Source organism: Azolla caroliniana, unplaced genomic scaffold (genome assembly GCF_043228905.1).
Source record: "Azolla caroliniana isolate FFs.n. ecotype wild unplaced genomic scaffold, voAzoCaro1.0.p SCAF_20, whole genome shotgun sequence".
Taxonomy (NCBI): Eukaryota; Viridiplantae; Streptophyta; class Polypodiopsida; order Salviniales; family Salviniaceae; genus Azolla; species Azolla caroliniana.
In genome coordinates, this window is record NW_028230455.1 from 12252283 (window position 1) to 12311301 (window position 59019).

Below are 59019 nucleotides of genomic sequence, written 5' to 3' on the forward strand. Positions count from 1 at the left end.
ATGTAAAGAGTTCATCATAACTATAGCTGGTACTCAGTTTTGTTTTCACAATGCCCTCGAAATATCAATGTGATAGATATTGTATGCATAGTTTTAAGTAGACAGTTGAATGCTTCACTAACAAGGGATAATGAAGCTCAAATTTGGGTTAGTAGCTATATGTTTGTAAATGGAAACACATGCACACGCACACACACATGATTCTCTCTTGGTCTCTATCTTATATCTTAGGCACAGACTGTTTCATGATCCTTGACACATTTGAACTTGGAATAACCGTATTTGGAGTGCCGATGAAATCCCTCGGTGTCTTGCTGGCTCTGATTAGCACCAATAAAATAAGCCATAAAACATCCCTTTCATTCATATTGATCCCAGCAAACATTCCCAAATCAGAAAAAAAGGACCATCTCTTTATAAACATTTTTGTGTCTCTCATTTATGTCATAGTTTCCCTTGAATGCAATCTCTTTCTCTATCTCTCTCTCTTTTTGCTTGGTATTTTGCACTATACCATCAAAGTCATGATAAAAGCCAGAGAACTTTCACTTCAATCCTCACCATGGGCTCCACCAGTGCACTAAATTATATTAGTTCCTGATAAAACATGATGGTATATGTCATCACTATAATAGGCAAACAATACAAGCAAGATAAGACTCTTTGTGAAATTTCTATAAAAGGAAAGGGAATATGATAAGACTAATAAGAAGCATCCATGGTAAAGACAAGATGGTGGAAACTTGTAAGCAGTAGGGGTTGTGTCTGATGAAAGAAAACCCCACCATTGACACGAAAATCTATCGGCGGGGGACAAACTAGAACTCTATCCGAGCTCTAAGAATCTTCGTTGTATTCAAATGAATCCTAATGAGTACTCTTCTAGATACCAACCCCTTACCTTATGAGTCTCTAACCATAGGTGCTCCAAATAAGAGGCTCCAAGGGCCTTTCAATGGTTCATATATGTATTGAGTTGAAAGACTCCACCACAACCTTTTGACCCGTGGAATAACCCTAACAATAGCCAACGGTTCAGTTTGAACCGAACCGAAGTGTGAAACTATGGCTTAACGGTTTAAACGGTTGGAAACTGGTTTAAACAATTTTAAGCTTAATTCTCACATTTTAAGAAAAATCTTTAAATTTTGAATTTTGACCTAACTTGAAAATTAAAATCAAACCACTAAATCGTGAGTTTAATAATTTAATGGTTTAACGGTTTGGATTTTTTGTAATGGTTTCCGTTTCAACGGTTTCATGGTTCGGTTTAAGTTTCAAATTTTTGTAACTGTTCACTTTTAAACCGGTTTGGTTTTGATACTTTCAAACCAAACCGAACCATTGTCGATCAATAACCCCAACACATTCTTCCTACTCCATGGGGAATGTGCCTAATGCAATTCTTCCATACATCATATGAGGATCATTAAAAGCTAGGTTCCATATGTGAAGAGTATAATATTTCTTTACTTGCCCCTTGCTTTAGGCTTCATGACTATATCAACCTTGATTTTGAGTGGATGCTTCTAGTGTAGATTCACACTCATTGCTCCATGTCAATGTAACATCAAGTTGTGATCACTTTCAAATTAGGCTCTTGTCCATGGTTTACACTGAACGTCCCCTCATTCCCTTCCTAAAGAGTCTTCATAGGTGGGTGTGTGGTAGGATTGCTAAATTGTCTTCCCTTGGTCAAAGCTTTTGATGGTTCTTCTTTGCGAAAAACTTGCAAGAACATGTCATCAATCAAATTCAGTTGCGATTAGATCCTATGGTCAATTGGTAGCCTCGTAATCCAATCCCCATCTTGAACCATCCTCTTTCGGTTCTCTCATTATTCCAAATTTGGACAACAGAAATGTCATGGCATCCTTATTCTTTTGCAATGGGGGATGTCATTACTTTTAAGTCGATGTTATCAAATCCCTTTCGCCATGACCTACCTTAGAAAAGGGATCTAGGGGTACCAAGGATGGATCAGTTTGGACTCATACTATATAAGAGTTATGATATTTTCTTTAAAATCAATTACAAAAAATTCCCCAACTACAGCCTCTTTCCTTTAGATTGATAATGCACTATTTTGGCATATTTGAGGTACCCAAAAGACCCAAGATCAGATTGAAATATTGTTTAATGCCCTCTAGTGCACATTATACAGTCTCTTATTCTTTAGCTTAAGCTAGGAGCTCCTTGGGAGGATACCCTCCAAACATTTAAATATGATCTCTCTCACAAATAATAGCTTTCATTAAGTAAAGATATCCCACAATGACTTAACTTACAATGGAATTTGGATCCACAGACAAGACTAACTTACAACAAAGTTTGGGTTTGTCTAGCTTACTAGTAAAAAAGAACCATCCAACTATTCAGTCCCCACCCATGACCCAAGCTTTAAGAACCCAAAACATGAAGATGGTGGCATCAAAAGCTCGCAAACTCATCAAACATAGAAGCAAACAATTGCTACCATCCAATCCATCCAAATGTTGTTCAACATAGTTGAGTAAGAAAGGAGGCCCACATCCTGGGGTTGTAATGTAAAGGAGAGTATCGTGTCAACCTAGATAAACTAGCTCATACCCCATTTTATGGGGGTGAGCAATGGTTATTTGCCACATAGAAATGTTCAAATGGATTGTGTGAGCCATTTCAGCATGGAGTGATTTACTTTATGTAACGGAAGAGCTTTTGACTGATTTTGCACAAAGAGGGACGATATGGAACCCAATAGACCAACTCTACTCTTTAGACCAAGTGGCAAAATAGACACTCTTAAGATTATATACATTGGGCCAAAATTTTCCAGCATATTTGCAAAGGAAAACATTATGAATTTGTTCATGTAATCAAAACCCCTTATAAAACTTCCTCATCTATAGCTAATACCAAACCTTCAATCATGTATGCACAATAGTTATGGGGTTTGAAGATTTGATATTGGGTTTACGTACACCCATAGAGGTGGTTACAAATCCTCGCGGACAAATTTGAATACTCCATGATGATGCACGACACTACGAAAGTAGAGAGACCCTCTAGATATGTCCTCCTTTATAGAGAGACCCATCGTACGAAACATGATTCATGAAGACATCGACATCAACATTGGCATAGGTACCGAGCTCAACAGAACATTAGAGGAAAGGGGAATAGAACAAAAACTCGCCACACAGCTCTAGGCCAAAGGACTAGCCCATTGTGAAAGAGACCAAACCTCATGGTTAAAAGTTTTATAAAAGTCAATGACATGTGTAGCTCTTCTTTCCCCACAAGTTTTTCTCTCCTCCTATAACCTAATCTTGAGCTCTCTCCTCCCCCTTCCTTTTGTATATGTGATTACGGTTTACGCACTAATTAATGTTACCTTAGCCATTCCTTTTGTATGTGTTGGGAACTCTTATATTAATTGAGACGAGGTGGGCATTAATACATAATCATGCTTGTTACTTATAAGTTATACATATGTGTGTCTACTTTTACTTCTCTTCTTAGGACTTAATTAATCATTTAATTAAGAGTTAACATGAGGAAGTTAAGATTGCGCCAACTAGAGGCTCAAGATAGATTGACAACCACTCTTGCCTAGTTAGTGACGACGAGGGTATATGGTAGTCTGAATCATTTGGTTCGCGACCTTTACGTGGAGGTAGAACTCCATTCATCAATAGACATGATCTTGATGATGTGCAATGTGCACCGTATAATATTTCTTTGTTTCCTTGGTATAATATTGCCTCCTCTTGGTATGTTTCTTTGTTATTGGACATGTATTCCAACCCAATGTGGTTACCTGGAAAAGGACACCTATTTGTACGTTGGTCATATTGTTTGACAATGACCAAGAGGAAGAAATCACATGAAGGGAGGCATGTAACCTAGGAATTACCTAATGAGTTCATTGTTTGATTAATGTTGAATAGGAATGCTTCACAACATTGATAAAGAGGAAGTGGGAACCCCATGTGCAAATTTGTGCAAATCCAAGTACGAATGCAACCTGTCCTTTGCATAAATGAGTATATCGTGTATTTGTACATAGGTGTTGGAAGCCTTTGATGACATTGTTGGTGTTTACTCCCCAACGATTATTTTTGGCATATGGTGTTGTTTGTTTAGTTATACCACGAAGCTAACAAGTTTAGAAATCCAAAAATAGATTACATCTTCATGCCACCCTTTGGCCATTGGCATTCATTTGTGAATCCTCCATGTGGCTTTAGTCCCCTCTTCTACACCTTCAGTTATGACCCTGGGTGTAGTGATTGATCCACATAGTTGTCATGGTTTGCCTTTGCGAGGTTATTTGTTTGGATGACACAGAGTAGGAAAATGGTTGTAGACAAGGTTATTTCTATATCAAGCATGTGTTGTTTTGCCTCCATCACTAGTAATTCCATGCTAAAGATCATGCAGAGCTTATTGCCGAGGATGGTTTGGCTCCTTGGCATGAAAGCACCTCTTCAATTTTGTTGTCAAGCATTTAGATTTGTTGGCAATTGTACAACACTGTAATAACTATGACTACAATTTAGAAAAGTGGTAGAGAGAAGTCCCATGTTTTAGAGCACTAACAATAAATTCACATGCAATATGAATCATTGTTAATTGTACGAGAGGTACGGGGATGGATAAGTGTGAAAAGTCTTGTTGTAAGTGTATGTGCAAGTGTGCACAAGAGTGAGTGAGTATGTTTGTTGTATGTGTATGAACACATGCAAATCTGTGTGCATGTGTGTAGATATGAAAGAGTGGGCAAGATGTGTGTGGATGGCTAAAGGGGTATGTACCCCTATGTGTCTTATGGATGTGTAACCCTGATTGTAACTATATAAGCCCATATGGGGCATAAATGAAAAACAACAAGAAGTTTTCCTCTCTAATTTCTGTTTTAATTTCTCTCTCTCTCTCTCTCCCCTAGGTCTCATTGATCATATTTGACCTCCGAGGACGATAATCTAGCTATCTCCCTTACGCTCAACCCCTTGGGAGAATGGCTCCAACCCCCACCCATCAACAATCATTTTTGGTCTTGGACGTAGACACATTTGTGTATCTCGTGCTCAATAAAGTTGAAAGTTCCAAGGGATTGAAAATTTTAGTAAAAAAATCATTTTGCATTCATCATCCCTAACCATGTTTTGTGCATGGCATGTTTTCAAGGAAAATGTAGATTATCAAACCACATTACTTTAAAATATGGTGCGATGTATTCAAGTTTTTCATTGCAAGCATATGGTATAAGTTCCACCATGTACTCCCATTCATAAATCTGTAGGAGATAAAATGAAAATGCTGGTGTAGACTCTCTATCAACTGAGAATTTTCCTACCAAGAAGAGCACTTACGAATGTAAAGATAATAGTAAAACAAAGCTCAAAAAAATGGCTCTGTATATTTTGTATTAAGAGTGTACATTGCAAAATAAAGCATTTTAAGCCTTATGTTAAGAAATGTGTCCCAGACCTTACAATACGTATACATGGCATAAAGCATTTCGATGGCGGTCTATTGCATAAAAGACGTCGCTCATCACCAGTGACAAATAAATATACAGTGAGCGGCCTCTTACCACCTAGTTCATTCTTATACTAGTTGATAGTATTCCTTTACAGTCATTCAAAGATCCTTTAATGCAGAGACCAGGTTGAAGTTCAATATACATCTCACCCCCTCCATAACAATCTTGTTTAGATCCCTTACAGCTCTAATAATCTTCACTATAACCTTTAGATCCTCCTGTCCATGAGCTCTGCCCATTATCATCTGTCTGAGCATGAGCACCATGATTACTTCTTTTCCTTCTCAAACCTTTCCAATTCATCGGGTGTTCATCAAATGAATTCTGTGAGTTGTAGTGACTAGGCATCACCACTGCTGGTGATTCTTCAGCAGTAGTAACTAGCTTCTTCGGGTTCTTCAACTTCAAAACCTGCAGCTTTTTGGTTCCCCTGAACTGCTCTACATCAGTAGAAGGTTCCTCGACTAAATCAAAGTTGTTCTGCCCTCCCATAGCTTTTCTTTTCGATACTGATTGCTCTTCAAAATTACTAGATTCATCTTCATCATATGATACACTTCCTTCCACCGGTGAACAATATTTTTCCTCTTGACACTCTTGATTAAGAACGGGTTCAGGTGATGTAAGGTATTGTGATTCTGAGTCCTTTTTCGCCCTTTTGGGGGGTAGTGCCTCATCAGCATCCTCTCCTTGAAGAGCTTTGAACCACTGTGCTTCCGTCAATGAATCAGCATACGTGATATCTTTCCTTTTGCGCTTTGTCAAGATTTCACCTGGCTCAACATCCTGTGACTGATTTTCATTCTTTGAGAAACTGAACACCCATTCAGGAACCTCATGTTCCTCCATCAGCCTCGACTTGTAACCCTCTTTCTTCCGTCTTTCCTCATCCATCTCTTCAAAGAACCGAAACTCATCCTCACCTCGGGCTGCGAGACGATTGATCTCTCTCTCACTTGGAATATCAGTACCTAAAGACTGTGCGCCCCTTCGCATAATATATTCAAGCAATTCACGCCTTTCTTGTGCTAAAATAGGAAATATGCATATCAATACATTTGAAATGAGGGTCAACTCAAAACAGGCAATCAAAACATTAAGGCAAAAAGTTGAAAATATTCAATGAGTTACCTGTGGAGGTTGTATTGAAAAGCCCTGCTTGAATTACTTTTGCATCAATCCCCATCTTTGACTTCGCACGATCGAGAATATCCTCCTCAATCGTTCCAACACATGCTAAGACAAACACGCGAACTTCTTTCTTTTGTCCTATTCTATGTGCTCTATCCTCTGCTTGCTGATCCATCTGAGGATTCCAATCACTATCAAACATAATAACAGTATCGGCTGTCTGTAAGTTCAAACCAAGCCCACCAGCACGAGTACTCAGAAGGAAAAGAAAATACGGAGAATCAGGAGCATTAAACTTCCTAAGAAGTGAGCCACGATCCTCTGTCTTTGTTGTTCCATCTAATCTTAAATATTTGAGACCCTGGAAATTCAAATATATCTCTAATATGTCCAAAACCCGTGTCATTTGGGAGAAAAGTAGCACTCTATGGCCTGTCCTCTCTAGCTTTGGTAAAAGACGATCTAATAGCTCAAACTTCCCTGAAGCCCGAAGAATCTCATCTTTCTTGTACACATTGTATCTGCCACCCTCTAAGAAAAGATAAGGATGATTGCAACATTTCCGTAGCTGCATTGCAGTGTTCTGCAGACCCTTAGATTTTCCAGCACCTGTACACAAACCAAATGTTCGCACACTTTCTAACATTGGAAAAATCATGAAGGCACAATTTACATTAATATGATATTCAAATATTTCATCTTACTGCTAAGGTCAGAATTAAAACAGACGAGATTTAAAATATGTCGGTAACAAACATACCGGAGTCGAGTCCAACACGGCCAGATTCTGTTATCTGTTGATAGTAGATACGCTGCCACGCAGACATATCACACTTCAGAATGACTTGAGCTTTGCTTGGTAAAAACTTCTCAACCTCTGCCTTCTTCCTCCTCAAAAGGAAAGGTCTTATAACCTGAAATTTATATACGCAACAAGTTTACTTAGTCCAAGAAAAATACTTCACAATTAATTAGGTCAACAAACCATAAAATGTTGCCTCAAAATATTGACATGTCTATTTACCTGATGAAGTCGACGAATGATAAGAAGTTGTTCCTCCTCTGTTAGAGACACTTCTGAAGGATCTGCAAATGGAGCATTGAACCAGTCTTCGAAGTTATCAGAAGAATTGAAAATAGCAGGCAACAGGAAGTTCAATAAAGACCAAAGCTCCTGTAAGCTATTCTGTATTGGCGTTCCTGTTAAAAGAAGCCTTCGCCGAATACGATATCTGGAAAAATAAATCCAGTATTTGTAAATTAAGATCCAAATTTACCAAGAATCCATTGAACTTGAGGTTGCCATTACCGTTTGTTTTTATTTATAACTTCCTAACTGCACAAGATTATTTATGTGTGTAAGAGTGTGTTTGATGACTGACCCTACTGAAATTTGAAAGTTCACAACGATAAGTTATAGTATATCCATACACCTGTAAACCAATTATAGGCATTTGTATAACATGCCTCACCTTGAGCCCAGTAAATCTAAACTATAGAACATGCCACAAATCAAAAACTTCATTTGCTCCAATTTACACTACATTCTTGAGGTTCAATGAACAAACTGAGATGCCTTGCATAATCACAGAATCCAGGGAAGAAAGAAATTATTCAAATTTGCAATTACTTTAAATCTGAAAGTTCGATAATCAGATCATGCATATGCTATAACAACACAAAAAAGAAGTAAAGATAGGATCATACTCGTTCACCAATGTTTGTGATAGTCTACAATCTCGATTCTTCAACCGGTGTCCCTCATCAATAATCATGTAGTGCCAATTTATTTTCTTCAAAAACGATTTGTCCCTCATAATCAAATCATAATGTGTTATTAAAACGTTGAATTTGCTCTCTCCTTTGTATACAAGCCTTATGTCCTTGCGATCCGTTCGGTTTCCATCATATAGTAGTGCCACAATGCTGAATAAAGATTCTTATGTTAGAACTCAAAGCAGGCACTTTAACTAAAAGACATGGACTACCAAGATATGTGATTGTTCCTGAATTCGCCCTATGCAGTTTGCATGTAGGTATATAGCAAGATTCATCACCTTGGAGCCCAGGTTGAAAACTCATAAGCCCAATTTGGTAGAACTGCTTTTGGTGCTACAATAAGATGAGGACCAGAAAGCCCTTTGTTTTCCATGAGATAAGCCAGTAGCGCTATGGTTTGAATGGTCTTTCCAAGTCCCATCTCATCAGCCAGAATGCCATTCAAGTTATTGTTGTAAAGAGATAACATCCATTGAAGACCTTCAAGTTGATATGGCCGCAACTCTCCACCTGTTAGCATTGTTGGTTGTTTAGTCACCTGAACCAGATGTCAACACCTCTAATTAGTTAAAACCACATGTCTTGTCTTCTCCCATAGATGATGTATTAAAAAATACCAAGGTACACCATGGTTAGTTAAACCATCTATGATTGTATGTTAAGCCAGAAAACAATTAAATTAACTTTAACTCCCAATGTTAAAAGACTGACATAATCTGCATGTATCAGAACAAAAATAAAATCTTTACAGTGAGAATCCTTCACCTTTTCCTCTATTGAGTGAACCAATAAGTTATACTGCCGCTGTCCCTGAAGAAGATCCCTCTTCTTCACAGATCCTTCTCCATCATGATCAGATAAAGATAGTGATTCATCCATGTTCTCATGGATAAGGTTTTTAGGAGAAGGCTCCTCAATTTCTTCTTCTGCACTCAGCCTTTGTCTCGGAGAAGAGACCTCAGACAAGCCTTTGCCAATTTCTTTGGATTTGTCCTTTGACTTCTCTTTCTTTACAACATCAGCCCGATCGGCATCCTTTTGCTGCTGAACCATGGCACCCAAACTTTGTAAGAGCTCATCAGTTTTCTGAAGAAGAGTTGTGAGCCTCTCATTCTTACTTTCCTCAACCATCCTCATGTAAGCCTCTTGATCATCTGCCCTCAGAGCTTGGAATCTTAATCTTTCAGCACGTGTTACACGCTGTCTTTGCTTTCCGTGCCATGCCTGCATATTGTTACAGTTTAGTTAGATTGTATAATACAAGGTTATGATAAAAAATTATGCTCTAATGAAATAATAAATACAAACCTGAACATTATCATTCCTCTGTTTTCTCTTTTTAAATACTGACTGCCCTTGCAGCTGAACCTCACGAACTAAATTGAGCAACTCATTAAAAAACTTTCTCTTTCTCATAGCAACTCTTGCCTGCTCCTCCTCCTCTACACGCCTTTGTCTCTGCAATTAGAAAATATATTATGGACCATCCAGATGACCTTTTCTTTTCTTTTCAGATAAGTGTTTTACCTCTGCTTCCCTCTTACGACGAAGTCTCTCGTCAGCTTCTCCAGGAGATAAGCCCGAGATAAATCCATCGCCATGTAAAGATCCAAAAAATGATGCTGATGTTCGAACAAGACGCATTAGACTCCAGTCAAAAATGTGTTTATCCACAGTAGAGCAAGCCTCTTGTAGGTGTTTTTCTGCCAAAATGTCAGAGCGCACCTTCTTCTGTAAAGCAGCTAGCTGTCAACAAAACAAAGTAAATAACATTTGATTCAGAAAAATTTTCCATTTACCACAGTAGTATTCAATGGTAGAAGTTGGATATGATTAGTTACTATCTAACATATGCATCTCGTGTTGCACACTTAATTTAGCAAAAAAACTTTATTAATTTCCTCTGTAAAATTAAGAAATGAATCCTCAGCAGCTTGTTTTCCACAAGCAAAGGAATTGTGGCTTGCTAATTTTGAGGTCGTATTTTGGGTTGGCCTTGAAAGATTTTGTTTATAAAATCTGCTAGCCAATAGTTGTTCTTCATATTGGTTGAATAATGTATTGCCTAGCTATTAACCTGCTGCCTTCGTTAATTAATTCTACGCGCCTAGAGCATCAAAATTATGGATCCACGTATGCCATTAAAAAATAGCCACACTTACAAAGGCCCTTTCAAACTATAACCTTTTTGAGAGCTTCTAGGACATATCTGGATCACTTGGTCAGCGTGAACTACCTTAAATCAATTCTCATAAATAATACGCTTTTCCCCCTTAAAACAGTTCATCGGAGGACTCCAAAAACCAAAAGGGTATTTCCTCCCTCTCATGTCACTCCTACTCCAAGTTCACTATTGCACACAAGTTGTATCAAAACGAAATTATTGGCCTCCAGCTACTATAACTGGTATTACAGGAAGGTTATATCTCTCGAGAAAAATCAATGCAAACAAAAGAATGTTGCTGTTGATTCAGTTCTCCAAGCACTTCAATCGTCTTGGAGAAGTTCATCATGAGAACAAGTTCAAAGCAATGCCAAACAGGAGAAACCCAATAGATAACATTGTTTGTAGATATCCCATTGCAAGAAAACTTCATTGCAGCAGTATATACAGATCCAGTTCAAATTGTTCCATGTGATCTCCACAGTACCTAGAAGCCTCTCAAATAGCTACTTTCAAAAATGACAATTTTTTTAATTTCTGTAATTAAATCCCAGAAATAAATTGACTTTATTTTTGGAGTTTATTTTTGGGTAAAAATGGCCAAAATTACAAGCGATCTAAAATCATTGTATGAGATCAGTAAATCACTGCACAAGCTTTGATTTGAGGAAGGTTAGGATGTGTGGTATTTCTCAAGGAATGTGATCATGCATTCGGAAGTCAGAAGCCAACCACTTTGATGACATTGACGGTCTAACTTGAATAAAAAAGCCATTACAACATTAAAATGTTTGTGACTGATGAAACCCTTGTGAATCTCCTCATTACACAAAAAGAGATGACAATGGCAGCCCCATCATGCCATGTGTTGATGATATGCTTATTGGTGGCAAAAAGAGAAGTACTCTTAATGCACTTAAAGACCAGCAATATCCAGCCTTTGCCATGAAAGATTTAGGCCAAGCTGAACATAGCTTGGATATGAGGACAAAGAGGAAACGGCAGCAGCAGCTGTTTTATATATACAAAGTGCTTGATAGGTTCAACATAAATAATGCAAAGACAATAAGGGTACCTTTCCAGCCACATGCTAAATTGAGAAAAAAAGACAGCCCAAAAGAAAATGCCCCGGCCAATTCTAAAAATGCTGTACCATAGGCTTCAGCTTGTGGTTCTTTGATGTGTTCCATAGTTGCTACAAACCCAGACATTCCACAAGCAATGGGAGTCAACAAGTTCGTGGCTAATCCTGGCAAGGTATATTGGAAGCCATCAAGTCAATTGTGCGATGTTTGAAAAGAAAAAGAAGTAAATGGCTATGTTATGGAAAGTGTCACCGGAATTACCAGGATTATGTAATTTTTTATATGGGAGGTAATGTTGATACACACAAATCCACTAGCTGATAAGCATTTACAGTTGCCAGTAGTGCAACTTCATGGTGTTCCACATTGCAAAAGGTGGCTGTGTTATCTATTAGTAAGGCTGAATATATTTTAGCCATTTTAAAGGTAGAGCTAATGATTAGCAGAATAATCATATCGTTAAGGAAATGACTGGATTAATTAAGTGCCTCTCAAAGGCACAATGTCGACATTGTCTTCAGCTAGTGAAAGTAACAATGTGCCTCTTAGCCCCTTAAGTGGGTGTTCATTGGGTATAAAGGCCCAAGAATTCTCCATTTGTACATTTATGAAACCCCCTTTCACACTATAGGTTTCTTGAGAGCTTTTAGAACATTTGGGTCTCTTGGCCAATGAGAACTAGTTCAAGTGCCCAAAAGTCACATTCTAATAAAAGAATATACTTTTGCCCATAAAAACAAATGATTACAAGCCTCCAAAAAGATATTGCATCTCCTCCCTCTCCTTCTGTGTTTTTCTGCACCTCAGCCATTTTCTGTCTCATTGCTCTTACTCCAAGTCCACCATTACACATAGATGGTACCGAAACAAACCTCTTGGCCTCCTTTCAAACCTTCCTCAAACGAGCTGTCTCGCTTGAGTATCACATAGATACATGTACTCAAAGTCTTGCACGCCTATAAGTCTCTAGGAATCCAGAGATGCTTGACTTTTGTAGTTTAGGTTCCAATAGATACTTATATTTGGATTTGTTGTTTTTAATAATACCCAGAAAATTAGGACTTCCGACTGTCTAAAACATCTGAAGTCTTATGTCCTCTATGATTCATACTTGAATGGACCCATGCACTGCTCTTAATATGACTTCTCATGAATACTGTTCTAAGCAGCTTATGGCTTAATCCAAGCTATTCCTCTATATAATTTATCGTATGTATTCATTGCTCAAGCCTTCTTTTCTATTTCATTTCAGAAAAGCACCGCAACCTCTTGTTTTTTGCAAGTTACAAAGCATTGTCTCGCCTCCTACCATTTTAGGCTCTAAAAACCCATGGTAGAATTGAATATCCTTGGCTACACTACAGTTGGCATGTATATGCAACCATTACTCATATGCTGCAGTAATAATCCAGATTACTATAAAGTTACTAAATATTCAAGTAGGCCTGGACAACTTGTTTTAATTATATTTTCAGTTTCGAGTACCGTTCAATATAGAAAACTAAAGTTAGTTTTTTCGACTTGTGTCTTTACCATGATCCATGTGTGATCTTTTAACTCTGAATGATAAAGGCCATGGAATTTGAACATGGAGCCACCCTGGACATAGGAGGCATGAGCTGATATGTCAACAGCCTGTTCATAAACTTGCTAAACCTCAGGTTATTGCATGTGGATGCATCTCATTATAACTGAAGTACTCGGAAAGATAATCCTATAGGGATAATATACTACCGCATTCTTCAATCCATTGTCATCGTCAGATTTCAGTAAAATATTCATCAAACTGTGTTTCCAGTTTCCAACAGATTTTAATGACTTCAGGAATGCACCAGAGCATTCCAAATAGGGAAGAACTGTTCCTTTTGTTACGAGATATAAATCGCTATTTCTATAGTAAATGTAAACAATAATGTTTCTACATCAAATCGATTATGGAAAAGTATATGATTTTCAGGCATTTTTACTTTTCCATTGCACTCGGATAAAATGACATATGATACGTTATATTTGAAGGCGTGGAGTATTACCTTAAGGCCTTGGAGCTCCAATAAACATTTCATCCGCACTTCATCCCCAAGAGATGATGGTGTTTCTAAAATGAACATTAGAAAAACTTCAGATTGAAAAAAAGATAATATGCATTTCTACAATACACGTGCCACATTCCACAAACATCAAAATACCATCCTTGTGTTTTATTTGTTGATTTACCTTCAAGATCCTGCAGTCGACTTGAGAGTTTCTTTGCCACTCTATCATTCAGCTCTTGTTTCAATAATGAGCTTGAAGAAAGCTTGGCCCGCTCATCTCTTAGAACTTCTTCAAATGTTACAGAGAGATCTGTAGTCCAGCAGGACTCGTTGATACCCTGTAAATATAGTATGTACCATGATAAGTAGATGGAGGACAATTATGGTTAACATCTCTATGAAAATGAATAGAAATGTGGTTATACCTTGTGCGGCAACACTACATTTTCGATGGGACCATCTTTGGTATGGCATTCAGGGGCATGCAAAACTGTAGCAGTGGTATCCATCAGTTGCTCATTGTCAAATGCCATTCCTAAAAACCAACAATCTAATTGTAAGATCCAGGGGGTATTTTCTTAAGCTGCAACTTTCAAGTAATCAGAATTTGATGTGTTATTTACTTAGTGTGCACAAATTCCATTATTTCTAATTTTAAGCATGACATTCAAATTTCAGAATGGTCTTCTACGAGCTGGTTTCATATAGTTTCGCTTTCTATAACTGTTTTCCAGCAATGATTTGGTTCAATAGAGAGACACAAATTTTTCACAAGATATTGTTCTCTAAGTTCCAACTTTCAAGTTTATCTTTAATCTGTACCTTTCATTCAGAAAAGAGAGGCCCTAATAATTGCAAAAACTGTTTTGAAGAGAGCAAGAAATGCAAAATCTAAAAACTTAAAGATTACCCTTCTCAGATGTTAAGTCCCCTGATAAACCTTGTGGAGATGGTAAGCTTCCTGGATGAGACACCTCAACCTGTGGCAAATTCTGTGTACAAACCAATGATAACAAAGTTTAAATGAGAAATGGACAGACAATCAAACTTAACTACACATTAACACATTGGCAAATTAAAGAATTAGTTAGCAATAATGAAAATAAGAAATAAAAGGAAGATACTCACAGGACATTTAGAACCATGAAACCTTGTAGGTAATACCCCACAATGTGGTCCAACTGCAGATTGGCTAATAATTCTATGATGTGATAATCATTGAGTAGGCACGATTATTTACAAACACAGTCTACCATGAATACTAATTTTATCGTTTTCTCATAGCCCCACAGCCAAGACAAGTATGTCAATAGATTTTGTACTTTCTTACATTTTACCTAACCTGGTTGCATGACCGGCTACATAAATTAGACCTGCATGATCTAAAGCCTATCATTCTCATGCCAAACCACTCATCTTTAAATAGGGCTATGAAGAGGCCAATACAGTCAATGCCCCAAACTGCAGGAGCACAAAAGTCTAAAAGAAAAATAAGAAGACACCCAATCATTTCTGCTTTCTTATGGAAATTTTAGCTGAATAGACTTGTATCTATTCACATCCTGATTCCCTGCTAAAGTCTGAACATACCAATATCACTGAATTCACAATTTTTCAGTGCATGATTGGAAAACCACTCATCTTAGCATGCAGTCACAACCCACAAAAGCTGCCACCCAAAAAAACTTCGGTGGATCTCAAAGGAAAGTCCCTTTGGATATCTGCAGCTTTTACATCACTAAAAACATGATCACATCACCAACTAACAAAGGTAGATTACCCATCTTACCAGAGCAATACAAATCATGGACAAAAACTGTCTAACTTTTGTTCAAAAAAAGAAGATACTCAATTTTTTGCTGTTTCTGAGGAAGAGATTCCATGCATAGATATCAATTTTCTCCACATTCCTACTAAACCTATTCCCATCACTAGCTTCACAAATATTGACTGCATGACCTGAAGTCTACTTATCGTACCATGCCATTATAATTTCAAGAACAAGACCGGCCGAATACTTTTAAGGTAAGATATTTAATACTTTTAAGTCTTCAAAGAATGTTCCCCTAGATAGATTTCAAATTCCTTTACATCCCCTGTTAGAATCTAATTTTGTCTCAAATTTTTATCTTTTAAACGAACCATGCCATTACAAAGCATGAACAAAAACCACCAAAATTCTGTGCCAAAGAAGAAGAAAGATATCGAATGTCTTTTAATTTGTGCAAGAACAAGGAAACTTTCTGAAACAGAAAGACATAAGAGAAAACAAATAGAAGAAAGATAACAAGCTTCTATCTGCTTTCTTAAATGAGAATAAATTAATCCGCAGATTAAAAAAACTGAGAAAGAACGAAAAGAAGAAATAAATCAAATGTTTTCCAAATCAAGAAGGAATATTCTGTCACCAAAAAATAAAAAAGTATACGAAGACGAAAGGAAAAAACTCACGTGAGACTGAGAGTGCGCGTGCACAGACTCGTCCAAAGGAGAAAGAAGAGCAAGAGTCGATTTCTGATCGATTTGGGAGATGGAAGAGACGGCGTCCAAGACAGAGGGAGGGAGAGGGAGGTCACGCGAGACATAGCTGAGAGCTTGCAGGAGGATCTTCACAGAGAGAGCCTGGGAAGAAGAAGAAGAAGAAGCGGAAGACGGGGAGGAAGAAGAGACAGAGACAGAGACAGAGACATTCTCGTCTACTTCTCCGTCTGCTGCTTCTACATCATCCGTTTCTGCTTCTGCTGCGTCTGGATTCTGCGCAGAGGAAGGGACGGAGAGAAGCAGGGCGGGAGCTTCGAGCTCTGTCATCGCCATCGCCATCGCCATCGCCCGTCGACTGTCGACTGTCGACCGTCGCCCGTCGCCCGTCGCCGTCTTCTTCTGAACACAGAAAAGATTTGTGGATCTATCAGAAACAGAAACAGAAAAGAGGAACAAAAAAAAAACACTCAAAAACAGAGAGAAAAACGAAGATTTACATAATTACAGGAAATGCCCCTCCCCTCTTTTGGGAGTGGGTCCCCACTTTCTCATTATTCCTATCCATACCCCTCGCTCTCTCTCTCTCTCTCTCTCTCTCTCTCTCTCTCTCTCTCTCTCATTGGTAACATTCATTGCTAAAGTTCTTGAACATCGAGAGTCACTACTCACTTTCACACGTATCACGTGAAATGTAATATTTTTTGGTCTCATAGTTCATATTTGACCTCCGAAGACGATAATATAATCTCTCTATCTATCTATCTCTCTCATATCTCTTTATTTTATTGTAATTAGCTGACCCTAGTGGTAAGTTGTTATTACACTACAAGCACTGCATCGTGGGTTCGAAACCCAATTTCCTCATATCTTTGTTTCATACTTCATACATATCTCTTAATTCACTAGCTACCACTTTGGAATGTAGGGGTTGAACCCATGACTTCTTGGTCTCCATTGGGCAACTCTCTCTCTCTCTCTCTCTCTCTCTCTCTCTCTCCTCCTCCAACAACTCTTGCCACTTTGGAATGTAGGGGTTGAACCCAATGACTTCCTCATCTCCATAGGCAACTCTCTCTCTCTCTCTCTCTCTCTCTCTCTCTCTCTCTCTCTCTCTCTTTGATATAGGAGAAAAATACAAGACAAAGAAGAGGACAAGGAGAGGTGGTGTAAAGAATCAAGAGATGGATTCTGTGCAGCGGAATAGATATGAATTGTGTGTGTGTATGAGAGAGAGAGAGAGAGAGAGAGAGAATGAGTAAGACAGAGAGAATACGCAAGGTAAAGTGTATTAACAAAGGAGAAAGACTCAACATTTTACAAGGTGGGAAGAGGGTGCTTTATCTAGTCACCCTCTCTCTTCATTAACTACAAGACTCATGGAGCATGGGGAATGTGAAAGCTCATAAGTTATGTGTCATAGAATATGATTCTATGACTCATACTAAATGCTAGAATACAAAGTGGTGACATAATGGTGACTCTTGACCGTTGGAGTGTCTATTCACTCTCAAGGTGAGTTCACACATTAGACCAAGTTGAGCTTGATTCTCAACAGGTGGCATGTTTGATTAAGACGGAAATAGAGAAATACGTGTCAATCGTAAAAAATGATGAACATATGGCTCAAAATAGAAACACCTAATGATTTGCCCACTTTTGTCGTTGGATGTTACACTTCTTAGATGTGACACGGGGCGTTAGGGCACAAGTGATGAGAGTGGCCGACTATGCACACTTTGCCCTAAACAAGTTCAAGAGTCTCAGTATCACACTTTGATACGATGCTCTACTTTTGATCATATTCGACCATGCTTTCCATATCTCTTCGATTGCGCCCAATCCTTGCACGAATTTCTCTCACAACCACGATGTGCACTCTCAATTGCAACATTCATTGGTAAAGTTGTTGAACATCGAGAGTCACTACTCTCCTTCACACGTATCACGTGAAATGTAATATTTTTGGTCTCATAGGTCATATTTGACCTCCGAAAACGATAATATAATCTCTCTATCTATCTATCTCTCTCTCATATCTCTTTATTTTATTGTAATTAGCTGACCCTAGTGGTAAGTTGTTATTACACTACAAGCACTGCATCGTGGGTTCGAAACCCAATTTCCTCATATCTCTGTTTCATACTTCATACATATCTCTTAATTCACTAGCTACCACTTTGGAATGTAGGGGTTGAACCCATGACTTCTTGGTCTCCATTGGGCAACTCTCTCTCTCTCTCTCTCTCTCTCTCTCTCTCTCCTCCTCCAACAACTCTTACCACTTTGGAATGTAGGGATTGAACCCAATGACTTCCTCATCTCCATAGGAAACTCTCTCTCTCTCTCTCTCTCTCTTTGATATAGGAGAAAAATACAAGACAAAGAAGAGGACAAGGAGGGGTGGTATGTTTAATTAAGAAGGAAATAGAGAAATAAGCGTTAATCGTAAAAAATGATGAACATAAATGCTACATATGGCTCAAAATAGAAACACCTAATGATTTGCCCACTTTTGTCGTTGGATGTTACACTTCTGAGATGTGACACGGGGCGTTGGGGCACAAGTGATGAGAGTGGCCGACTATGCACACTTTGCCCTAAACAAGTTTGAGAGTCTAAGTATCACACTTTGATACAATGCTCTACTTTTGACCATATTCAACCATGCTTTCCACATCTCTTCGATCGAGCCCAGTCCTTGCACGAATTTCTCTCACAACCACGATGTGCACTCTCGATTGCAACATTCATTGGTAAAGTTGTTGAACATCGAGAGTCACTACTCACCTTCACACATATCACGTGAAATGTAATATTTTTTGTCTCATAGGTCATATTTGACCTCTGTTGAGCAGCAAGCTCAACCAAATCCGGATCGGCTGAATAAGCCTGAGCCGAATCAGCATCAGAAGGATGAAACCGGATCAGTGAGACAGATCGGCGAGCCGGTGAGCTGGGGAGCCGGTTAGTTGGATCAAACAGTAACCAGAAGCCTAGTAGTAGCCTAGACTACAAAGTAGTTAATGTCTCATAGTTAGTGTCAGACACTCGTATGAGCATTGAAGTACACCGTACTTTTGTCAGTTCGTATGGACTTGTATAAAAGTGTTCACTGGACACATACGATGTACAGATTGAGTATTATTTTTTAATAGAGTTTCTGTGTGCTCTCTCTCTCACTCTCTGTCTCTCCCGCATACAGTGTATATCCTATGCTCTCCATTAAACCTGTGTTTCTGTGTTCTGTTTTCTATTGCTTCCGCACAACGTATTCTTTTACATGGTATCAGAGTGCGAGGGTTGAGAACCTCTGTAGCCGACATAGGTTGAAAAGAAAACCAACCAAGAAAAATAAGAAAAACAAAATGGATAGAGGCATGGCTAGCTCACTTCCTACCAAGAAGCTCGACATAAACAACTAAGCATCTTGGTCCTACAAGATGCACCAGTACCTACTCGGGCACGGTTACTGGAGCTATGTCGACGGAGCAAATGACATAACACCCGAATCGACACACAGAGATTTCCCGATGTGGGAACAGTTGGCGAGAAGAGTATTGTACTGCTTCGCGTCTTGTGTGGGTGAACAAATTCTGAGCTATATTCGAAATGTGAAAACGCCAAAGGATGCTTGGGGAAATTTGAAGAAGATTTTTGCCGCAAGCACCACAACCAAGAAGCTTCAACTCCGACAAGAGTTGAGCAACTTACGACAACACGACTTATCGGTGGCTGATTACACCTCGAAGATCAAAGAGATATGTGACTCCTTAGCCTCTATCAATGTGAACATCGAGGAAGCGAGATGGTGCAGATCTGTCTCAGGGGACTAGCGTCAAAGTTCGGAGCGTTCCGAACTGCTATGTGTACACGAGAGAATACGCCGTCATTTTTTTACTTACAATCGATGCTCCTTGTGGAGGAGAACCACGTTGGTGTGTCAACAAGTGCACCCACCGACACCCAGATGTTGTACAAGGAGGCGGATCGGCCCCGTGGGCGTGGTGGACGAGGCGGGTCGGCTCGCAATGGTAGCGGCCGGCAAGAGCAGGACCGAAGGCACAGAGAACGTGCTGACAGTAGTTCCGGACCCTCCACAAGCAGGGGGATTCAAGGCGGCGCTAGAGGCTGACACGGAATGCTGGTACTATGGTAAAAAGGGCCACAAAGAAAGCGAGTGCTGGAAAAAGCGCGCCGATTCGGACAGATCCAGATCTGGCAAGGCCGGTAGAGAGAACCGAAAAAGTCGGTAAAGGGCCAGCCTTGGTGGTGAAACACAAGGCTCACTCGATGAAGAAGACCACTTCCAAATCGGAGGAAGTGTGGTACATTGATTCCGGTGCATCGAATCACATGACGAGCCACAAAGAGTGGTTCTCCTTCTCGGAGAAACCGGAACAACCAGGGGTCGTCAAAACCAGAGACGACACTCCTCACCCAATCGTGCATGTCAGAGAAGTTCCTTTGAGCCACGTCGAACAGAGGGGGAAGCTGATGAACGTATTACACGTTCCGACCATCACGAAGAACCTGGTGTCGGTTGGACAAATAGTCGACCAGGGGATGCAGGTGCGGTTTACGCACCTCGGGTGCTTCATCGAGGAAGAGGGCTAGATTATTGCTCAAGGGTGCAGAGACGGGAGGATGTTCATCCTCGACACCAATGACGTAGGCACCCCTTTGTTCGCCAAAGGACAAAAGATTGAATCGGATATTGATCTCTGGCACAAGCGGATCAACCACGTCAATTACCGGAGGCTTCAAGACCTGGAAACGAAACAAGTTGTTTTCGGTTTGCCGAAGTTCAGTGGCCGGAAGGCCCAAATATGTGAAGCCTACCAACTCCGGAAGCAACACCGTCTTCCATTCCCCACCGAACGAAACCGGAGCCGTAACAAGCTCGACCTTATTCATTCGAATGTATGGGGACCGGCACAAAACGTTAGTCTTGGCAGGAGTCGGTATTTCGTCTCCTTCATCAACGACTACAGCCGGCATACATGGATCTACCTCATTGAGCGGAAGAGCAAAGTCTTCCAGTGTTTCCAGAACCTACAAAGCTTGGTTAAACGGGAAACGGAGAGTAAGATCAAGTGCCTACGGTCGGATGGCGGAAAAAAATATTTTTCCGGCCAATTCAACAGTTATCTGCAGCAAAAAGGAATTCGAAGAGAGTTCAGCTGTAGATACACACCGGAGCAAAACGGTGTGGCCGAAAGGAAGAACCGGTTGATTGTCAACGCGGCAAGGGTAATGCTGGAGGAGAAGAGCATGCCCCATTTCTACTAGGGGGAGGCGGTCTGGACGGCCGTCTACATCCAAAACCCGATCGGTGACAAGGTGTCCTCGCATGAGCTATATTTCGGGCGCAAGCCGAATTTGAGACACCTTCGGATATTCAGTAGCATTGCATGTGTGCATGTGCCGGATGAGAAGCGGAGGAAGTTGGATGCAAAGTCGAAGAAATGCATCCTGGTCAGTTACTCGCATGAGCAAAAGAGGTATAAATGCTATAACCCCCAGACGTAGCAGGCCCGAGTTAGCCAGGATGTTGAGTTTGATGAGACGGCATCATGGTATGTCTTACCGGCTCCAACTTCCGACCCCGACCCGATACCGGAGGATGAGGCTAGTGAGCCTAAACCGGTCCAGATGGAAGATGAAGACCTCGGCATTCTAGAAGAGAGTCCGATCTCATTTCGGTTTAGTGGACCGAATGAGCGGCTGAGTTGGGATGACCAGCTGGATGAGGAATTGACGAGTAGTGGAGACTCTGTCGTGCTCTCCCCGCGCAAAGAGAAGGGGAAGAAGAAGATGCCGGAATACGAAACCGGCAATGTTGACTCAAATCGGAGCGAATCCGACTCCGGTAAGGAAGAAGGCGAATCTTCGGGAACGAAGTCCGAACCGGCCAAGAAGGGCCTCAAATCGGGTACAACGATAGATTACGCTGATCTTCCCGCCAAAACAACCCTGTGAAGCGGTACGAGTACAATGAGTACATGGCACATCACTATGCGTACATGACCAAGGTAGCGGAAGTGCGTGAGCCGGAGAGCTACGCATACGCGGCAAAGGACGCAAATTGGTGTGCCGCTATGAAGGAAGAAATGCGGGCACTCGATGCCAACGACACATCGAACCTAGTTGACCCTCCCCGACACTGTAAAACCAATCGGATGTAAGTGGGTGTACAAGGTAAAGTACAATGTCGACAGTTCGGTTAACTGGTACAAGGCCCAGTTACTAGCGAAGGGATACGCGCAGACCCACGGAATCGACTACGACGAGACCTTCGCTCCGGTAGTGAAGATGACGACGGTTCGTGTGGTGTTGGTGGTTGTTGTGGCATGGGGGTGGCATCTTCACCAGATGGACGTGAAGAATGCATTTCTTCAAGGCGATCTTGAAGAAGAGGTCTTTATGACCCAACCCCCCAGTTTCTAGTCGGATATGAACAAGTCGACGGTATATTGGCTGAAGAAGTCACTTTATGGCCTGAAGCAAGCGCCTCGAGCTTGGAATGTGAAGATCACGCATCGGTTGCGTAAGATGGGGTTTGCGGCCTCCAAGTCCGACTCTTCGTGGTTCATCCGGCAAGGTCTGGACGGTCCAGTTTGCATCTTGTTGTATGTTGATGATCTAGTCATCACCAGACCTGGACTCGATGAAATCGGCCGAGTCAAGTCCCAGTTGTCGGATGCATTTGAAATGAAGGACCTGGGGGACCTTCACTACTTCCTTGGGATCGAGGTGATCCGAACCCCCGACGGCATATTGCTCTCACAGAGACACTATGTGTTGAATATGTTGTACAAGTTCGGCATGACAGAATGCCGACCGATCTCCACACCCCTGAACCGGAACTAGAAGCTCTGTCCCGACTCTAGACCGGCTTGCGATGAGAAACGGTTCCGACAAATCGTCAGAAGCCTGATATACTTGACGATCACTTGACCCGACCTCAGTTACCCGATCGGAGTGATCAACCAGTTCATGCAAAAGCCAACTGTCGAGCACCTTTTGTGCACGCATCGCATTTTGCGATATATGAGTGGCACAAAGGAACGGGAACTGTTATACCGGCATGGTATAACCGAAGAGCTAGTCGACTACACTGATGCCGACTGGGCCGGCGATGCATCGGATCGCCTATCCACCTCTAGCTATATGTTTTCCCTTGGTAGCGCGGCTGTTGCGTGGAGCAGCAAAAAGCTACCAACAATGGCCCTTTCGAGCATTGAGGCTGAATACCGAGGCGCTACCGTTGCCACCTGTGAAGCCATTTGGCTTCGACGATTGTTGCAAGACCTGCAGATCGAGGTGCCGACATCAATCCTGATCTACTACGACAACATAAGCAACATGCAGCTCGCCAAGAACCCTGTATTCTACGCTCGAACAAAGCACATATAAGTGCACTACCACTTCGTGCGTGAGCATGTTCATACGGATCGGCAAGTTGCCAACATCTTCACCAAACCGCTTGGATCAGACAAGTTGCAACACTTCACCGAAATGCTATGTGTTCAGCATCTCAACGTGCCACACTTGAGGGGGAGAACGGGCAAAGGCAAAGAGACTGTCGATTGCGCCGGTAAGGGAAAAACCGACAAGGGGAGAGATAAGAAGAAGAAAGGAGCTGAGTCAACAGAGGAAGTTGACACATCCAAACAAGTCGGAACAAGCAGCAACGGTGGCAGAGTCAAGAAGGACAGAGCTGCCAAGACCCGGACATGGTCCGATGTGGTGAAGGGCCTGGAACCGGAAACGAATCGGGAGTGACCGATTCGGACAAGAGCTGGAATGAATCGGAGACAATCGATTCAGTTCAACAAACGGATTCGGAAGAATCGGATCAATTCAAGGCCAAGATGATGAGAAGGCAGCGAAAGTCGATGCCAACACAAAGGAATCGGCGAATCGGCAACACAAAGATGATGAGAAGGCAGCAAAAGTTGATGCCAACACAAAGGAATCGACGAAGTCACAACAGCAAGGGAGCTAAATTGGGCATGTTGAGTAGACAAGCCGACCAAGGAGGTCGAGGTGCGCAGAATCAGAATGGTCGCGGCAAACGAAATCGGACCGGACCAGGAGCGCGATCGAGGCGGAGTGACGCCTGAAGGAGCCGGGTGGAAGGACCGGCTGCCATGGAGACTAACACTACGATCCGACCTCAAGTTGAGCTTGAGGGGGAGTGTTGAGCGACAAGCTCAACCGGATCCAGATCGGCATCCGGAAGGATGAAGCCGGATCGGTGAGATGGATCGGCAAGCCGGTGAACAATTGAGCCGGTGAGCTGGGGAGCCGGTTAGCTGGATCAAACAGTAACCGGAAGCCTAGTAGTAGCCTAGACTACTAGGTAGTTAATGTCTCATAGTTAGTGTCAGACGTTTGTATGAGCATTGAAGTACACCGTACTTCTGTCAGTCCGTACGGACTTGTATAAAAGTGTTCGTTGGACACATACGATGTACAAATTGAGTATTATTTTTTAATAGAGCTTCTGTGTGCTCTCTCTCTCACTCCCTGTCTCTCTCGCGTACTGTGTATATCCTAAGCTCTCCATTAAACCTGCGTTTCTGTGTTCTATTTTCTATTGCTTCCGCACAACGTATTCTTTTACAACCTCCGAAGACGATAATATAATCTCTCTCTCTCTCTCTCTCTCTCTCTCTCTCTCTCTCTCTCCTCCAACAACTCTTGCCATTATGGAATGTAGGGGTTGAACCCATGACGTTCAGGACTCCATTGGGCTACTCTTTATCTATCTATTTATTTCTCTCTCACTCTTAGAGAGACAATGCCACCAGGCATATACTTTCAAGAGCCACAGACTAAGGGATGGCTCTTTGACTCATCAGGGACCCCTTCCCTCATGTATGCATCAATGGTTTGGGCTCCAGGGCTACTATATTTCATGTGGACGCAATTAGAGAGACCATTCGTGACGATGTTATCGCGTCAACTCGGAAGCAAATCAATAGTACCACATGACATTATTAAAGTAGAGCTTACTTTACCCCCGATGTTAGTAGAAACGCTTTTCCAACTTGTAGTTTTTATTCATAGGATACATAACCAACCACAAGAAAGGATATCTCATCAAGCTTTTGAGGCATTCTTGATCACTTTATCAGTTCGGAGATACTAGCTCTTGGTATAGCATTAGGGTGAGTTGGCTTCTTGCAAATGGCCTAGACATTAATAACCTACCTCCCATTAGGTACAACCATGAGACTGATAACACTTTAATCTCTCATGAGGAGGGTAATAGAAATATGGCAATTTTACACTCGATATAGATGGATCAACCCACTAGAGTCACTCCCATCTAAAATGTTATACTACAAGGAACACTTCATGCACTTCTCTAAGTTAGGTTTTATTACATGACCAAAATATCTAGATACGTTCTTACCAAATGTACTAAGGGTTGCGATTGGACAACTTAGAATATCATCTCACCATCTTGAGATTGAGAATTGTCGTACTAGTGGAGTCCATAAAGAGGAAATGATATGTAGATTATGTCACATGGAGATAGAGGATGAGTATCACTTTTCATGCAAGTGTCCAACTTACGCTGAGATAAGGGCAAAATACCAAGACATACTCGGACCCTCTCCCACCCTCTCCAAACTATTAGATACTCCAGATATAAAGAAATTAGGTAGATATATCTTAGAGCTAAAACAACATAGAGAGAATAAGCTACAAAATGTTAACAATAACCTTTCTAATATTCACCAACATGTAACCATTGAAATTTTCAGGGATAGAGGGAGACAACGAATATGGACACACTTGCACCACTCGGCCTCTCTCTTGTTGAATAAAAAAACCAAAGAACAACCAAATGTCCTTGGATGTCAGGCTTCAAAGCAACTCGACGTGGTGTAGAAGCAATTCAAAAGATAAGGGAGTGTGAGTTACACCACCTAGAATGTATGGTTGCGGTACCTTTTGCATTGGGACCACACACCACACCCATGTCGAAACCCGTTGACCTCCCACTTCTTTTTGAGAGACTTGGATGGAAATGAAACTAGGCCTAGTACAATGTCATTTCCTTTGTAGAACATGTTGCACCGTAACACATTTTGTACAATACTAGAACTCTTTTAACTTAAGTTCTATTTTATTTTATTTTTATGATTGGATAAACACCCTATTTTGTTGTAAACCAATTGTCTTATGGGCCAATTTCGGCCTTAGAAGACGTTAATATATTTTTCTTTCTCCCTTCTCTCTCCTCCTCCAAGAACTCTTTCCTTGGGTTCATCATAGCATGGATTTGTGGAATGTAGGGGTTGAACCCATGACCTTGTGCCACCTATTTTCCATTGGCAACCCTCTCTCTCTCTCTCTCATTTCTCTCTCTTCCTCCAACAACTATTTCCTTGGGTTCAACATACCATGGATCTTGAGTGTACATAGAAAACCCGTCTATTATTTATGTGGACTTGGGATGGGCTGATCAGGACATCTGAATCATTGACATCACCTCCCGCTCACATTCCTTCCTCTCTGACAACTCTCTCTTCTTTGGGTCATCACGTGAGGAATTCTTCTTCCTCTTCCTTGGGTGAACCAATGAGACATCTGATCATCTACATCACAAACCACTTTCATTCCTTCCTCTTAGATAACTCTTCCTTGGGTCATCACATGAGGGATTGCACACAAAAAACAATGTTTATGCAAGTCAAGGTGAACAACGGAGCATCTGATTGTCTGTACATCATGAACAACTTTCATTGCTTTCTCTTGAACAACTCTTCCTTGGGTCATCACACGAGGGATTGCACGTAGAAATCATGTTTATGCAGATCAGGGTGAACTTATGGGGCATTTGATCATCTACATCACAAATCACTTTCACCCCTTCCTCTCAAGCAACTTTTCCTTGGGTCATCTCATGAGGGATTGCATGCAAAAAATGTGTCTATACGGATCAGAGTGAACCAATGGGGGCAACCGATCATATACATCTCATTGCTTTCATTCGTTTATCTTAGACAAATCTCACCTTGGATCACACAAAAACTATATTTATGTGAGTCATGGGTGAGTGAACATGAGGGGGTCTTTCAAACCATTCATGGCCTTTCCTCGTGAACTCTTCCTATGATAGATGAGATGGTCACACAGAGAATTGTATTTATGCGAATTGGGTGAGTGAAAGGGAAGTTTGATTATCCTTCCTAAACCCTTGCCTTTTTTGCATTGAAAACTAGCCAATGGGACAATATTTGATGCATACTTTTGCTAAGTGCTCTAGATAGACCCCTTTGATAGAGGTGTATGACATATCAAATTCATAGTAATTCCAAGTTTGCTCACACTAGTATTGATTCTACATCCCTGTTATCAACAAGGTATGCAATTGATGTAGTTTCATAATGAGCTTTGCCATGATTCATCAAACTCTCTTCTTCTTCTTTTGTAAAAAAAATACTCATGTTAAAACATCTAGATGATACAAAAAACTCTTGTTGTTTCACATGCAACAATGAGATTATTGTGGCAACATAAACCCTTTAAAGTGTAAGACTAGTTGACATAAGGTGACAATGTATTATCAAATTTGAGTACAATTCGTCCATTCAAGGTTCACATTGAATTTGACCTTCAAAAGACATTGTTTTGGGTGTGGGAACACCACATAAAACCATCATGATGGATGATACTTGCCATGCTTATCTATTGTTTCCATGGGATTTGGATATAAGTCATGTTTAATAATATATCGCATAGGGTGTAATTCAAAATTTGTATAAAATTTAAAATTCACATCAAATTGATTTAGGTACAATTCATGCATCACATTGCTAAGGTGTAATTCAAAATTCAAATAACATTAAGGATCCGTAGTACCCATACAAGTTATATCATTGCATTGGTTGAACGTGCCTCCAAAATTTATGGATATTGAAGGATACAATAACATAGTAATCATGCTCAAAGTCGAGAGATCCAAGAAGGTGTTGCAGGCGTATGTACAAGAGCAATATTAAAATTGTGTTCGAGAACTATTACTATGTTTGTGGCCCGAAGGCATTGCCCCACATGTCAACAACATGAATATGTTAGGTATCCCTTTGATGCAAAAAACCCTTGTCATCCCTACTAATGCATATGAGGATCTTATAGGAAGCTAAACCCTCACAAGTGATGTAAAACCGGGTTGCATTAAAACCAACTCTTTTGAGGACAAAAAGCCAGCATAGCTCAATCACATTCAACCTATATACTCCATGTAGATCATCAAACAAGAATCCATTTTTTATGCTCTATTTGTACTATAGACGCCAATTATGAAGGTAATCAAACATTGCCTTATATGATGGGTCACTATGGAGGGTGAAGCTCTAGCTTCATCAGTGAAAACACATTGAAATCAGAAAACAAGATCATAAATAGTTAATGAAGCCCAAAGTTGTGATACAACAAAGCATGTAGGAAATTTGTGCTTGTGCCACCTCATTGACTATACAAAATGTGTTGACGCCACATGTGACCCACACCCACCAACATTGCCCACAAAATAAATGCTTCAACAAAATGAAGGGTGAGATGATCATCATGCATCTAACCCTTTGCACCAAACATTACCCTCATGCCAATGTTTAAGGAAAATAATGTCACATTCTATGTAATAGCATGACTTTCATGTAATATCTCTACGTATGTAATAGCATTGATTCATTATGCCATTTTATGTTGAGCAACAAATGACCATGCATGAGACTTCAAATACACAAATATATCTATGATTGAATCCAATATACACACAAACTCTAAGAAGGTGAGAAACTCTCCTTCACACTGTAATCATAACTATACTCCCATCTCTAAATAACATTTCTCCCTTGCTCTCTCAAAACTAGTGAAAAACTATAATTATGATTTGAGAGAGAGAGAGAGAGAGAGAGAGATAAGGCCGTCAAACATACAAATTTAAGGTTGTTTAGGGATTCCATAAAATCATACCTTTCAGCCTTGCACTACACAATCTCATACAATGAGCAATGTTATTAATGAGATGAATTGAGACAGAAAACAGCAAAGTAGTTTTGATGTCACACTTAATATTATAAAGTAACTTTTATGTTTTTTCCCAATCAACCAACATTACATGGAAGAAAAGTTTACTTTGGCAAAAGTGCAAGTATCACTATATGTGTATATTTTATTCTATACTCAAGTTTTATGTATAAACACAATGCAGTATTCTTTACATCACTGATGTGTAATTTAAACGATCCTTTGAACCTGAACTGCCATTTAATGAATCATTACACAATAAATCAATTTCAAGTTTAACAGCTTTAAAATATATAGAAAAATATAAGTCTACAAAATTAATACGAAGACATGAGCAATAAAACTTGTGATCTGGATTTATTTAACATATTGGGAGGTGTTATAGTTTATGATGTATGAATTAATTTATATTGTACAATGACCCTATAATTCATGTAAGTAGCTTAGGTCATGTTTCAAGCTTGGCAATCCAAATGGTTAATCTGCCAAGCTAAATAAAAAACTCTTACAATTTCAATATGTATTGAAAGTGAAAATCTATCTTCTCAATTAGCAATGACATAATCTTGTGAAGTTGAACTTTCACATTTTTCATGCTCTTTTTCCTCTTGAATGCATATGATTTAGAATTTCCCATTAGGCCAATTTAATTCATTCTGTCTTGAAATGCCCATATTATACTTCATGCCTTCAAGATAGATAAAGAGTTTAACTACGGCTAAGGAATGCTAGCATTTTTATCATTAAAAGCCTCTTCAAATGGCCTCATTATACCACATGCCTTTAAAAGATAGATAATGAGATTAACTACATTTGGAGAAATGCTAGCCCTATTTTAACACTTTGACCTTGAAGACTCTATCCATGGCTTAACCACTTGGTTTAATGTTCAGCACCCAAGATATTTTTATTGCCAAGCTTATGCGAATATCATAATTCAATATATTTTAAAATGTACAAAGTACAAAGGCAAATGAATAATCTTTTATCATCTTTGCATATCTTGTATTGAACAGGTTACAAATTTGAATGTATTGGTTACAACATCAAGCTCTATGATGGCTTTCACAATGATTATTCTTCACTATGATGATTTACAAACATATTTCTTCGCACAACTCTCCACATTATGGTTGGATTAAGTTTCTAACCCCATAGTTTCACATGGTTGAATGAATTGGTTAAGATATTGTCATGCAAGCAATTTCATTCTTCTTTGGAGTTCCATGGCTTTATCTCTATTTTCTATGAAGCCAATGAAGTTTCTTCTATGGGCAACCATTGATGCCTTTATATGGGGTTAAATTTTACTCACAGTAACAAAGATCACAATTGTTTAATCTTCTTTGATTGTTGGTGGGATGGTTGTGATAAGCTCCTACCCACGGCCTTCAACAACTCATCTATTAGTATAACAGGAAAAGACACTAACAAGACCAAACACCATTCATGGAAGGTGAGTGGGACAATGCCAAATATTCTTGTGAGGAAAGGAACATAGAGTATCAAGATGTGGAGTCCAAATGATGTGGACATTGCTAGAAGAAGCCAAGGGTTGGCCCAAGGAGGCATCACAAGAAGGCTTCCATCCTCTGATAACGCATTTAAAGAGTTAAACATTTCTATCGACACAAGCACGGAGAGTGAAAGGGTCGTTGCTTTTACTTTCCCTCTCGTGAAATACTCACATGGGTTGTCACCAAAATTGAGCATTTCCGACCCTGTCATGAAAGGAGCAACCGAAAAACCCTCCCAATTGTGGCATTCACCCCACCTTGTGAGTTGAGAGAAGCTCACTAATGTATGACCGTCAGTGGAGATATCAATCCCCAAGAACGATCCATGTGTGTACCATATGACAAATATCCCTACCGTGGCCACGCCAACATATAGACCAATCACCTAAAACAAATACAAGTAAATTAAGAAAACAAGCAGAAATAATGTAAGAACACATTTTTATGTCGTTGGTCATACCAAGTATCGAAAGAAAATCCATGCATTGATTAGTGAATCGTGTTTTGTTCGAGGCGGCTTTTTCATGATGTATATGTCTGGAGGGTTAAATCCAAGTGCTGTCGCAGGTGGTCCATCAGTCACAAGGTTTACCCATAAAAGTTGGACTGGGATCAAACCTTCTGGTAAACCTAATGCAGCAGTCAAGAAAATAGATACCACTTCCCCAATGTTTGAAGATATCATATACCTATCATAAAGAGAAACTTATTAGATAGTGCATCTCTTTTCCATTCATTGACAGTCTTGGTTTCTCCATGCATCCCTTTGTAAAATAGTTTTTAAGGACAACCATTTATAACCTTTGACATAGTTGTCTTTTTGTTTGTTCATGCCATACCTAATGAATGCCTTCATGTTGCTGTAAATCGATCGACCTTCCGCGACTGCAGCAACAATGGTGCTGAAATTATCATCAGCCAAAATCATGTCTGCTGCATCTTTGGCCACCTACATGAATCAAGTACAGACATTATTAATTTGGTTAGAGGTATCATATACATATACATGTGGCTGAATTGAGGTGCTTCAAAATCAACCACATACTTCTGTTCCTGATATGCCCATAGCCACGCCAATGTCAGCAAGTTTCAAGGCAGGAGCATCATTCACCCCATCGCCAGTCATGGCAACTACTTCACCAGCATCTCTCAGCATTCTGACAATATCTTGCTTATGCTTGGGTTCAGCCCTGGAGAAAACACGGCCACCGGAACCGGCCAATATTTCCATGCGACTCTTCAAAGGCAAGGACAAAAATTCCCTTCCAGTGAAGCTCTTTGATGTCAGATCTTCATCCTCGGTGAATATTCCTATATCTTTGCATATGGCTTCGGCAGTGTTCTGGTTATCTCCGGTAATTACCATGACTCTTATACCAGCTTCTCCACAATCATTGATTGCTTGTGGAACTTCTTTCCGGGGAGGATCCTAAAGTTCAACAAAACCATGCAAAAATATTCACACTAGCTCAATATGTGGTTCTAAAGTTCAATAACACAAGATCAAAACCATTTCAGCATATGGTCCTAAAGGTGAACAAAACAACAACACAAATTCAAAACCAGTTAAATATTTGAGCACTCAAGTTCACCTTGCGTGGCTTCTAAAACATCAAAACTTACTCTCAATCCAAGGAGACCCACAAATATAAGATCCTTCTCAATGTTGCCATAATTAGCTGGTTCTTGCAAGAGAATATGAGCTGCATGGTTTTCACCATCATAGTCCTTAAATTCCTTGAGGTCCTCTTTGAATGCTAAACCTAAGCATCTTAATGCTTGTGAAGTCATACTCTGCATCTTATGAAGCAATACAGCCCGTGATTCATCATCCAGGGGGACAACATTTCCATCAGCCAATTGAAGAAATGAACTTCTCTCCAAAATATTTTCAACAGCGCCCTTAAATATAAAACAAGAAAAATTAACAAAGTGACATGGAAGGAAAATGAATGAGAAAAAGTATCTTGAATATGGGAAGATATTTGAAATTTTGTGCATATTCACAAGCATTGAAGACCTTGAGGGTTCATGTAGAGTGTTACCTTCACAAGAAGCTTGTTGTGTCCATCAATGGTTTGGACAATCACACCCATAGACTTCCGAACTCGATCAAATTCTAGAAGTGCCAATCGTCTCCTTTTTTGAGCCCACCAGTCACAGGTGACTACATAACAATTTAGTCCACAATCATGATATTGACACATAAAAAAGTACATTATCCTTCCATTTGCAACTAATCAATGAATCAAAAAATATATAAATATATATATATAGAGAGAGAGAGCTTGATCACAACCTAGCTTTACTCTTTGATCATACTGTGGGTTTATCGATGCCTGTTGATCCAGTTTACTCAATCCTTCTTTGTCCGGAATGCCCATTTTCTCTACCAAAATCTGCAAGTGCATGTAGATGTTAATATTTCACCTTGCTGATTTCTCAACTATGTCAAGATAAAACTCCCTTCTTCCAGAAATAATCACCTTGAGAGCTGCTTCTGTAGGCATGCCAATAGCTCGAAATTGACCCAATGTACATTCAACTTGAGAATCGTTGCATAACGACGCAATTTCAGCAATGCTTTGCATGTTACTATCCATCTTACCTTCATTATGCCATCCACAAATACCTCCGTCCTTTGGATCATAAGTAGTACCCTTCACTTGATATTCTCTTAAGGATCCTGGATAGTGACCATTGGCTACAAACTCTACAACTGACATCTGGTTGGTTGTAAGGGTACCCGTTTTATCTGAGCAAATCACAGTGGTGCAACCCAATGTCTCCACACTAGGAAGCTTACGGACAATGGCTTTTTTTTGAGCCATTTTCCTTGTTCCCAATGCCAAGCATGTTGTTATCACTGCCGGTAAACCTTCAGGAATAGCTGCCACAGCTAGTGCAACAGCTATCTTTAGATAGTACGTGCATTTCTGGATCGAGAATGTAAAATTTGAAGGATATCCATTGACCATCTCCCAAGACAAGAAATTCTTGTAGTTGATCATCCACACAAAGAAACAAATAGATCCAATCACTATTGTGAGTGTTTCAGCAAACTCATCTAGCTTCTTTTTTAACGGTGTGTCATGATCTTCCAAGGAAGCTTCTTGGATTTGTGATTGGATTTTTCCAATCTCCGTGTCCATCCCAATGCTAATGACAATACCAACACAATTTCCATTTACGATGGTAGTGCCAGAGAAGAGCATACATGTTTTCCCTTGAATTTCTATATCATCTGATGAAGTAGCTGAGGTAGTTTTTAACACAGCGGTGCTCTCACCAGTAAGAGAGCTTTGTTCTACTCTTAGTGTAGTTGTGGTTAATTTTGCAAGCCTAATATCAGCGGGCACCTTATCACCCACTTTCAGCTCTACAATATCTCCGGGAACAAGCTCTCTAGCTGGGATTTCTGATACCATAAGATCTTCTCTTATCACCTTAGCCTTATCTGGTTGAAGATCTTTCAAAGCTTGGAGAGCATTTTCAGCGTTGCTTTCTTGCCATACACCCACCAATGCATTCAAAACCAATATAGCGAGTATAACTAGTGGCTCGACATATGCAGATAATCCAATGTCTGTTTCAAATTGGTTTCCTTCAAAGAGAATCAGCAAGAATGAGACGAAAGCCGCAAGGAGAAGAATCTTCACTAATGTATCATCAAATTGCTCTAGCACAAGCTTCCATGTTGGCTTCCCCTTTTGTTTCTCAAGCTCATTATATCCATGCTTTTCTCTCCTCTTTTGTACATCCACATCAGAAAGCCCAGATGAAATATCAACTCTATATTCATGCAGGCATTGATCTACAGATCTAGCCCAAGCAGGATAAGGTCGTGTTGTTGGTTCTTCTCTTGATTCCATCTCAGCCTCTTAAGCCACCAAATAAATAGTATGGTAACTAACTATATTGAGCCAATGTCGTAGATATAGATCTCTTTTTTTTTGCAGGTATAGCTATGGAGGGGTACCAACCGTCATGAATGCATCAATAATTTCATGATGAAATATGGTGTGGATTTAGAGATGTATGTACATATCAGAACATCTGTTGTGCATATGACAACGGACTCCCCTGTTCTGATGCACTGTTTTATATGAAGCTTCTCTAGAAGCTTCTTGGAAATTTCTTGGAAGATCTACCTGTCTCTGTATATATTTTAGATCATAATAATAAATAAACACAAATATACCCCATCAAATACTATCATTTTTGGACTTGGGGAACAAGAAGCAGGAAAACTTAAACAATATTTAGTGGAAAAATAAATAAATAAAAATTAGAACCATTTATTTAAATAATGGGTTTTGATTAGAGTTTCCCTTTTTTTTTAATTCCTTTTTTTTAATTTGTTTTTTTTTCTCTCTCTAATTAAATGAATTGGTTTATTTTCAACTGCATGCGACTTCCATTAAAAAAATTGAAATCTTTTTTTTTCCTGCAATGTTTTGTTGTTTTTTTTTTTTTCTTGACTTATTAATTCAGTTTTTTATTTTTATTTTATTCCTATTTCATGTCATATCATTTCATTTATTTTACATTATTATTTAAACAGAGAGGCTGGACATTGAAAGGGCAAAGAATGAAGTAAAAATCAGAAGAAGAAGAAGAAGAAGAATGGAGACATAGCTAGCTAGCTGCAGGGTATTTTCCTGCTGCTTTTTTTTCAAACCAAAAGTTTTTGCTTTCACACTCTATGAGCACAATATGTATTTTATTGCTGCTTTTTTTTTTGTGTTGGTTTGTTTTTTTCCAAGCTGAAGATTTTGGTTTCACACCTGGCCATATGTTCTGCTGCATGTTGGGCACCCTAAACCATCCACATTGGCATGGGCCCCCCCAAGTGCCTTGTCCAAGTACGCATGTCGCCCTAGGAAAATTTGGCCTCCCTATTGTCCACTCGCTCCTCTTTGAAAGGATAGAGTTAGTTACTAAGACCCACCTGCGTGTGACCAAAATACCGCTAAAACTTACAGGAAGCCACAAGCACACGGCATCATCTCTTATTCCCCCGGATTTCATTCCTTGTACCACGTATTTTCTCCGAACCAACAAGAGAGGGGGGGGAGGGGTCCCACAAGTCCGAAGCAACCATTTCATAGGGTAAGGACACCTCTTTCCCCGATACGCACCAAGATATTCACCGCGTAAAAGTTTAAGTATGGGCAAAATGTTGTTACTCTTACACCATCTTCTTTCTCTCTCTCTCTCTCTCTCTCTCTGTGTCTCGTATGTATAAATTATATGCCCATGTCCGAACTGACACGTGCAAGACTTTTTATATGTCTCTTTAATCACCTCGTTGGTTTCCTCACACACATACGCATTTCTGTTGCTTTTTATTTTTTATCATGTGTACGCGCTTTCGTAATGCTGGGCTTTGTTCCACTCGCTAACCCATGACTCTTTATTTTAAGGCCTCGTTCGCCCTTATGCCCACTCCGACTTTCGACAATCTCGTTATATTTTACACGAGACAATGTATTTTTTGTCGTGGTTTTCTAAGTGCCTCTTGTACTTCTTGCTTATTTCAATATTCTTTCAAGCGTGGAAAGGAGAAATACAACTCGGTATAGCTTCCGACTTCCCGACAAAACTATGTTCCCAACAAATTTTAGAGAAAAAATGGGGGGGGGGGGTTTATTAATAGACTCTCAAAGCTTTTGCATAAAGCTGTCATTAATAGTGACTGATCAAATGTTATGCGCGTCCAACTTTTGTTTCGTGTACGTGTTGTAAAGTTTGCTTCAAGTGTTTTTAACAATAAGTACATTGTACAAGATTTGTTAAGCAAAGAAGGTTGCTTTATGTGAGCATTGCGCGAAACCGTGACAAACATTGTAATACACACAATGTTTTATTCAGATACAACTCGACCGGTTCATACTTTTATGCAATGCAAGACCTGCTTTTGGATTATAAAAAAATAATACGTTCACGGGAAACAACCCCAAACTTTGCAATCACCAAACATAGAATACGTTTTTAATGTGGGTGCAAATGAAATTGTCTTTATTAACATTGGAGATTTTTTAAAGAAAGAAGACCATGCATGTGTGGGAAGACAATACATATAAGAGAATATAGGCTTATGTTAATTGAATATTCTATACCATCATCATGATTCACAAGTATATTATCCATGGATTTGCACGTTATTCTGAATACATTATGTAATATAGACACTCATTTACCAATGGGACTAAATGAAACCTCTCTCTTTCTCTCATGTTTATAATTTACGTGCTAGCTTAACTCAATGCAAGGTTGTGCTCATAGATGAAATAAATATATGTATGACATATTCAATGTCGTAGCTAATGTTGATTATGAATGTTCACGACTCTGAAACTTTGTACATATGTTTTGTTGCTAGGATTAAAAAAACCACTTTGAATGTGCCACATAAGAGTAGCGAGACTTTGAAGCAATGGTAGTTTGCATTTTCACACCACTTTACGTATTAATCAACATACGGGTCATGTTTAAGGGATGGATGTTTAGGTAAAGTGGGTTTTTTTTGTTTGCATACTCACAAGTGTTTGAAACCCTGGTCAATACGTATGTATATACACATATGCAAGTATGAATTCCCATAAACATTTGCCAAATAGTAATACCATCATGCTTTATATATGCATGTTGTTATCATTTAATTGGATGTAATAATGGGCATGTTTTTGTATAGTTATGGTACAAATAACTAGGTTATTGGAGTTGTTTGGATACGTTTGTTGAAAATGAGGTGGGGACTATGTCCGCTTTGGTGGGAAGGCCAGAGTGAGGGCTGTTGAGAGGAATTTTGAGAGTTCTATGATGTAAATTTGTTTGCTAACTAATGCGAAGCAATATTTTTTTGGAAAAAAAAAAAGAATCCTCTGGAGTCCTAACATTATTGTGATCCACTTTATGAGGAATTTTATCATTGACCATGGTGGCAATGAAATGTATGAAGGTTCCTTGCAACTTATCATTGAAATGCTTATGCTCTAGGATCCCCACATCTTAGAATATAAATGATTGTAGATGTTATTGTCTTCGCTCACTTCTAAAAGGTCAAATTGCCCTCATTGTCAAAGCAATATCTAAAGCCCTACAATTAGTGGACATGGGATACCTAGCTATGTTCCTGATATGAAGTGTATCATTGACCCAATAAAGAGACACTTCCATTCACCTTTTGAAAGTGATTATATATGCGAACGTAGGGTGGTTTATGCAATGACTAAATTGTGTCTCATCAAATTTCATATCTATTAATATAACATATTGTAAATGAGCAACGAGTACTACATTTGATGCCCTAAACCCACTTTCAAGGACCAAATTGTTAATTGATTTAAAGTTTGTTCTATGGGATGATTACAATGAAACTTGGATTGTTTAAAAGTTGTGGTAACTAAACTTTAAAACATTCATTGTTCTTGTGAAGCTGAAGTTATTTTGAGCTGGTCCTATGACATGATTTAAGTGTATATTGTTGTATTCCATATGGAGTTGGCTCTATGACATTATTAAAGCGTATCTCATTATATTTCACATTGAGTTGGCACTACGGCATGATCAAAGTGTATCTCATTGTATTCCATAATTAACAAATATTTGATTGTTCTAGACTTTAACCCACAATCTTAATGTTGTTATATGATTGAGTTTTATTTTTTTATTTTTTTATTTTTTTTTCCAAAACATGATTTAGTTTTATTATATAAGCTAGTATAAACAAAGATTTATGAGGAAATCTAATTGATCTTATGTGGTGCATCTCTTTTCATTGTGTGTAACATATAATTTCTTGTCACTATTGACATATTCGTTGCATTTTGATGATAAATTGATCATGAAACGCATTCCTTTGTAATCATGCACTTCTCACCATATTAACATCTTTATACTAGGATCATTATTACAAAGACCACTTACGTGGTAGTGGACATTTGAATTTCTTTAAGAATCAAATTGGTCCGATTATGATTTGCTTTATAAATTATTTCTAGTATCAAATTGGCATCACATGGATTACTAGTCATACCATGCTCTTTGTTGATATTCTTAGATGACACTTTGATATTTTATATGGTTCATTGTGAGCCCCATACTAATCATAGCACAAATTATTTGATGTATTTGTCAATAAATCAATGTCACAAATTAAATGCAAGTCAATAGGTGGTGTAAGTAAGATCATTGCTACATAAACATTAGGAGGTACAACTAGACTGGGGCAACATTGAGGGCCAAGATAAAGCGTATATGATATCCAAAAGAACCTTATAGCATAGGACTAATGAAAATGTGAGGGAGGCTAAAAACCTAAATGAGATGTATAAACTTTTACACGTATTTTCCTTTCGGTCATAGGTTGTTATGCTTACCTTGTAAAATCAAACACGAATCTATGATGGCCTTGGTAGACATGGGAGTGCGTATCTCAACCATTTCATTGGGGACATGATTTTTATTGGATCCTCTCCACATAGTCACTGTATGGGGTAGCCTATTCTATTTGAGTGGCATGAAAAAACCTCATGATAAAATGCAATGTTGAGACACTCATCAACACTCTAATTGAGAACAAGAGTCAAGACCGACTCAAAGAATAAAATAAAGAAAAGAAGAGGGAAATAAGGGACAATGTAAGTGTATTAACATAAAAACCAAGATTAGAAGAGTATGCCAAAGATTGACGATGAACCATACTTCATCAATAAATCAAAGCACATGCATAAATTTAATGGTTTAATCCATACATATTTTTCATCTTTCGTCCATGCATGATTATCACTTGTCATTCATGCAAGCATGCCATTTGGTGATCATGCATTAGCATGTGCAAGGGTGGTGGCATCTTGTAATATTAAGTTCATAACCTAAACTTTTAATAAAAAGTTACAAAATAAATACTATATGTAAAAGAACTATTAGAAACAAGGGAGTAATTGATGCCCCTTTTTCTTTACCAAAACGTGTCGCTCATTGTCGCAAACAACGTACAACATGCATCCTAACCGTGTCACTTAGTGATGCATGCAAAATCTATGTGATGTTTCCACACTGGAATACTTTGCATAACGACATTTTTCAAAATGGGACCTACACACAAAGTATCTAAATATTCCCCTCCCCCATTGAGAAGCAATGAATAGAACGATGCCTCAAAAAGTTGACTATTCCTCATCGTTATTTACGACAAGACCTACGCACAAGTATGTAGGTGTTAGGGTTAGGGTTTGTTGTGACTTACACAAAAAAACAAACAGGCATACACATTCATGATGAAATTCAAATGCAACTTCGTGAAGGGCCAAAGTGATTTAGTCCCCCTCATGATGAACATTGTAAGGTCAAGAAGAATACATTCTCAAATGGTGTATAGTTTTAAATGTTTGGTAAATTTTTCCCATGTTCTTTTTCTTTATTATTGTATATCCTTTTAAATTGTTGCCTAATGAGTTCCATAAAAGTGTCCTATATAGTCCCTTAACTAACTATTAGTAATACATAACAAACTAATGATTATCAAAAGAATAAGAGGTTACGGAGAAGAATGATTCTCGAGGGTGTTGGAGAAGGAGATTTCCGTCTGACTGAAATCTTGAATCTATTCTAACAAATTTGATCAACTTGAGGTCTTCAAAAAAGGTGAGATCAAGGATGTTGTTGAAGACAAATGACAACCAATAGTAGAATGAAGATCCTCTGCTCTGATACCAAATGTTGTGGACAGAGACCGTCAGTGTGAAAACAAGGACAACAGTACTTGTTGAAGAACAATTAGTTGATGTAAACAATATCAACTTGAGGTCTTCAAAAAAGGTGAGATCAAGGATGTTGTTGAAGACAAATGACGGCCGGTAGCAGAATGAAGACCCTTTGCTCTGATACCATATGTTGTGGACAGAGACCGTCAATGTGGAAACAAGGACAACGCTACTTGTTGAAGAACGACGAGTTGATGTAAACAATATCAACAAGGAGTCTAACATATTGAGCAACCAAGACAACTGAAACAAATATCAAGATCAACCAAGTGCAGTAGGGAGAGAAACACAGATACATATAGGCACAATGGTGTAACTGTATTATTCGAAACCAAAGTTACAAAGAATGGCGGCAACCAACATCTAGTTACATACTCAGTTATATGCTAACCGAGTTAGGGAAACTACCCTTTGATCATATTACAAATATGTCCTAGACTAGTTTGTCCAAATCGGACAATGTGAATACGGCCATTATACACTTGTATTCAACAGAGGGCAACTCAACTAGATATTTGGGATGCCAAGTAGGTTTGAGTATTTCTATTGAAAATCAAGTTGCTCCTTTGCTATTGGAAATCATTGAAAATTTGTTATTTTGGAGTAAAGATAAACTTCTAGTGCTAACAATCAATCAAGTTCTTTTGTCTAGTCTTTGGTATATTAAGTCATGTTGGAGTTTTTCTAGATCATGTATGGGACAATTACAATGATTGATATGGAATAAATTGTGGCCCATTTTTTCCACAACATCTCAAACAATTTTGGAAATGGGTGTGGGGTATAAAAATGAGTAGAAAAATTGTTTGTTTCCGTTGGTTGTTGGTTCATAAACCTATATCAGTTAATGGGTGGGGAAAAGGGAATGTAAACAACATGTGCCATTTCTGTATGGATCTAGTAGAGTCTGCTATGTTTGTGGAGTTGTGGTTTTGCTATGGACATATGGAAACGAATCATAACATTATTAATACCAGTATATACTCGAGCAATGTATACATAGGGGGTGGTGTTACAAGATAAACCTAGTATGGTATAAGAACAAGAGGTGGTTGCAGATGCTATTGTGATGAGACATGGTTTGGTGGAAATTTTTTTGATACCTTTGAATTCACAAATAGAGACTAATAAACCACAAATATGGCAATTGTTAAGTAGTATTACAATTTGGTATATTTTTGAAGGCTCGATGTTTGAAGGTATTTCAAAGTGTGATTGAAAGACCTACCCAAATAAATTATGGGATTTGGACAGAGATTGTGCATAATCTCAAAGGTTTGTTGGATAGTATAAAAGGTAATACGCAACAAGCAGAGGTTAAGCAATTGGAGTTTCATGCCATTTGGGACATAGGTATATTTTATAGACGGCTTTCTAGTAAGGTGGAGTGCTTTTACTCTACACCAAAGTATTTATTTAAGCCAATGGTTAGAATTTAGAAAAAAGGGAATGTATGGTATATCTTGTATGTATAGCCTTATGACACTTTACTAGTATCAATGTAGTATCTTTTTTTGGGAAAAAAATTTAATTTGTGGCGTGGTAATGACGAAAGTGTCGAATACGGGTTCATAATGGATGTATTCACATTGTCCCATTGGACAAACTAGGTTTAGGCCATATCCATAAATATTGGGAAGGGTAGTTACCCTAGATAAGTTATTATTTAAATTGACCCTTGCAACCTGCTTTATGTGGTTGTTCATTGATGTTGTTGTTGCTATTGTAACTTTGGAGAATAATACAGTTGCATATCTTTGTGCCTACCTTGGTGTCTCTCTGTCTCCTTGTTCTATTGATCTTGTTTCTTGTTATTGTTGCCTCCATTGAATCTTGTAGAGTTGTTCTTCATGACTTTGTTCATCATCAAATATAGATCTTCATAGGATAATTGTTGGTTTTGTTCCGCATCGACATGGCCACTTCCAACATCTGGTATCAGATCCAAGTTCTCTTGATTCTGTAGCCAATCTTCTTCTTTTCCTCATCAACAGTCCTTGGAAAACCTTATGAAGACCTTTTAGTTGATTTATTTGTTGGAACAGACTCTGAGACTTCAATCGAACTATGTTACCCGTTCCTTTGTGTTAAGAGTCTATTACTAATCAATAGACCAAATCAAGTAAAAAGGAAGAAAATAGATTGGATAGAAGAACCCGTTCCACCCGACCACCCCCGAGCTATGATCTAGACATAGCCAACCTACCACCGACGTCCCATACCGCCGGATATTAGGATGACTAATACCTTGGAAGAGATAAACACGATCGTCGAGACGAAAGCCTAGCCCGCACCACTAGTGTCTACGACAGCAGCCTTCCGACGTGATGGTCCCTATGAGGGTAGCTAAGCCTCATATTTATACCTTTTCCTAGGCCCCTTGAATAGATGTGCCTTTCTAAAAGGCTCTCTATTCATTGGTTGTCTAAATCATGATAGTGCATGCACATATCATTCATTCTATCCAATCATTAGTCCCCTTTTTAATAATAGTGAACATACCCTTCACTAATGTAAATATTAGTGACCTACCCTCACCAACGTTATGTGTACATAACATACTCCCCTACTTCAAAAGATTGCACTCTTGCAATATAAAGTGAGGAAATTGTGCCTTAAGCGAATGCTCGCGTTCCCATGTGGCATCATCAATAGGTTTATCCATCCATTTGATCTTGAATAGCCGAATCTCTTTAGAACGTAAACGTTTAGTACGAGAATCAAGAATTCGTTCAGGAACATGAGGTTTGTAAGAAAAATCCTCTAATGTTACAAGATCTTGGATTGTGTGGTGTTATCACCAGAGCCTAAAAATGGTTTTAGACGACTGACGTGAAAAACAGGATGAATACCAACGTTACGAGGTAAGGCAGGGTGATAAGCAGATGACCCAACTCGCTTAAGGATTTCAAATGGGCCACAATATCGTGGGGCTAACTTAGCGCACTTGCCCGTAGATAATGACGTAGAATCAGTCGGGACACGCAAAAAAACTTTTTGACCAATAGTAAATGCACGAGGACGTCTATCCTGATTAGCATAAAATCGAGCACGATCTTGAGCTGTCTTGACATTTTCTTTGGCAATATGCAACATTTGGTTCATGTCTTGCAAAAAATTGCGTGTACTGTCTAATGTATCACGATGAATCGTGACATCAACTGGGGCACATGGCTGAAAACCATACATCAACATAAAAGGACTATATCCAGTGGATGTATGTTTAGAGCTATTATAGGCAAATTCTAAGATAGGAAGGTATTGCTCCCACTTAGAAGGGGTTTTTGCTACATAAGCTCGAAGCATGTCCTCAATAATTTGATTAACTCGTTCAGTTTGTCCATCAGACTAAGGATGATCTGCGGAACTCATGCTCAACGTAGTTTCTAGTTTCTTAAAGACCTGAGTCCAAAAGTCACTAGTAAACTTGGAATCTCAATCACTAACAATATCCATCGGTAATCCATAAAAACAAAATAACTCATCAACAAATTGATAAGCCAACTGTTGAGCGGTTACCGTGGTTTTTGTAGGAATAAATCTAGCTAATTTTGTTAGCCTGTCAACGACAACCCATATGGCATCATGACCCCTCTGTGTACGAGGTAAACTAACAATAAAATCCATCGAGATACTTTCCCATTTATTGTTGGGAATATCTAAGGGATGTAAAAGACCAGCAGCTTTAAGTCGTTCTGACTTATTAATCTGACATTGTAAGCATTGAGTTACGTATTTATGCACGTCAGAGCGCATCTTAGGCCAGAAAAAAGTACACGAGATGAGAACGAGTGTGCGTTGTATTCCAGGATGACCAGCAGATGGTGCATCATGACATTCATGAAAAATTTTCTGTTTAACATTTGGTAAATCTGGAACACAGACCTTTCCATTACGGTAGAGCAAACCGTTTGTAATGTGAAAGGTCGCCTTCGAGGGTAGGGTGCTAGTATCGGCATCTAAACCAAATTCGGCTTTCGTCCAGTATTTTGAGAAATAACTGTCATCAAGGTATTTCCCTCGAAGGTGATCTAAAAGATCAGATTTTATTTCCGTGAAGCTAAGCATGTTAACTTCTTTAATGCGACTAAGAGCATCAGCAACGGTGTTCATAGAACCCTTGCGATATCGTATGGAAAAATCAAAATCTTGCATAAGGTCAGCCCAACGGCCTTTACGACCAACAAGATCGGGCTGGTCACAAAAATACTTTAATGATTGATGGTCTGTTGTAACCACAAATTTATTTCCATAGAGATAGTGCCTCCATGTTTTAAGTGCGTGTATCACCGCAAACAACTCTTTCTCTTGAACCGAATACCGAGATTGAGCAACATCAAGCTTCTTACTTTCAAAAGCAATAGGGTGACCACCTTGATAAAGAACGGCACCAATAGCATAATCACTAGCATCGGTTTCAATTGAGAAAGGCTTAGAAGGGTCTGGTAATAGAAGAGTGGGAGCCTGACACACATGCTCCTTGAGTGTCTCAAATGATTTGTCAAGTTGTTCATTCCATGAAATTGGTTTGACAGACTTACGTGGATGACCTTTTAAAAGGTCAGTTAATGGCGTAGTCAATTTGGAATAGTTACGAATTGATTTTCGTAAAAATCCAACAAACCCTAAGAATGATCTAAGTTCACGAATATTACGAGGAATGGGCCAAAGTTTAACCTTTTCAATACGAGAAGGTTCAATTTCAACGCCATTTTCTGTAATTAAATGACCTAGGTACACAATAGATTTTTGGAAGAAGTCACATTTTGAATGTTTTGCATAGAAAGAGTTGTCACGCAACTTTCGCAAAACAAATCGAACATGTTGAACATGATCTTGCAAGGTACGGCTATATATCAAAATATCATCCAAGAAGACGACAACAAAATCACCGAGTTGATCTCGGAAAACATCATTCATCGCTTGTTGGAATGTGGCTGGAGCGTTAGTCAACCCAAATGGCATGACTAAAAACTCATAATGGCCATATCGCGTACGACCGGTGTCTACGACAGCAGCCTTCCGACGTGATGGTCCCTATGAGGGTAGCTAAGCCTCATATTTATACCTTTTCCTAGGCCCCTTGAATAGATGTGCCTTTCTAAAAGGCTCTCTATTCATTGGTTGTCTAAATCATGATAGTGCATGCACATATCATTCATTCTATCCAATCATTAGTCCCCTTTTTAATAATAGTGAACATACCCTTCACTAATGTAAATATTAGTGACCTACCCTCACCAACGTTATGTGTACATAACACTTTGGGTGAACACCTTCGATAGATCTGCGGCTATCGGTATTCAAGGGCGTGGTACGTGAAGGCTCGTAATAGAGGCGTCGTGAGAGAGACAATGATCAGAGATAAAACACTAGCGAGATCTTGATAGGTGTGGGCGGCGCTGAAATCATAGGTATGAATCAAAGCACAGACACATGGAGCAAAATGGGCACAAATCAGATATATTACTGCGATAGAAAAAAGATTACAGAACACGGCCTACGGCCGGTGACCTTACAAGATTATCTAGTTACGAGGGACTAAGCTAGTGCTTTCGCCTATATTTTTCTTCTCTCCCGCTCTGAGGTACTGGTCCTCGTTTAAATAACGTTTCCCCTAATACACAGCTGAGCCATCGGTGGCCCGTGATACTCGGACTCGACGTTTGCTAATTTCCTAATTTTACATTTCTGTCCTCTGGACAACACCTGGCACGCCCGTGGGACAGGACCTTGTCCGTCGGACCCACGACTTACAAAAATACTAACAATATTACAAAAATTGCCTTTTAGGTGTGATCCTCATTTCATTCCTCTTTTAAGATGTCAAGGATGTTTTCGGGGTCCGGGGTGGTGGTAGGGTGGTCTGGTTGGACTGTCGGTGCGGGGGGTTGAGGTTGGTCCGGGGGTGTCATATCTTCTCGGGCGTCCGCCTCAGGTGCGACCGATTCTTCTGGTGGGGGTGTGGGTTCGAGGGTGCTGACCTCTACTGCGACTGGATCTGGTACCGTGTGGGCGTCCATGGGAGGTCTGTTGGCCGGGGCAAGTTCCTCCTGTGCCGTGTCCGTGATCCCCTCGCTGGAAGGTTCTTCCTTCTGCTTTGTGGCCGTTGGAGGGCTGGTTGGGATGGCTGCGAGTCGTTCTTGTTCGAAGGCTTCTGCTTCCAGGCGAAACAACATCTAACCGTCATTGAAGTCCCCCAGTATTTGCTCGATTGCCGCGGTGTGAGATTTTGCCAAGGACTGGTAATCCTCGGTTAAATCTGCACGCAGGTTTTTTTTATGCTGGCTTCGTCCATTTTGTAAAAGCCGCGGCCCTCCTTCCGTCGGTTCTCGGCATCGACGCGTAAAATATGCAATTCGGCAGCTTGGGCTGCCCATTCGTCTCCTGCGCGACTTAATGTTTCCTCGACCTTTTTGGTGAGGTGCTGGCGCTGTTTCTCGATCAGTATTCTGATGCGTGTCTCATCCATGTCGGGTTGTGCTCGGACGGCTGCTAATTCCTGTTTTAAGCCGTCGACCTTGGCCTGAAGCTTCTTTGCTAGTAGTTCATAGGTGGCTTGAGTGTTCTTTGCATCCGCAGTTACGAGCTGGATAGACTGCTCGTAATGCTTGGTGAGTTCTTCGGTAGCTTTCTCCCATTCTTTTTGACACGCGGCCCGGACTTGTTCCCGTTTGACGATTCTTTCTTCTTGTAGGGTGAAGTAGGAATCAGATAATTCGTCTTTTTGCTCCGAAAGTAGCTTGCATTTGATGAAAAACTTGTCAACCATTTCTTTAAGGGTCGTACGCTGACTCTGCAGCTCGGCATTCTCCGCGATCATTCTCTCCTCCCGTTGGCGATTTCTTTCCTCATGCCGGTGGTTCCAGTCTTTCGCATTGTCGAGTGCGGCCTGTAGGTCTAGGACCTCCTTCTCTTTCTTTGCCACTGTGGCTGCGTATTCCTCCAGCTTGCTTTTGAGTTCGGCTTCTTTGCCCGCGGCTCGCGCTTGTACCCGGCCCAGTGCTTCATTCTGCTCGTGTATCCTTTGGTCGGCCTGGGCTCTAATCTCGGCCATCTGCTTGGAAGCTTCTTATTTTAGGCGAGCCATCGCCTCCTGATGCCGTTGTTCGTGTCTCTCGGTTCGTCGTTGTTCTTCTTTAAGCTCCGCTCGGTAATCCCGGAGCGGGGGTTCTGTCTGGGTTGCCACCTCCTTGGGTGGACGAGGGGGTGGTATCTCGGTCTTCTCCATGGGCGTGGCCGCCTCGGTTGTTGTGCAGGCATCGACCATTTGTAACGAGTTCGTTTGTGTGCTGGCCTGAATTGTCAGGATTGAATCTGTGACGGTGCTTTCATCCATCATTGTTATGCGTGGAGGGGCTGGGAGGGCCTCGGTGGTCGTGGCCGGAAGGCTCAAGAGTTGTTGTTCCGGCTGGTTTTGCTCCTAGGCTGCCAACTTCTGCTTCGCAACGTGCCATAATTCCGTAGCCATCTTAGCCTATTTTTGGGCTATTTTTATCTTTCGGGCCATGTCTTTGGCTGCCCGCATAGTGCGATCCAGGTCCCTATATGCCTCGATAAGGGCCGTGTTCAACTCGGGGACCTCCATGAGGAGAGCGGCCTGTTTTGCCTGCTTCTTTCTCCCTATTTTTTGTAAAGCCCTGTCGTCCTGGGGCTCAATTTCACCTAATAGCGCGCGTTGAACCATTCGAGCGGCTGCCGCGACTTGGGCTCTAGCGAGGAAGTCGACCAGCTTGAATGTTGTACCGAGGCATAGGAGCGCACTAAATTCGTAAGCCTCCGTGGGGAGGTCTTTATACCCGAGGACTTCATCCTCTGAGATCTGCGTTGTCTGCCCATGCTCGATCTTTCCCTGGTTCAACGATGCCTCCTTAGGGATGATGGCCAAGTTGCTCTGTCTAACAACTAAGGCTTGCTCCTGTTGTGGCTCTTTCTGTTCTACTGAGGACTCGCGGTTGAGTCGTCTTCTCTTGCTCGGCTGGGTTTGGGGTTCTGGGGCCGGTAGTGTCGTTTCCTCCGCCTGATTCCTTTTCTGGGGTCGTGGTGGTGTTGCCTGCTGTGTGTTGGGGCGTGGGCTAGGCCCTGGGGAAGTTACCGAGGGGTGCGACGTTGGCTGTCGAATGGTGACATCATCTGCCGTGTTTTCCTCCGCGGCTATCTCCTCCTCCTACTCCTTTTTTGTTGGGGGTGGGTGGGTGGTGGTGCAGATGCGGGGTTTTGGTCGGCGGCAAGAGGTGAAGGCGATGTGGGCTCCTCCCATGCTTCGTGGCTGATGGCAACGAATTTCTCTCTCTGCCTTCATGGTAGTGGTGGGGACGTGAGTGTGCGAGGGGAAGGAAGAGAAGAGGGTGGGTATAGAACCATCAAAAAGTGGGTAAGAACAAACAACATCTTCTTACCGGACTGGAATGAGGCTAAGGCGGCGCAGAGTCCTTCGCCTGTGATGATTCCCCAATCGACTCTGTTTCTTTCATACGCGTTGATGATGATGGTTGCCTTGTTCTGCGGCATGCTTGTCGGGTTCGTACGCACGAACGCATACTCCATCAATATACAAGCAATCTCCCCGAAAGCTCTGTTGGGACCGCCATACGTGTGATATGCCTTCCTTGAGGCTGAGTACTCACCGAATTACTCTTTCATCTTCGATGCCGGGGGTATGTCGACCTCATGGTCCCCTCCCCGTTGCAGGTCCAAAACAGCCCGAAGCACGTTGTTGGTGATGGCTTCGGGACAAATACGTTTAGCCACACCTTGGGCATCTGGGTGCGCGGGGGCATCGATGATCTTCAGGTAACCGCCCATTCCTCGTTCCTGGAGCCAGGCGCGGGTTTATGTTGAAGCAGTAAGAGGCATGGTGGAGATGGAGACGAGGTTTGACTGTGTGGAAGAGTGAAGAAGAGTGACGAGGCGAGGGCGAGACAGAGGAGGAACAGCAGGAAGGGGAAGTTCAGCAGAGGGGCTATGAGAGCGAAAGAGGGCTTGAGAGCAAGAACGTTTCGAGCGATGAGAGCGATATTATAGATCTTAGTATTAAAGTAAGCTTAAGATAACGATAAAGTAATGATAGATAGAAAGGAGAAAGAGAAAGAAGGGTGCTGATCCACCCGACCACCCCCGAGCGAAGGGATCGAGACGGACTCGAGCCTTGATTGGCGTCCCATACCACCGCCGTGGCGTCGAGTCGTACCTGGTGCTGGCGCGCTCGCTACAAGAGTTGACCCACCACACGAGCAGAGTCTCGATGTAGTCAAAAGATGATCAAATGAGGGTAGCTAGGCCTCTTATTTATAGCGATACCCAAGGCCCCCAGGCAAGTTCACACTTGACCTAATGGGTTGTCTCAATCCCGAGGATTAAATGTAATCCTCCCCTTCTTTACACTCTCGTTTAATCCTCACACTTATCCACGTGTATAGAATACTACGGTGTCGTAGTGTAAGTTGCACACTATGTGGAAATTATATTTTTGTCCCTCCGGATAGAGAATGGAGTGCTCGGTGAGAACCGGAAGAAAACGGCATACCGGCAAGGAGGAAAACGGCAAGGAGGAAAACGGCATACCGGCAAGGAAGAAAACGGCATACCGGCAAGGAAGAGCCGGATAAAGAGACATAAATGTAAAAAGAAAGGAAATACTCACTACTGCGCAAGGCGTGATTCGAACTCTGCACCTCCACGTTGACAAACCCCAACCTTACCATTACATTAACTTATCTTAAGTGTTTTAAATATAGATTTAATACGTATAAGACCTTTATTTATGCATACCTTTATTAAAAGGTAAATCATGTATTTTTAGAGTGCGTGAATATTTTATAGAAAAACACAAGCGACTAAAAAGTGACTCATGCACATCTAGCGTGCATGAGCACTATATTTAGCAAATAAAAGCAAGGATTAGAAAAGCATCACATGCACATTTAGTGTGCATGAACATATTAGAAAAAGCATATAGCTATGCTTAGTCTCTCCCATCACTATATAAGGATGGGGAGCACATTGTAATTTTTGTTGATTATTTGGATTAAGTATTAATCAATACAAAAATTATTCGTGGGATTCACGATTTATACATCTACTTCTCTCTTAACACCCTAAGTACCAATTAATATAGTATACTCGTGTGATTCACGAGTTTCTTGTCTTTCTCTTTGCTATTTACTCATAATTAATCTCTATCTCACGAACTTCTTTCTCCTAGTCCAAGACCTCTGTGGTTCCCACCCGACTCACGCAACGATCCGGAGCCGAAAGGCACGACACAGTTGGTGAACCCGACGTGAAGACGGGTGGCAAGGAGATGGAGGCTCAACAAGCTAACAATATGATGGCGATGTTCGAACGGATGCTTCAAGAACAACGCACGATGTCGGAGATTTCGGCATCAATAGAGCGGCTCGTGCAACGCAACGGGCAATTTAATGGTAAGGATGTGTCGCGATATTTGCAGGACTACAAGGCGGAGATGCTCCGGTGCCGGGCTTCGGAAGGACTGCAAGTGACATCCTTTAACCGGGTGGCGACCGACGGGCTTCAAGGGAGTATCCACGGGTTGCAACAACAAAATCCGACGTGGGAAGCATTCGAAGAGGCGTTAAAGACCACGTTTGCCATCGAGGACTCCTCCAAGGCAACGCGGAGGGGATTCGAGGATTGGGTGGAAACGTCAGGTAAGGGGTTGAAGGTCCTCGAAGTGTTTTCGACATTCGAAAGTCGGTTCGGGAGGTTGTCCGCGAGAGATCAAACTATTCTTGCGCCGGACAAAGTCATCATGTTTTTGCGAGCTGTGGACGTCCGGGACCGGAAAGATCTCGGAGTGCTTCTTGAGGACACGACCACCGAAAGCGGCCTCACCGAAACATGGGAAAGCGTGCGGGATATCGTCGCGCGGTACACGAAGAGGGGGCAATGGCTTGCCAACGAAGAAAAGAGGGTTTCGGAACCGATTCCGAAACCGAGAACGGGATTGGAAGACCATCAACCGAGGGCTCGGGAGATTACGGCCGAGAAGGGAGTCGACGCCTCTACGGTGGAGCAGCTGCTGAAGGAGATGGAGAATCTAAAGATCGCGATGGTGAAGAAGTCGGATGACCGCCCCACAAGCTCCAAATATACGGATCGACGGTGCATATGGTGCGATAGCGCCGAACACGATCGGAGGGATTGCGACGACCATAAGGAGGCGCTACGACGGGATCTCATCTACTACGAGGGAAACCGGATTCATTCGATGGACTCTCGGAAGCCACTCCGACCGAACTTCCGGAAAGGCGGCATGAAGAAGGTGCTCGAGGAGGAGTTAGCGGCAAGAAGCAACTATGCGACAACCGCGGGAATATGTGTCGGGGAGTCAACGGGAGCGAAGGCGTCTTTCTGGCCGGAGGTGCTAGGAAACACCGAGAAAACCGACTCCAACGATATCCGAAACACCGCGGAAGGCGTCCGGGAAGCTACGGGATGGGAGTGCCCTGTCGACAAGAATAGCATATACGCCCTGTGTCAATTACATGAGGTGTATGTGGACGAGAAACGACGGCGCACGGAGGATGCGGCCGGACCATCGAAGATACCGGAAAGCTGGAACTCCGGAGGTAAGGGAAAAGAAAAGGCGACTCCGGCATTCAAGCTCGCCTCGGACATAGAACAACAAACCGACTTGAAAAGAGTGTTTGAGGAAAGAATCTTGGATAGCCGGGTAGATTTTTCGCTGCGGGAACTACTCGGAATAGCGAAGAAGGAGTTTCACGATCTTCTCGTGGATCTCGTGAAAAGGAAGAGACAAAGTACGGAGGAAAATGCTCCAAGGGTGAATGCAAATACCGTTTCAATGAACGACACCGAAGTGGAAGGCGAAATTCCGAACTCCCACTATACAAGGCCACACTGGGCACGTGCGACTACGGAGACTCCGGTCCGAATCGGCAACATCAAAGAACCCGTGCTAGCATTGATTGATCACGGATCGGAGATCAACTTGATGTCCAAGGAGTTCTACCGAAAGGGGAAGTGGCCTATAAACACCAACCATGGATGGAAGATTCGGGCAGCCACGAAAACGACAGAAGACCTATTTGCGGCTTGTCCGGATGTGACGGTAAAGATCGGGGATGTCGAAATTGACCAAAATTTCTTTGTGCAGGATGAGGTTTCACATTCTGTCATCCTCGGCCAACCCTTTATCACGGCTTCACGGATGGAGACGAAGGTGCTCGATAGTGGTGCGGCTTTTGCGCGAATTCGGAGCCAAAACGGAGGGAAATCCGTCCAATTCCTAACGGTGCCGGCAAATCACGAAAGGAACAAGAGGGAACTCTTGTCCCAAGTGAGAATGGATTTTTAAAGCGGACTGTTGCGGAGTGGGGAAGTGATAGTCCGAGAAGCCCTGATACCCCACACAGGAAGAAAACTCTCGGAGCAAAACAAGTACGAATCGGCCCGGATGGGGCATCTACGTACACGGCCGTAACCGGAGGAATGAAGAAACAATACCGACAAGTGGAGGATAAGTTACGGTCGGCATCAATAATAAAAGAAGACGAAGAAATCGTGGGAGTGATCGAGGAAGTGTTCTATGGGAATACACTACAACGGCTTGAAGAGCTTGCGGAAGATAAAAGCCAAGGGAACCGGGTAGTCCCGGTGGAATCGGTCGAGATGTACGAGATCGTTGCGAAAATGGGGCCGGATGCGCTCCGCAAAGAAGAAGCAATGGTAAGTACGAAATACAAGACCGTGGAGAAGAAGGTGAAACCGGCCGCGGGACCACTACCCGCCGATAGCGAACAAAAGAAGAAAGAAGTCTCGGGAGATCCGACACTTCGGAAGTCCGTGGATATCGGACATGCCTTCACAGATGAGACCCGGAAGAAACTTCGGATCGGTGGAGGTGGGTTCCTCTTACAAGAAGAAGAAAAACGGTTTCGAGAGATGTTGGAGCAACATGGCAAAGCATTCGCGTTCACATCGAGGGAGATCGGATGCATTGATCCAAAGATAGTGGAGCCGATGGTGATTTTCACGATTGATCATGTACCGTGGAACCTGAAGCCGATTCCGGTGCCACGGGCGCATATTCCGAAAGTCATCGACTTGCTCAAGGAGAAGGTGGCGATGGGGATTCTGGAGCCATCAAGTGCTCCGTACTCAAATCGATGGTTTACGGTTCCGAAGAAGAATGGGTCACTCCGATTCATCCAAGACTTGCAATCGGTGAACAAGGTGACGATCCGGAACTCGGGAGTCGGTCCGATAGTGGACGAATTCGCGGAAGCTTTTGCCGGACGTGCGATATACTCCATCGGGGACCTATACTCGGGGTATGACCAATTCCAACTAGCCGTGGAGAGCCGAGACATCACTACCATGCGGACACCGATAGGACTAGTTCGAATGTGCACACTACCACAAGGAGCGACAAACTCGGTTGCACATATGATGAACGCGATGAACAAGGTGCTTCGAGATTGCATCCCGGAGATAACGATGCCGTTTCTAGATGACATTCCGATGAAAGGATGCGCGGTGGAAGAAAAAGATGAGACTATGGATGATCGGGGATGCCGAAAGTTCGTGGTCGACCATATTCATGATTGCGAGAAAGTGTTGCGAAAGCTAGAAGATGTGCACCTAACACTTTCCGGGGAGAAATCGGCATTCGGGCAAGAAGAAATATTGGTGGTCGGACATCTATGTGGACCCTACGGCCGAAGACCGTCACCAACAAAGATCGATGCGATTCAAGCTATGAAGGAAGTATGTGAGTCAACGTCGGAAGTCCGAAGGTTTCTGGGTGCGTGTGCATTCTATCACATATGGATTCCGCACTATGCACATATAGCGGACCCGCTCTATCACTTGTTGCGGAAAGGTAAGAAATTCGAGTGGAAACCGGAACACACTAAAGCCATGAGGAAGCTCAAGAAGACACTATGGAGGGCGGAATCACTTAAGAAGCCAAGCTACGAGCGGCCAATCATAGTAACGGTTGATACAAGTCCAACCGGTATCGGGTGGGTCATCAATCAAGCCGACTCGGATGGTTCGCGGTATCCGATCCGATTTGGAGCAAAGGTCCTCAACGAAAGGCAACGCGGATATGCACAAGTCAAAAGAGAATTGTGGGGAGTCGTGTCGGCGATAAAATCGGATCGGGATTATTTGATCGGAGCTGAAGTGGTGATCGAGACGGATTGTCTTCCGATACTCGGGATGATGCGGTGTTGTACGATACCGGATGTGGCTATGCTAAGGTGGATTGCATATGTCAAGTCACTTAATCCGGAGGTTCGACACATCTCGGGGAAGGACAACGCGGTAGCGGACATGTTATCGAGGGCGCGGTTTGAAGACGACATAACCGAATCAGATAATGAAGAAGTTTCCGAAGACTACTTCACGTCAGAACACATATGCCGAGTGAACGTGATCCGAGAATTCCGGGAAGAAGAATACGAGGGGGAAACCTTGATGATCGGGAAGATGCTACAAGAGGTCGAGGATTCAACCAATGATAAAGAAAGGAGAGCCGAGATCCGAAGGAAGAAGAGGCAAGTCCAAAAGTTCTTCTTGGAAAACGGTTTAATATGGAGGACGCCGAAAAGACCGGATGGGATACCACTTCGAGTAGTCGGGACGAAAGAGCAACGAAACCGGATAATGTCCGAGTTCCACGAATCCGATTGGGCTGGACATCGAGGAACATGGGCAACTTTTGTGAAAATCAAGCAAAGATATTGGTGGAAGAGCATGTATAAAGATGTCGCGGAGTTCACAGAAAGCTGCGAGAAATGTCAAGTCTACTCCGGGGTCCGACACCGAGATGAGCTGCATCCGACATTCTCACCGACAATCAACTTCAAGTGGATGGTCGACATTGTAGCTATGCCGACCGGGATTGGACAAAAGAAATACTTGGTGTTAGCTCGAGAAGATCTCACAAACCAAGTTGAAGGTCGAGCGCTTCGGAGGAAAACGTGTGCCGCGGTGTGCCAATTTCTTTTGGAAGAAGTGTTTTGTAGGTACGGCTGCGTAGGACAAGTGATTGCGGACCGGGGAGAACTCGACTCGGACAAAGCTAGGGGATTCTTCGCCAAACATGGAGTTCGGTTAACGTTGACAACGGCCTACAATCCGGAGGCCAACGGGAAGATCGAACGAGGACATAGTCCGATCGTGAAAGCACTTGCGAAGGCATGCGACGGAAGGGTGAAGGATTGGCCACAAATGCTTCCGTATGCACTATGGGCGGATCGGACGACGCATAGCTCCGTGACCGGTTACATGCCGGCAGAACTCATGACCGGACAAGCACCGGTAATGCCAACGGAAACCGCAATCGCGACATGGACAATACTACCGTGGAAGGAAGAGATGAGCCGGGAAGAACTACTAGCGGTCCGGATACGACAACTGGAGGGAAGACCGAAAGATGTAGCGGAAGCGTCACGCCGACAACAAGAAGCACGGTTCCGGAACAAAAGCCGGTTCGACACAAAGCACCGACTACGACCGAGGAGGATTGAAGAAGGAGATTGGGTGATCGTCTATGATAGTAGCTTGGACCATCAACATACAACGATGCGGAAATTCGCGAAAAGGTGGTTCGGGCCGTACGAGGTTCGGAAGGTCTTCGACAACGGGACGTACCGACTGTCCGAGTTGGATGGAACGATGCTACGAGTGCCTATAGCCGGGAAGCGGGTGAAGATTTTCAAGAAGCGGACCGACGACAAACCTTATGTGATCCAAGTCGAGGCCGACAACGAGGAGCAATCGGACGAAGACCACAATGATGCGGGAAGCGAAGAAAGTGGATTACAACTCATAGTCGACATAAGGGGAGAATCGGAGGAAGCTTCGGATGAAGACGGATACGAAGAATCAAGAACTTCGGCACATACCGGAGGATGTGCGGGTTTGGAGGGGGCGAGTGTCGTAGTGTAAGTTGCACACTATGTGGAAATTATATTTTTGTCCCTCCGGATAGAGAATGGAGTGCTCGGTGAGAACCGGAAGAAAACGGCATACCGGCAAGGAGGAAAACGGCAAGGAGGAAAACGGCATACCGGCAAGGAAGAAAACGGCATACCGGCAAGGAAGAGCCGGATAAAGAGACATAAATGTAAAAAGAAAGGAAATACTCACTACTGCGCAGGGCGTGATTCGAACTCTGCACCTCCACGTTGACAAACCCCAACCTTACCATTACATTAACTTATCTTAAGTGTTTTAAATATAGATTTAATACGTATAAGACCTTTATTTATGCATACCTTTATTAAAAGGTAAATCATGTATTTTTAGAGTGCGTGAATATTTTATAGAAAAACGCAAGCGACTAAAAAGTGACTCATGCACATCTAGCGTGCATGAGCACTATATTTAGCAAATAAAAGCAAGGATTAGAAAAGCATCACATGCACATTTAGTGTGCATGAACATATTAGAAAAAGCATATAGCTATGCTTAGTCTCTCCCATCACTATATAAGGATGGGGAGCACATTGTAATTTTTGTTGATTATTTGGATTAAGTATTAATCAATACAAAAATTATTCGTGGGATTCACGATTTATACATCTACTTCTCTCTTAACACCCTAAGTACCAATTAATATAGTATACTCGTGTGATTCACGAGTTTCTTGTCTTTCTCTTTGCTATTTACTCATAATTAATCTCTATCTCACGAACTTCTTTCTCCTAGTCCAAGACCTCTGTGGTTCCCACCCGACTCACGCAACGATCCGGAGCCGAAAGGCACGACAACGGTAAATTCTCACCACGGGATATTATATGGTCATGCCCGTAACATACTCCCCCCTCTTTAAAACATTGCACTCTTGCAATGGAAAGTTAGGGAAGTTAGTTCTAAGAGTATTTTCGCGTTCCCATGTGGCATCTTTTATTGATTTATCCATCCATTTTATTTTAAATTCTCGGATTTCTTTAGTACGTAATTTTTTTGTTTTAATATCGAGAATTCTTTCTGGTACATGTGGTTTAGAAGATAATTCTTCAGAAGTAACCAGAGTTTCAGTTGTAACTGTATTGTCGCCAGAACCTAGAAGTTCTTTTAGATGACTCACATGAAAGACTAGATGAATTCCGACACCATCGGGAAGAGCGAGACGATAGGCTGATGACCCAATGCGTTTGAGGACTGTAAAAGGTCCACAAAACCGTGGGGCTAACTTAACGCACTTACCCGTAGACAATGTCTTAGAATTGTGAGGTACACGTAAAAATACCTTCTGTCCAGGGTTGAATACACGAGGTTGCCTATGATGATCGGCATAAAAACGCGCTCTATCTTGAGCTGTTTTTATATTATCTCGTGCAATATGCAACATATCTTGCATATCCCGAAGAAAATTTTGCGTACTTCGCAACTCATCATGATGTATATTAACATCAATCGGGGCTCGTGGCTGAAAACCATACATCAACATAAAAGGACTATATCCCGTCGACGTATGCTTGGAGCTGTTATAAGCAAACTCCAAAATTGGGAGATAACGTTCCCATTTTGTTGGTTTTGCACCAACGTATGCTCGAAGCATGTCCTCAATAATTTGATTTACTCGCTCTGTCTGTCCATCGGATTGAGGATGATCCGTGGAGCTCATGCTCAACGTAGTTTCTAACTTCTTAAAGACTTGCGTCCAGAAGTCACTAGTAAACTTTGGATCTCGATCACTCATGATATCCATCAGTAACCCATAAAAACGAAACAATTCGTCAACGAATTGGTAAGCCAATTTAGGAGCTGTTACCGTGGTTTTAGTAGCAATAAATCTGGCCATTTTAGTTAGTCGATCAACGACAACCCAAATGGCATCATGACCTTTTTGGGTGCAAGGAAGGCTAAAAATAAAATCCATGGATATACTTTCCCACTTATTATTGGGAATGTCCAAGGGATGTATGCAAGGAATAGACCCTTCTATTCACCTTCTTCACTCTGCCACAACCGAGTAAGCGCGAATCGATGGAGCAGAAAATAGGAACCACACGGAGAAACAAAAAACGCGAGTACACAGGGATTAACGTGGAAAACCCTAGACGGGAAAAACCACGGGAGTACAAGACTCCAAACCAACACTATACAGAGAAGTATACAATGGCGAGCTGCAAGGCGACGACCTTGAGCTCGCTGTCCTCGCCACAGGCGGCGGAAATACACAGAGGCGTCTACCTCTTCCTCTCTCGCGCTCTATCTCTCTCACGACTGCTCTCTCTTCACTCCTCTAAAGTGGAAAAACAAAAAAAATGAGAAGCAACAGTAAAACTGTTTGCCCTAAGTCATATTTATACTTATATGACTTTGGGCTATTTACAACTGTAGCCTCAGGGGCCCATAGCGAACATATTCACGGATATGTCCCTGCATCCGGATCGCTCTCCGGGTACATTCGTCATCCGGTACCGAAACCGGGGTCTTCGTCATCCGGATCCGAAACCGAAACCGGGCTTGTC

At 41.4% G+C, this 59019-nt stretch overlaps 3 protein-coding genes and 1 long non-coding RNA gene across 4 annotated transcripts in view; 1 reads left to right on the forward strand and 3 right to left on the reverse strand.

Annotated features, from left to right (window-relative positions):
• Nucleotides 1-32, forward strand: part of LOC147851062 (uncharacterized) — a 1825-nt gene extending 1793 nt beyond the window's left edge. Inside the window, exon 2 of the mRNA XM_087335436.1 lies at nt 1-32. This exon is cut by the window's left edge and continues 1444 nt beyond it. The gene's annotated coding sequence lies outside the window, so the exon portion shown is untranslated.
• A 5339-nt stretch (nt 33-5371) lies between these two features.
• LOC147851063 (putative ATP-dependent DNA helicase CHR12) lies at nt 5372-16577 on the reverse strand. The gene is made up of 14 exons (XM_087335460.1): nt 16171-16577; nt 14630-14711; nt 14145-14254; nt 13901-14057; nt 13717-13781; nt 9965-10183; nt 9746-9895; nt 9203-9661; nt 8716-8975; nt 8366-8584; nt 7683-7890; nt 7419-7572; nt 6659-7267; nt 5372-6555 (listed from the first exon to the last, which is right to left on the reverse strand). The coding sequence occupies exons 1-14, from the start codon at nt 16543-16545 to the stop codon at nt 5714-5716; spliced, it is 3909 nt and encodes a 1302-aa protein (XP_087191586.1). The 5' UTR covers nt 16546-16577; the 3' UTR covers nt 5372-5713.
• Nucleotides 10712-11974, reverse strand: LOC147851064 (uncharacterized). Its single transcript, XR_015531587.1, has 2 exons — nt 11677-11974; nt 10712-11612 (listed from the first exon to the last, which is right to left on the reverse strand). It is a non-coding gene; the product is annotated as an uncharacterized LOC147851064 (long non-coding RNA).
• A 13661-nt stretch (nt 16578-30238) lies between the features above and the next one.
• On the reverse strand, nt 30239-34809 carry LOC147851065 (calcium-transporting ATPase, endoplasmic reticulum-type-like). The gene is made up of 8 exons (XM_087335455.1): nt 33257-34809; nt 33070-33169; nt 32816-32937; nt 32394-32672; nt 31816-32199; nt 31610-31719; nt 31231-31459; nt 30239-31155 (listed from the first exon to the last, which is right to left on the reverse strand). The coding sequence occupies exons 1-8, from the start codon at nt 34640-34642 to the stop codon at nt 30580-30582; spliced, it is 3186 nt and encodes a 1061-aa protein (XP_087191581.1). The 5' UTR covers nt 34643-34809; the 3' UTR covers nt 30239-30579.
• Between the last annotated feature and the right edge of the window lie 24210 nt (nt 34810-59019).

What these genes read in the sequence shown, in the direction of transcription:
- LOC147851063 (XM_087335460.1), bottom strand. Translation starts at nt 16,545, where the DNA reads ATGGCGATGGCGATGGCGATGACAGAGCTCGAAGCTCCCGCCCTGCTT. An exon ending in ACGCGCACTCTCAGTCTCAC is followed by an intron (nt 14,712 to 16,170) that starts GTGAGTTTTTTC and finishes GTTTGTACACAG; the next exon opens with AATTTGCCACAGGTTGAGGT. An exon ending in GTCGTAAGAGGGAAGCAGAG is followed by an intron (nt 9,896 to 9,964) that starts GTAAAACACTTA and finishes TTCTAATTGCAG; the next exon opens with AGACAAAGGCGTGTAGAGGA.
- LOC147851065 (XM_087335455.1), bottom strand. Translation starts at nt 34,642, where the DNA reads ATGGAATCAAGAGAAGAACCAACAACACGACCTTATCCTGCTTGGGCT. An exon ending in TGATCAAAGAGTAAAGCTAG is followed by an intron (nt 32,938 to 33,069) that starts GTTGTGATCAAG and finishes ATTGTTATGTAG; the next exon opens with TCACCTGTGACTGGTGGGCT. An exon ending in TGGGTCTCCTTGGATTGAGA is followed by an intron (nt 32,200 to 32,393) that starts GTAAGTTTTGAT and finishes GTTGAACTTTAG; the next exon opens with GATCCTCCCCGGAAAGAAGT.